The sequence below is a fragment of the Carica papaya genome, chromosome 8 (assembly GCF_054855325.1).
Source record: "Carica papaya isolate Zhongbai chromosome 8, ASM5485532v1, whole genome shotgun sequence".
Lineage (NCBI taxonomy): Eukaryota > Viridiplantae > Streptophyta > Magnoliopsida > Brassicales > Caricaceae > Carica > Carica papaya.
The window spans coordinates 12,183,768-12,255,856 of record NC_142316.1 but is presented as its reverse complement, the minus strand read 5'-3'; the positions used below and the strand labels follow the sequence as shown (position 1 = coordinate 12,255,856).

At 36.1% G+C, this 72,089-nt stretch overlaps 3 protein-coding genes and 1 long non-coding RNA gene across 5 annotated transcripts; 2 read left to right on the top strand and 2 right to left on the bottom strand.

The window, feature by feature from the left end:
• The first annotated feature begins 1,967 nt into the window (after nucleotides 1-1,967).
• On the top strand, nucleotides 1,968-4,873 carry JKD (C2H2-like zinc finger protein). Its single transcript, XM_022043750.2, has 4 exons — nucleotides 1,968-2,706; nucleotides 2,849-3,245; nucleotides 3,681-3,898; nucleotides 4,018-4,873. Exons 1-4 carry the CDS (start codon nucleotides 2,565-2,567, stop codon nucleotides 4,764-4,766), a joined length of 1,506 nt encoding a protein of 501 aa, XP_021899442.1. The 5' UTR covers nucleotides 1,968-2,564; the 3' UTR covers nucleotides 4,767-4,873.
• Nucleotides 4,874-25,934: 21,061 nt separating this feature from the next.
• P58IPK (DnaJ P58IPK-like protein) lies at nucleotides 25,935-31,271 on the top strand. Of its 2 annotated transcripts, XM_022043748.2 has the most exons (9): nucleotides 25,935-26,229; nucleotides 27,141-27,306; nucleotides 28,019-28,220; nucleotides 28,318-28,478; nucleotides 28,592-28,685; nucleotides 28,924-29,136; nucleotides 29,300-29,380; nucleotides 30,372-30,590; nucleotides 30,705-31,271. In XM_022043748.2, exons 1-9 carry the CDS (start codon nucleotides 26,100-26,102, stop codon nucleotides 30,909-30,911), a joined length of 1,473 nt encoding a protein of 490 aa, XP_021899440.1. In that variant the 5' UTR covers nucleotides 25,935-26,099; the 3' UTR covers nucleotides 30,912-31,271. The 2 variants fall into 2 exon arrangements, with proteins under 2 accessions (XP_021899440.1, XP_021899441.1); XM_022043749.2 differs by lacking the exon at nucleotides 25,935-26,229 and having other exon boundaries at nucleotides 27,166-27,306; nucleotides 27,999-28,220.
• Nucleotides 31,272-31,809: 538 nt separating this feature from the next.
• On the bottom strand, nucleotides 31,810-32,710 carry FLA11 (FASCICLIN-like arabinogalactan-protein 11). The gene has a single exon (XM_022043741.2). It carries the CDS (start codon nucleotides 32,656-32,658, stop codon nucleotides 31,927-31,929), a length of 732 nt encoding a protein of 243 aa, XP_021899433.1. The 5' UTR covers nucleotides 32,659-32,710; the 3' UTR covers nucleotides 31,810-31,926.
• A 26,030-nt stretch (nucleotides 32,711-58,740) lies between these two features.
• On the bottom strand, nucleotides 58,741-59,721 carry LOC148241954 (uncharacterized). Its single transcript, XR_015814123.1, has 2 exons — nucleotides 59,014-59,721; nucleotides 58,741-58,947 (listed from the first exon to the last, which is right to left on the bottom strand). It is a non-coding gene; the product is annotated as an uncharacterized LOC148241954 (long non-coding RNA).
• Nucleotides 59,722-72,089: the final 12,368 nt, after the last annotated feature.

The following is a 72,089-nucleotide window of genomic DNA, read 5'->3' as shown; positions in this document are numbered from 1 at the left end:
ATGGTAAATACATTAGTTTATAAACCAATATTCATTTCACTTTGCTTTCTATGTTTTCTCTCATTTTGAGTTTCTTTTTCATCCTTTATTTTCAAGTGAAGTAAAAATTAATAAGATTATAAATCTTCGAAGTCAAAGTTCATGTGACTTTCTACTCTTTTGGTATAGATGTCACTCATTCAATAGGGTACGAATACTCAGATATTGTACATTGGAAAGAAGGTATGTGAATTACAGCATGACCTTGTTATAAGATGAATTTCTATGATCATATCATCAATATGTATTTTGGCACACTTGTTGCTTGAATAAAAAATGCTAACTATGAAAATCAACAACTATTTTCAACATATAAATTAATTCTAAAGAGGTAAAGAGTCTAAAGACCTAAAGATATATGTATTTAGGGGAAAAAATAAATAAATGGGGTCGAGATGAGCCAATTTCAAGGCCAAAAAGACTTGAAACATTTGGAGAAGAAGGGGCTTCTATTTGAAATATGTGAGGTGCTCCCTTTGTGTAATAAGCATACAAATTTGAACACCAAGCGCACTAGTGGCATGTCAAGTGTGTCTTATAATACTATTTATACTTGATAGCCATTTTGGTCATCGTGCAACTGTAAAGACAACAAAAATTTGTATTTTGTTGTTTGGACCTTTAATAGCTTTAAATTTTCTATTCTAATAACTGTGATACACTATTTCAAATTAGAAAAAATTCTTTTGATCCTTCAATAGAAAATCAATATATTTATTATACGTAAAATTTTATAAATAGAAGCTTTCTAGTACTTTAAATATATTAAAAAAAATCGTTAGAAAATTCTACATTAAATGTTCTATCTTTCCTTCTCTAATATTTTCACTAGATTTTACAATCTTTGGTTTATGACTAGGATAACCTCCATTAAAATCTGATTCCCCAACAAAAAATCTTTGTAAAATGATGATCATGACAAAATTGTCTCTAAGATTATGTGGGTAAATATACTATTTATATAAATATTTAAGAGTTATTATAAGAATTCTAGAAGAGACTTTTAATCTAATAATTTGTACAACAAAGTTGTGTTGAGTTTTCTTTTTTAAAAAAAGAAAATAATGGTATTTTTATCTACTTCATAGAATTTCAAGAAAAAAACTGTAGTTTCTCTTAAAAAAAAAACCAATAAGATAGTCAATAGTAAAAGAATAGATATAGCATCATTGAAAATAATTATAGACTAAATCTACAATAAAATCAAATCAAAACTATAGTTTACCTAAAAATTAGGATAAAATACAATATTTAGAGAACTGAATATACATCTCAAATTATACCAAAGGTGATAAATCTTTATTTTTATTAATTGATAAATGATTTTCCAACATTTTTTTTGTAATAATTAATTTACTTTTTACATTTTTTCTTTCAAAATGGTCCACTTAATGTCTCTTCATTTGTTTATTTTTGGTTGATTAGTTGAGATTAATTATTTGAAATACGTATAAAATATTTGAAAAGATGATAATTAGCGAGACATGCATGATCGAGAGAACAAGTATGGAGTTGAAGAGTACATGAACTCAAAAAGGTGTTTTTGAGATGATGAGAAATTTGCAGCATCAGAAACCAGAAATTACAGTTCAAGGTGGGTCCCACACGTCCCCCACACACACTCAGTGAGACAGGTATCACGGACCGTCCTATCAGCTCCCTCGGGAAATGTATTCCCTCTCTCTCAATTTATGCACAAACACACATAGATATGTATGTCTACGTGTGTGTGTGTGTGTACATATATATGGATGTATGTATATACTGCAAGTGCATGCTAAATCGGGTCTAACTTTTAATTATGGGTTAATCATTTCATATCTGATCAATGGCTATAAAGGCAACTTACTTTTCACTTTCAGCACACACAGAGACGAACACCAACACCCGCTTTTATATTTACATGCATGCCTTTCTAGTTTTCTTCTTTACTGCATGTCAGTTTATATTTCTTTTACCCTTTTTTAATATGTTCAAAAGGCTATATATATTAATTAATATATACCAAAAAACACACATTCTGCTTGAATATATATGTATGATATAGATAGATACAGGTTCTCACACGCGCACACATTACATACACATGTGGGTAGTAAGAGAGAGGATTGGCCCGTCCATATCCATGGCTGACCGACTTTAGGATAAAAAGGAGAGAGACGACGTGCACTGTAAAACAGAGAGATATATTCTCCATAGCTATCATGGTTTTTGGTGTTTTCTTTTGAATTTCAAATGCCAGATTTCTCTCTCTCTCTCTTTTCTCTCTGTAACAACACTACCAAAACTTTCAGTGTAGACTATTACTCCTCCTTCATTCCTTTTCTTTCTTTTTTTTTTTTTTTACTTAATTTTTTTTTTTTTGTTTTTGTTTTTTTTTTTGTTCCTTTCTTGTTGTGTTCTTTTTTTGTTTCAAGCTTAATTGCAAACTCAGCTACCTACTTATTTGTTCCTTTGCGAATCAATTCACTGCCCGAAAAAAGAAAACACAGGTTTCTTTTCTTTTTTTTTTTGGGCACCTGAGAATGCAAATGTTGCCTGGTGATCCCTTTTCAATGCCTTCCTCAACAGGAGGGTTTGTGCATCAAGAACAAAACCCAAACCCTAATCCTAAACCTAATCCTAATCCAGCTGCCAAGAAGAAGAGAAATCTACCTGGAACACCGGGTAAGTAAACTATGCATGCATACTGATCTCCATCGTTTACTCGATATATACTCTTAGTACTACTATTATTAGCTTCCTTTTGGGTTCTCAAATAAGTAGATTTAATGGGTTGTTCTTAAATTAATTTCTTGTAACTTGACAGATCCAGATGCTGAGGTTATTGCTCTCTCTCCCAAAACCCTAATGGCTACAAACAGATTCATATGCGAAATATGCAATAAAGGCTTCCAAAGAGACCAAAACCTGCAACTTCACCGAAGAGGTCATAATCTTCCATGGAAGCTGAGGCAAAGAAGCAACAAGGAGGTAAAAAAGAAGGTGTATATCTGCCCGGAAAAGACCTGTGTTCACCACGATCCGTCCAGAGCTCTCGGAGACCTCACCGGAATCAAGAAGCACTTCAGCAGAAAGCACGGAGAGAAGAAGTGGAAGTGTGAGAAATGCTCAAAGAAGTACGCAGTTCAATCAGACTGGAAAGCTCACTCCAAGACTTGTGGGACTAGAGAGTATAAATGCGACTGTGGTACACTGTTTTCCAGGTAGTACTACTACTCCTGCTTTAAGCGTTAATTTTCTGCGCTTTAATCTTTTTCGTCTTTTGGTTTTTCTTTTTTTTTTTTTTTGATCTATTGTTTATATGTTTACATTGTAGAAGAAATAAATGCTTCATGACATATACTGCTTCACGGTTTCTGGGTTCCAATTAAATGCGACCTTATTAATGATTATGTAGTAAATTAACTGATATATGTAGAAATTAGTCATACTCAGCCAATTACTACTTACTCAATTATTAGTAAGTCATTTTTTCTGAAAAAGATTTCTATGTTTAAATCAAGCTGTCTTTCCATGTCTCCTTTGTTATGTTATTATTGTTGTTATGCATCACCTTTTATTAGACCTATGAATTTCTTCCATACATATATATATGTATACTGAACCTTAGGCTTTTGATTATTCCTTAATTCAAACAGGAAAGACAGCTTTATCACGCACAGAGCTTTTTGTGATGCTTTGGCGGAAGAGAGTGCTAGGATCACTTCGGTTGCGACCACTGATCTAAATTTTAGAAACGATAGTACTGTGAATCTGCCTCATGGATTTACTAGCCGAGGAGTTCAAGATCACGTTGCTGCAATTTCTCAGTTTGGCTCTGGTCTAACCCAAGATTTCAATGGAATCCCAACTTCAGGTCTTAAGATTTAATTTCTCAAATTAAGGCCAGCTTGGTTTGTCTAATACTACTCTGACTAAATCAGGAAAGTGATTAATTCTTAACTAATCTTCCATATGTTGTGTAATTATATGTAGGTTTCCCCGAAATGGTGCAGATGACTTCAGCTAATCTCTATGGTTCGTCATCTATGTCTAATTTTGGTCATCATCAGTTTCAAGGGTTTGACAAGAGTACTTCTGCGATTCCCACTAGTGCAAGTCTCACTTTATCTCCATTGCCACAAGGAGTTCTAAAAGAGGAAACCAAGGGAAATTTAGTGGAGAGCTTCTCTCCACCTCTCTACTCTGAAACTCAAAGCAAACAATCAAAGCCGGCAGCACCCATGTCGGCCACTGCACTTTTGCAGAAAGCAGCTCAAATGGGGTCAACGAGGAGCAACCAATCATTCTTTGGAAATACCTTTGGTGTAATGACCTCCTCTTCTTCTCAAACAGCTAGCTTTAGTTCCACACACAACAGAAACAGAAGTACCCATGATCAGGTTTATAATCAAAACGTGAAGCAACATGGGAATAATTTTGTAGTTATGAGTTCTGATCATGGAGTTTTGGGTAGTTCCATACCTAACGCTGCAACAACAAACAACAACAACAATAATAATCTTGAGCAGATGATGATGCAAACAGGAGCTCCAAAACAAAATGAAGCAACTCACTTGAAGCTGCATCCTGGTTCAACTTCCATTGATCAACATAGTTTAACCAGAGACTTTCTAGGCGTGAGTGGAGATCAATCTGGTCGTCCATTTTTGGCACAAGAGTTGGCAAAGTTTGCTTCATTGGGATCAACTATGGGTTTAAGCCAATTCACAAGCAACAACTAATAAAGTTGTCACAGGAGTTATTGCATGCAATGATGAAGAGATGAGTAAGAAAATGTTTGTTGAAGAGACAGAAATTATTATGAAATAAGTATAAAGTGTTTTAGAAATACAGATGAGTTGTTATTTTATATATATATATATATATGTATCGTCTTTATTTCAAATATTTATCAAAATACAAAACTAGATTTAAAATATAAAGTAAATGGTTGACTAGGTGGACCCATGTGGAGCCCCAATGCATATTGCAGAACTGACCAAACAATGAACAAACTCCAAGTCTTGCATGTCTACTCCATGTATCTGTTATCATTGTTGTTGTATTTTGTGTCTTGATCTTCTTATCGTCTTTTTTTTATTCTTTTCTTGCTCTCCTTTTTAGTATTGAAGAACACAAGAACCCTATGCGTACATATTATATATATATAATGGACCGGGCGTCAACGGGCTGCAAATTGTTTTAGCTAATTACGTGCACGATTAGTATTGCTTAATGTAATTATTTTTTTTTATTCTGTTATTCTGATGAGATTGAAAATTACTCTGCCACTTTCAATCACCTAGGTAAGAATCTAGGGGAAGTTTAGGGAAAATTATACCAAAAAAAAGGCTATTATATAGCTTAGAGATTAATAAATTTAATATTCACCGTCCGATTCACCTCAAATTTCAGATGATGAAGTTGGAAATTCGTGAAATCATCTGCAACAACTGGTTCCAATTGATAGGATTAACTGCTGTGACATTTTTAGTTTCCTAGGACTCTTTATATATAATATGTACTCTAATTTTGTTAAGTTGGTATACATTGAAATGTCAATTAAGTAATTAACAAATAAATATTTCGATTTAACAGAGTTATATTAATTCAACAATTAGTTAGTAATTGATTAACCACTAATAAATAACTATTATGCATCTAACTCATATACCGTAATTTTTTTATTATAAAATTGATTATTTGAGTTTAATTTTTACATCTTATTTCTTTTAAAAAATTAATTTAAGTTCATTAAGTACAGACTTTTTTGTGGTAATGTATCAAATATTTATAGTGGGTTAAATTAACTAAGTTAGATCCTCTTTCTAGTTCCTAATAAAAATTTCAAAGCTTCATTAATCAATTTTATTAGATAAGAGTTTATTCTTCAAAATGTTTTCTACTAATTAGAATGTTTTGATGTTGGCCTTCTTCCGCTATTAATTAAAGTGACTACGGGAGAACGAAAAATGATGCAAGGGAAGATCAAAGAGTTGAGAAATTAGTTGAATTCAAAGTGAAGATCGAAGAGTGGAGAGAGTCCCTCATAATGTTTGTGACCACTATTAGTCAAGGGGCATAAACGAAGCACCTATAATTGTTGTTTGGCAAACATGGGCATGTTTAGGTCATTTATCTATCTAAAGAAAAAGTTAATAGATTCTTCTTTCTTGGATCTTTATCACCTTGTTGATTCCTTGCAGTTGTGGTAGCTTGAGGTTATAGTGTAGTTTTTTTTTAATTACTGTTGTCATTATGGAGCTATATGATTTAGATTAACTTTTCAATCTCACCTTATATTACTCTAGGAAATATGCAATATGATAGATTTCATACTCTCAGAGTGTTATTCACTTTTTCGATCTTCCTTTATGTTCTTTGGTGTCATATTTATTATATTATGATGTGTCTTAGCTTTCTGGCAATAAAGGACACTTATGTAAGCTTTTTTAGGATGAGGGAGGTATCCGTTTTTCACACCTTCTGTAATTTTCTTCTATATATTTTACTTTTACAAATTCTTTCTAAAATGCTAGATAAAAGGTTGTTTGTTGTTCTCTTGCTGTTATGTTGTAGATTTATTTTTATAATTTTTACTAGTGATAATTCATTATTATTCTTAATGGAGCTTTTTTACTTTTTAAAAAAAATAAAGGTTAGATCAGTTGATAAGATTAATAGTTTGATGTTTAATGGTCAAAGATTAGTGTGAAGTTGTCAGAAGAGTATGGGAAGATAAAATGAAGTACAAGGGAATATTAAAAAAAAAAGATAGAGATTCTGGGAGCAACAGGGGGGATCCAAAAAATATCAAACATGGCGCATTAGAAATTAGGAGGTGTCAAAGTCTTATGCTCAAGGTCGAGGTAAAAATCAAACAATTATTACAATAATTCTAAAAGAGATAAAGGACTTTACAATGCTAGAATTGAAACATTGATTATTGAAAGTAAATGGTTGAAAAGAAATGTTATAGCATAACTAAGTCTTGATTATAATATAATGTATTAAGGAAAAGTGATGAAAAAAATTAGATATATCTTGGATGTTAAAACTTGGAGGGATAATTTAGCATTATAACATTCGTGGACATAGATGTGATGCTTTAAGAATGTAGAAGTAAGGCTCATGAGGAGTTTGGTAAAATACAGAGGATTCCTATTCACACACGACATCATAGTTTCTTTTTTAATTTTTGTGAAAAGCTAAGTAGATTAGAATCGATGTATGACAAAATAGATGATAAAAAAACAATCATAAAGACACGAAGGTAGTACTCAAAATCTTTTTTTAGACTAATTCCTCAATTGATTAATGTGCATCTTGATAAATAATATTTCTAGATTAAGTTGAAGGAAAAAGAATATAAAAAGGTCACTATGATGGCAAAGGATGGCTAACATATGTTATTCACCAATCCAAAATGATATATAACACATTTTATTAAAGGATTTGAATTAAGTTAAAGGGAAGAATGGCCTAGCAATGGAAATGTAATAGAAACAAATAGGGAAACAATATTGATTAATAGCAAGATAATGATGTTAGGCAGGAATTGGCTACACATAGAGGGTTATAATGAGAATAGAAGGTCAATCGATAGAATTGTAACTAGAGTATATAGTAAAACTATAAAAGGAAACGAGGGGATCAAATAGAATTAAAAGGCCAAGAGTTGAGTTATTATTGGGCTAGGCGTTGAGGAGAACGTTGTAATAGAAATAAAATAAAACTAGATCTGAAAACTATAAACAAACTCGTACTGAATCAAAGAAAATGAACACAGAAGTGTACCTGAATTCATAACGAAAGAGATCTTCGCGTATTGCAGTAGATCTTTCACATGCGATTGTTAAAAAAAAACTGATTTTCACTACTGATGGGATAAGAGAAAATAAACAAAATACATGTGTGATTTGTGAATTATAATCGCCTTTTATATTGTCCACTTTTATCATTTCTCATTTTGCCCATCATAAAATGAGAAATTATAAATATGGTATATGCACATATTACAAACTCATACTTAATATCGATTGATTAAGACGCATAACTGTTTAACTGTAATAGATCACTTTTAAATGGACCCAATAAACTGATAGTCTGTTATGCACAACACGATCCACATTAATTGCACATGTTGATAAAAAATCCAACACGTTGATCCTTGACAAAGAACAAGGTGATGATTTATTAGATAACTCATCAAGATATTGAGTTTTAAGTTATCAAATATGCTAGTGTGGTCCATTCTCAAGTGCATCTTAAACCCATAAAGGCAAAATTATGAGATAAAATGGAAGTCAATAGTGAAGAAAAAAAATCATTGGACACTAAATAGAGTTGGAAAAAAAAAAAAGAAAGGGTATGCCTAATACTAGTCACAATAAAGGAAGGGCATAAATTGAAGGATAACAAATTAAGCAATCATCAATAAATGCTTTTGAGGTTGTAGTTAACCAATACAATGGAAATATTAATAAAGATGGGACAAGAAATTAAATTGTTAGGTTGAATAAGATAGTTGGCATTCACATATCCAATAAGATGACATTCCTAATTGGATACCTAAAAAGCTCAAAAGTAATTACTCTGCCTAAGTTAAGTAGGATGCAAAAGAGATTAATAAGGTTGAAAGAATAAGTTAGGCTATAAGATACTAATGTCTTAAGAATTTATAAAGCATTTTATTCATTTATTAAGAGTATGATAATAATAACAAAGAAGGAACCAAAAGAGATGCGAAGGTTAAGTGAACAGTTGAGGATAAATTTTATATAAATCAACAAAACAAGGGTTTAGATATTATAGGTGGAATTGAATTAAGAGAGAGAAAGGGTTTGATAAAATTAACAAAGCAAGAACCTATGATAAGTCTTCTAACCCGTTTTAAATTTTATTATGCTTTTTGTTTTAGCTAAAATGATCTTTATGCCATAAAATGTTAGTGATTTAGATATGTATGAGAAACATCAAGGTTTAAAGTTTAGATAAAGCAAACTAGGTGTAACAGCCCAAACTCTACATGATGTGCAATTCCTACTCATGTCATTTTCATATATTGGACCACAAAATATGCATATGCATAACTCAATAATCTAACATATAATCTACCATCAAATGTGATATATACAGTAGTTATATATATAAAACATGATGTCAAAATTTAGAGTTTAACAAAATAAAAAAAAATTCTAGAATATGAACAAAATACACATGAACAGGAATCTTTTCACAAGTTCTACTTGTCCACCAGCAGTTTTGGCTCTTCTTTCTCCTCTGAAAATATCAGGGTAAAATTTAATGAGTTTCACTAATTCAATAAGTATTTTCATTTTTCCAACCTAGATAAGATTTCATGCAAAAACATACAATGTGAGACAATGCATAAGTAATGGTTTCAATGCAAAATTTATTTATTATTTTTACCATTTTCACATATTTATGATCAGATTTCTTAATTTCACTCAAATATCATTTACAATCTCGAAGTATAACTACATACTCTCAAAAGATCATATGTACACTTGAAAGGTCATTTCTTAGGTTTCAAAGCGCGATGCCATTTATGTCATCATCGAGGAGAGGTGAAATGGATCCCCTCATCACATGGATAGTGCACACACACAAAATCTCACAATGGCCAGAACAGTTATATTTGTTAGGTGACCCACACTCACAAACACATATCCACGTCTGAACAAGGTTTCAAACTCTATCCATCTGCAGGTTCACCATGCCCGCTGAACTTCAGCTACACACACACACTTCCCTCCTCGATTCAGACTAAATGAGAAGGTATTCAGGGTCCATACCCAATTCACTCACATCCTATCATTTTTAAATTCTTATTTACTTCCCTCTTATTCTATTTTTCTCTTAAATTTTACTTAAATTAATCATTTTATAATCATAATTATTTTCCTTCTATTTTTATTCATTTTCTTACATTATTTTATTTTCTTTCCTCAAACCTTTCGTTTAATTGGTGATTTCTTTTAAATTTAAATTTTATTTTTTATCACCAATTCAGGTATTCCACAGTCCTTAATTTTTCTGGTCTCCATCTCCATATAAATTCCAAACAGGTTAGGGTTCGCTTGTCATAAGTTTGGGTTCTGTTCTTCATCAAGAAATCGGATTAGTATCTATTCTATGTTCAAAATACAGACAAAATTACTAACATAAATGCATAAATTCAAAATGTTAATCTAGTTTTAGAATCAGAAATATTTATAACTCCTTTGCTCAACAAACTTCTCAGATCCACTTGAACGTCCTAATTCACTGTACACACACGACACAGATTAATTAATGCAATTTAAATACTAAACAAAAGCCAAATTCAATCGAAATTACGGGTTTCGATGACAACCTGATGGGATGCCCGACTCACCACATAAGGGTGAGCAATCTGCTCCCTTACAGTCCTAATTCTTAAACCTAGAAATATTGGGTTCCATACTCGAGGAAGACTCTTTGACTTTTTGAATGAGTGAATCAGGTTCCCATACCTGAGGAAGACTCTTCGACTTTCTGAGTGGGTGAATCGGGTTCCCGTACCTAAGGAAGACTCCTCAGTTTTTGAGTGGGTGGGTGACCAGGCCGAGCTCGCGTGGCCAACCCGACACCGACTGCCCACCTACGTCGCGCTAACAGCCAAAATAATCATATAAAGAAGCTCATTTGAGTGGTATGGTTCGATTCGGCCTCGGGTTTAACTCCAGATGGTCTTATCGGCTTCTTGTAACTCTCCTTGCTTGCTTGAAGTTTAGATGACAAATTTCCACGCCTAAATACCAGTTTGTGTGAAATAGGAAAAGGATTGAAGGAAAATAGACATGAAAAGATGAAAAAGGATGAATTTATACCTTATTTGCTTCAGTTTCTACCGTCACACGGTGCTTCTCGGCCCGATTTCCCTTCTTTCTTCTTTCTTTCAGCTTCGGCTACCACAACTCTCCTGCCTTTGCCATTTTTTCTCTTTTTCTTCCCTTGCGGCAACCATTCTCGGCTCTTTCCCTCACTCTCTCGCTCGGCTACACTTTCATTTTCTCAATTCCTCTTCTCCAACCTCCTCTCTCACACCCGATTGGCTCAGCACTCTCCTCCTCTCTCTATTTTTTGGCTTCTCTCTTAAATGAAGAAGAAGCCCTAATCTCTTTCTTTATATATTTGTCTCCCTAGCCGTTGGATCTCACAAGGCTTGATATGGGCCGTTTATCCTCAATAAAATCTAAGCCATTGGATTCCTCATACGATTCGATTAGGACCGTCCATCTCCTGATTTCTTTTTGTTCCCTCCCACTTCCATTTATTTATGCTTTTACCCTCATTTTTCTTACCTATTTTCATTTACGTTCTTGAAATTAAGTAACACCTCAAAATTTAAATTTATTTCATTTAGACCCTAATGCCAATTTAATTAATTATTTATTTACTCTTTTATTTTGTTTAGGGTTGGATGTTACACTAGGTGTATTATAGTATTTATATAAAAGTCTAAACTAGAGTCTAGGTTTATGATAAAAGGTTTCTCAAATAACCATCAAGTAGACTTTAGTTTTATACGTTCTTTAGGGGCATTGAAAGGTTTATTGTGCTTGTAGGATGAAACTAATTTTACATATATGAAAAACCATATTTCGTAACTTATCATTCTTAGGAAAATTGTAACAAAATTCAATTTCAAGTACGTTATTGAAAGTGTATGTAATACCCAGGCCCGGAATTTAGCATGAGATTAATTTTAACATTAAAAAATGCCAATTTAATTATTTATTTATTTACTCTTTTATTTTGTTTAGGGTCTGGATGTTACACTAGGTGTATTATAGTATTTATATAAAAGTCTAAGCTAGAGTCTAGGTTTGTGATAAAAGGTTTTTCAAATAACCATCAAGTAGACTTTAGTTTTATACGTTCTTTAGGGGCATTGAAAGGTTTATTGTGCTTGTAGGATGAAACTAATTTTACATATATGAAAAACCATATTTCGTAACTTATCATTCTGAGGAAAATTGTTACAAAATTCAATTTCAAGTATGTTATTGTAAGTGTATGTAATACCCAGGCCCGGAATTTAGCATGAGATTAATTTTAACATTAAAAAATGTATAAAAATTTATTTTTGAAATTAATAAAATTTAATTTAATGTGGAATTATAGAAAAAATAGGTTGAAGATGAAATTGAAAATAATTTTGGGAAAAATGTGAAAATTTTGGTTTGGATAGTATTTTTAAAAGAAAAATTAGAAACTGGGGGTTAGAATGCAATTAAAAAAAATATTATCATGTAGAACTGCCCAGTCAGCAGCTTCGACAAATCAAAGTGCACCGCGTGGCAAGGTACACTGATTTGGTGCCACACGAGAAGCCACACTGATGATCTTCGTGCCCCACGATTGAAGGATCCAGAAGCATTCCCGCTCGCGTGCACAATCCGGATCCATTCCCTACTCAGGCGCAATCGGACGATCGTGATCAAACGCGATGAACGGTCCAGATTCATTCCTCTTTAAATGCGATCGAATGGTCGAAATCAAATCGTGATGAATAGTCCATATTTATTTCTTTTTTAAACGCGATCGGGCGATCGAGATCAAACGCAATGAACGGCTCAGATTAACACGAGACAGGTATGAATATTTTGCATTACACAGAACCGAAAACTTTGTCGCCAGCCACTCGCCAGAGAAGAAGAACCAGTCACCAAAGAAAGGAGCCAACCGTCAACCGTCGCCGCGCTGGAGCTACCTCCGATCGCCAAAAAAAGTAAAAATTCTCCTATCCGCATAGAATTTGATTGCGAGCACCCCCATGGCCAAATCAGAGTAAAAATAATGGCGAATGAGCCGAAAATCGTGGGCAAAGCCCAGTGACGGCGCTGCGGGCAAAACTCGCAACCCCCTTCGATGAGCCCCTTTTCGTTTCCTATTTCGTACGATTTTTCCACCTTTATGTTCACCATTCTACTTTCTACAGGTTGATCAAAGAAAAATACCCAGCTGCAAAGGTGAGCCGACGGACCGAAAAATCCCACCATCGATAGGTTTCTATTTTTTTAATTTTTCGACTAACCGAGACCTCTTAACGTATTTTCTTACAGAGATGGGTATAAAACCAGCTAAAACTGCCCAAAATTGACAAAAAATGGCCAGGCCAAGGTAAACCACCGCACGGCGGCGGTGTCGTCGCTGAAGCGTGGCGAAGACGTCACCGAAGCACAGTGGTGCCGCCGTGCCAGAATCTCGAAATTGGCTGGAAAATGATTTTTAACACTGATTTTAAGTTTTTAGGGTATTTTTATGTATGTAAAGCGTGTTTTAATCTCTGCAGGAAAATTCAAGAAACTCGGAGACTGTTTATAGACACAATAAAAGGTTCAATCTTTCAGACATCGATTTGGGTAAGAATCATTCACCTTATTCTCTATTATGAAATTGAAATTTAATAATCGATAATATAGTATTTGTGTAATTTAGAAAATTTTGAGAATAATTGCAGGTTACTAATGGAGCCAGAATTGGTTAGTTATTTATTTGTTTGTCCTGTGTAACTGATTGTTTGCTTTTATAGCTTTAAATACATGATAATATACTAAAATAGTTAAATAATTCAGTTGTGCTTCTTTGATGTATATTTATTAATTGTCTTACATGATTTACGGTTAATTCATAAAACTGAAAATTAATATGTAAATGAAAAATTGTTTGGTTATATGAATTAATGAATGGTAGTATTACTAGATATCCTAGAAGATAGTGGATGGAGCGAGTACATAAGGAATCCTATCGTAAACGTTGCCTTATATTGAGGGGTATCGAGAAATAGTATTTTTGACGCTCATATTGGACGGAGTATGGGGACGACTCGATTCATCCTCATACCGAACAGAGTATTGAGGGATGATATTTTTTGTGCTCATAACGGATGGGATATGGGGATGGCCGGTTAGTTGACAATGTTGGATATTGGTTCACGCGTAGTGGAACATCCCTATGGACCTCCAGGGATACCAGTAGGCAAATAAAAAAGAAAAATTATTGTTCTTGCTCACTCGAATATGAAATTAGAATATTATTTGAGTTATTATCTCTATAAGTCGATTTTAAAAATCTCGCAACGGTAAATATATACTATAAATGATTTTTCTTATGATAAATGAATTTACTTAAATCAAGAGCTCCATTGGTTGTTTTTATGATTTTTACCAACTTTCAGTTTCTGTATCAGTGAGTAGTGTGATATTTTTACTGTGCTAGTGTAGCTCATTATTTCATTAACTATTTTTGATCAAGAGGACCAAGTCCCAGATCCCGATCAACAAAAGAGTTGTGAATAGTTCACCACCCGGACTCCCTTCAAAAGCTAGTGAAGGTCGTCATATAATGCTCAGTATATTGTCTTTTGTTTATTTCTTTGATTTTCATTTGTTCTTTTAGAATGGATATTTTCGTAATCCTATTGAGCATTCTAAATTATTGTGAAAAGAATATAAACCTTAAATTCTATTATTTCACTTCCGTAATTAATTTATGACTTTATTTCCTTTTAAGTTCCGCATTTTTACAGTTAGTATTAGAGATAGGTTCCGCGGAACCATTCCTTACATAAAGACCTAAGGCAACACCAAAAAAATGACTTATCACTCAACTATTCCTTATGAAATGTGAGCACAAATAGATGAGGATAGGAAGACCCCCACCAAATCGAGCATCCCAGGAGGGTTCACTTCGAGAGGATGTTGATCGACTATTTAAAATGCTAGAGAGACTCTTCACTACCTTGTAGGCCTGAGAGGAAAGGGAGGAGCTACCTAACCCTCCCCCGCTGCCACAGTTTGAGCCATCCCTTGCACTATAAAGATACTGAACCACCTCGGTACAATCTTGCTCATCCACAGTACCATCCAGCACCACCACAATATAGTCTGGTGCCCCAACCGCATCACTCGGCACCATTACAGTACAATCTAGTGCCTCCACTTTATCATTCAGTACCACTATAGGGCCATCTAGTCCCTCTCCAACACAATCCAATTTCTCTTCTGCGGGACCCAATTCCACTCATGATGGACCCAAACTACATTGAGAGGTACAAAAGACTAAACCCATCTACTTTTTATGGGGTATCCTCTTTTAAAGAGGTAGAGTACTAATTAGTTGAGACAAAGAAGGCTTTCACAACTCTTGAGTTCGTTCCCGAATAGAGAGTTATACTCGCCACCTACATGCTGGTGGGAGAGGTAGGTCGCTGGTGGCAACTCAAGCAGGCCACCCTACCCGTTTCAGTCACTTAGAAACAGTTCGTAATGACCTTCAATGCAGAATACCTCCTAGAGTATCTTCGATATCTGAAGAAAATAGAATTTGCACACTTGGTCTAAGGTGATATGACTATGTTAGAGTATGCCCGAAAGTTCCTAGAGTTAGATCGGTATTCTCCTGAGAGCATGATGGATGAAGAAGAAAGGGAAAGAAGTTCGAGTGGGGCTTCCGTCTTGAGATTAGACAACGTTGTATGTATTCAAACCTTCGCATTTTTTCTCCAGCAGTGGAGAACCTCAGGTCCCCAGTTTCAAACTGCAGACCAGTACCCACTGCACCTATTCAGCAGAATAAGAGACTTAGGCTAGTGACTCAAACTCTTCCTCAAATTCTAGCAATAGGACGCAGTAGGATTTGCCAACACTGTGATAAGGATCATAGGGATTAACCCTACTATCGCCTCAATAATACTTGTCATATATGTGGGAGTGCCCAACATTATGCGAAAGAGAGCCCGAGGAATCAGAACCAAACCAGACCTCCTATCTAAGGCAGAGCTTACAACCTCACTCAGTAAGATGCAGAAGCTAACCTAGACATGATACAGGGTACGTACACCATCTGTAATCATCTTATGCATATTTTGATTGATATTGGTACCTCACATTCATTTGTCTCACATGCTTTTACATCAAACTTAAATATATTACCTAAAAGACTTGATTTTGTGTTGTTTGTGTCTATTCCTATGAGTAGGACACTACTATGAGAGGTTATATACAGAGATTGTATTATAGATATAGCAGATAGAAAATTGAGTGTGGATCTAATAGAGATTGACATAAGGAACTTTGATATAATCCTAGGAATAAACTGGCTAGCGGTGTATCACACTACCATAGATTGTTTTATAAGAAACTTGTATTCAACCCTCCTAATGAAGAATCATTTACAAATTAATAAAATTCTTTAAACATTATTCCTTCATGGTAATTTTTTTATTACTAAGTGTTTTAATTCGATTATTTTCTCTAACTAGGCAAACCTAGGAAAGAAATTTTCATTCAGGAGATTCCGGTAGTCCGAGACTTTTCTGATGTGTTTCCTGATGAACTACTCGGACTGCCAGTGGATAGAGAAGTTGAATTCACCATAGATTTTCAACCAAACACCCAGCCTATATCAGTTGTCACCTACCGCATAAGTCGTGTTGAGATGGAAGAGCTGAGGAAATAGATCAATGAATTGCAAGATAATGGGTTCACCCGATATAGTGTGTTCCTATGGGGTGCTGGAGTCACATTGCAATGAAGGTGGATAGGATTTTAAGGTTATATATTGACTACAAGAGACTAAACAGGGTCACGATCAAGAACAAGTACTCCCCCTCCAAGATCGATGACCTTTTTGATCAGTTACAAGATGCCCATGTCTTCTCCAAATAAACTTGCGTTTAGGTTACCATCAGGTAAAGATCAAGGCAAAAGACATTTCCAAAACAGCTTTTTGAAATAGGTACGGATACTATGAGTTCCTGGTCATGCCATTTGGACTAATCAACGCACCAACCATCTTTATAGATTTGATGAACATGGTTTTCAGATAATTTCTAGATCAATTCATCATTGTATTTATCATCTAACTCAGGTTTTGTAGGTTACTAGAGAAAAGAAGTTGTATACAAAGTTGAGTAAGTATGGGTTCTAACTCGAGTAGACTACCTTCTTAGGGCACATCATATTAATGGATGAAGTTTCAATGAACTCCAAAAAAGTTAAGACAGTTCTCGGTTGGGAGAAATTGAACTTGGTCAAGAAGATTCGTAACTTTCTAGGGATGGCAGGTTATTACCGCAGGTTTGTGGAAGGATTTTCTTGTCTACCTGCTCCTTTGACTGGGCTCACAAATAATAACGTCAAGTTTGAGCGGAATGAGGACTGTGAAAGGAGTTTTTCACAACTAAAGAAGCGGTTGACTACTGCATCTGTATTGGTTTTGCCAAGTAGGACAGGTGAATATATAGTTTATAGTGATGCCTCCTACCTAGGGTTGAGTTGTGTTCTGATACAGCATGGAAAAGTTATAGCCTATGAGTCCAGACAGTTGAAAAGTCATGAGAAAAACTACCCCACCCACGACTTAAAACTTGCCGCGATTATCCATGCTTTGAAGACTTGCGTCATTACTTGTATGGGGAGACTTTTTAGATCTATACCTACCATAAGAGCTAGAAACACATAGTCTCTCAAAAGGATCTCAATATGCGTTAGAGACAATGGATAGAACTCTTCAAGGACTACGATTGCAACATTTTATATCACCCAGGCAAGAGTAACGTGGTAGTCGATGCACTCAGTAAAAAAAGTGCAGGTATGTTAACTCACCTAATGGTTTCAGAATACAGAGTAATAGGGGCCACAGTATAAGTATGACTTCAGGACCTGAAGAGAGTTACATGTTTGGCTCACTTGACTGTTTAACCTGAGTTAATCCAAAGAATAAAGGAAGCTCAATTCACCGATTCCACCCTAGTAACCCTCAGGAAAGATGCAGAACAGAGAGTAAATTCAGAATTTTGAGTCTCTATTGATGGGTTACTTAGATTTCATGACAGAGTGTATGTTTCATATGACAGTGAAGTGAAAATGGACATTATGACAGAGGTTCATAGCTCAAAATTTATCATGCATCCCAGAAATACTAAGATGTATCAAAGTATACGACCCCGATTTTGGTGGAATGGGATGAAAAGAGAGGTGACAGACTTTATTTTCAAGTGGCTAGTGTGTCAGCAGGTTAAGGAAGAGCATCAACGCCCAGACGGACTACTTCAGGCATTACCAATTTCGGAGTAGAAGTGGGAACACATGACAATGGATTTCATGATAGGATTGCCTAGGGCACGCTCGAAACATGATGCCATTTAAGTAATTATTGACCGGCTCATCAAGTCTTCTCATTTCTTGGCCATCAAGATGACCGACCCCTTGAACAAGTTAGCAAGAATGTATATCCGAGAGATAGTCAGGTTACATGGAGTGCTAGTGACAGTAGTATCCGACAAAAACCCCAACTTCACTTCTCAATTCTGGTCTAGTTTTTAGCAAGCCATGGGAACGAAACTATCTCTTAGTACCACATTCCACTCTCAGACCGATGGACAATCAGAAAGGACAATCCGCACACTAGAGGATATGCTCCGAGATTGTGTTCTTGACTTCGGGGGCTATTGGGATGATCATTTACCCTTAATAGAGTTCACCTACAATAACAGTTACTAAGTAAGTATCGGTATAGCTCCGTACGAGGTGTTCTATGGCTGTTCATGCAGATCACCGATCTGTTAGGAAGAGGTGGGTGATAGAAAATTATTCATCCCAGATCTTGTGGATGAGACTACAACCAATATAGTTAAGATAAAAAAGAATATCCAGACAGCTCAGAGCAGGCAGAAGAGTTATGCAGACACCTGGATGAGGGATTTGGAATTTGAGAAAGGTGATCAAGTGTTCCTTAAGGTCACTCATTTCAAAAAATCAGTAAGTTTGACAAGAGGGATAAACTAAATCCTCTGATTTATTGGGTCATTTTAAATCTTAGACAAAATTGGTACCTTTTCCTACAGACTGGTACTACCTCTAGAACTATCCAGAGTTCATAATATGTTTCATGTGTCTATGCTACGTAAGTACAAGTCGAATCCCGATCATATCTTGGCCCATGAACCCCTTTCACTCCAGAAGGATCTGTTCTATGAGTAGGTACCAGTGGACATTATAGACTAAAAGAGCAGAGTACTTCGCAACTGAAAAATTTTCTTCGTTAAGATCCTATGGCAGAATCACACACAGAGAGAGGTCACATGGGAGCTAGAATCAGACTTGAGAGCCCAGTATCCCCAATTGTTTAATTGATTGAGAGGGAGACAAATTTGAGAGACCAAATTTCTCTTAAGAGAGGGAAAGTTATAATACCTGGGCCCGAAATTTAAACTGAGATTAATTTTAACATTTAAAAATGTATAAAAATTTATTTTTGAAATTAATAAATTTAATTTAATATGTAATTATGGAAAAAAATAGGCTGAGAATGAAATTGAAAATAATTTTGAAAAAAGAGGGTGAAAATTTTGGTTCGGATGGTGTTTTTAAAAAAAATTAGAAACTGGGGGTTAGAACGCAATTAAAAAAAATTTTCACGTAGGACCGCTGGCGTTAGCAGCCTCGATGAACCGAAACGTGCTACGTGGAAAGACATGTTGACTCGGTGCCGCGCAGAAGGTCATGTTGGCGATCTACATGCCTCGCAATCAGATGACCTGCAAGCGTTCCCACGCGCATGGACGGTCCAGATTCATTCATTCCTCAGGCACGATCAGACATTCGCGATCAAATACAATGAACAGTTCAAATTCGTTCCCTCTTTAAATGCGATCGGACGGTCAAGATCAAATCGCGATGAACTGTCCAGATTTATTTTCTCTTTAAATGTGATTGGACAGTCGAGATCAAACTCGATGAACGGTTTAGATTAACGTGAGACAGGTATAAATATTTCAAATCACACTAAACCCAAACCTTAGCCGCTAGTCTCCCGCCGAAGAAGAAGGACCAGTCGCTGGAGAAAAGAGCCAACTGCGAACCACCGCCGTGCCAGAGCCATCTCCGACTGCCAAAAAATGTAAAATTCTCCTATCCACTCAGAATTTAATTCCGAGCACCCCCATGGTCAAATCAGAACAAAAGAAATGGCGGGTGAGCCAGAAACTGCAGGCAAAGCTGAGCGGCGGTGCCGCGGGCAAAACCTACAACCTCCTTTGATGAGTCCCTTCCTGTTTTCTATTTTGTGTGATTTTTTCACCCTTATATTTATCGTTTTGTTTTCTACAAGTTAATCAAAAAAAATTGCCCAGCTATAAAGGTGAGCCGGCGGAGCCACCGTATCAGAAAATCCATCACCGGTAGGTTTCTATTTTTTTTATTTTTCAGCCAAACGAGTCCTTCTAACGTGTTTTCTTACAGGGATGGATATAAAATTGGCCGAAATTAGCCAAAACTGGCCAAAAATGGCCAGGCCGAGGCAAACCACTGTCGCAGGCAATGGTGTTGTCGCCAGAGTACGACAGTGCCGATGTGCCGGAATCCCAAAATTTGCCAGAAAATAATTTTTTAACACCATTTTTGGATTTTTGGGATATTTTTAGGTACGTGAAGCATGTTTTAATATCTGCAGAAAAATTCAAAAAATCTGGGGACCACCAGTAAGCGCAGTAGAAAGTTTGGTATTTTTGATACCGATTCAGGTAAGAATCCCTCACCTTATTCTCTATTATGGAATTGAAGTTTAATAATCGATAATATGCTATTTTTATAATTTAAAAAATTTAAAGAATAATTACATGTTACTAATGGAGGCGGAATCGGTTAGTTATTTATTTGTTTGTCTTGTGTAACTGATTGTTTACTTTTACAGCTTCAAATATATGAGAATATACTGAAATGATTAAATGATTCAATTTTACTTCCTTGATGTATAGTTATTGATTATATTGCATGATTTATGGTTATTTCATGAAATTGAAAATTAATATGCAAACGAAAAATTGCTTGGTTATGTAAATTAATGAATGGTAGTCTTACTGGATATCCTGAGAGATAATGGACGGACCGGGTACATAGAGACGGCCCGATTCACCCTCATACCGGATGAGGTATTGAGAAATTATATTTTTGGTGCTCATACCGGAGGGGGTATGGGGACGGTTGGTTAGTTGACAATGTTGGATATTGATTCACGTGTAGTGGAACATCCTTATGGACCTCCAAGGATACTAGTAGGCAAATAAAAAGGGAAAATTTTTATTCTTACTCACATGAATATGATATTAGAATGTTATTTAACTTATTATCTCTATAGATCGATTTTGAAAATCTCACAACAGTAAATATATGCTATAAATAGTTTTCCTTATGATAAATGAATTTACTTAAATCAAGAGCTCTATTGGTTATTTTTATGATTTTTACCAACTTTCAGTTTCTATATTGGTGAGTAGTGTGATTTTCTTACTGGGATAGTGTAGCTCGCCCTTTCATTACTATTTCAGATCAAGAGAACCAAGACCCAGATCCCGATTAACAAGAGGGTTGTGAATAGTTCACCACCTGAACTTCCTTTAAAATAGTGAAGATCGTCCTAGAGTGCTCAGTACATTGTCTTTTGTTTATTTTTTAATTTTTGTTTCTTCTTTTAGAAGGAGCATTCTGGTAACCCTATTGAGCATTCTAAATTATTGTGTAAGGAATGTAAACTCTAAACTCTATTATTTCTATTCTATATTTAATTTATGACTTTATTTTCTTTTAAGTTCCAGGCCTTTACAGTGTATATGGAAATTGTTGGAGGAGTGAGCGTCAATGGTCATCCTTTTTTAACAATCTAAGGGGTGTAATGTGCCAATATATCTAAAGAGAGATCTTAATGTGTTTCTTGTGGTTAGGGAAAAAATGGAGATCGAGGAGAAAATGAGATGTTGGTCTTATTGAAATAGCAAATAGGTCAAATATGATGGATTTGCCTTGAGAAGTAGAATGTGATATAATAATAAAGATGTTCCATCAATTAGTAGATTGGATTAATTTCTAGTGACAATGGATTTTTAATTTTTTCTAAGTCAATTAATTAATTTAGAACCAAAATTGCTCTATCTTAATGGTAAATGTTAAGTAGGTCTAAAACCATTTAGTAACCTTTCAATAGTAAATGTTGGTTGGGTCTAAAATCATTAAGTAATTACAATGCATTAGATAGGGAAAAAAGCTTTAGGGAGTTTATAAAGCTTAGTTGAGAGGGATATAGGGTAATTGGTTAGCTTAATTTCCAGTTAACAATAAAATTGGGGTATATAAAAAACGATACCAAATCTTGCAAATAAAAAAAATGAAAGACATCTCAAGGATGATTATACAAGTAAAATTAAACTTGATAACCTAGTTAGATCTAGGCAGAACCAATAAAAGAAAGGTGGAGTTTGATGAATTTAGGAGGAAGAGAGTTGATTTGTGGACTCTTTCAATATGGGAAGAAAGTATGTAGAAAAAACAAATTTAAGGTAGCATAGTTAGAGGAGGGAAGCAACAACACAGTTTTTTCATCAAGTAGTGTTAGATAAAAGAAATTGTTAGATAGAAGGAAGACAAATTAGATAACATTTTTTAGGAAAGAGTATATCAAGTTTGTTAGACCCCAAAGGATAAAAGATGAGACATTGAGTTTCTTTATAGAACATTTCATGTGAAACCCCTTGCTTTTTATTCAACAGAAGGGTTCAAGGTGAAAAAAAAATTTGATGGAAAAAATATTTTGTTAGAGAGACAGTTCATTAAGGAGGAGCTATATACGATATTATCCAAACGTGATAAAAACAAAACATGTGCCCTAAATGGTTTTAGTATGAATTTCATAAGGAATAACTAACAGACAATAAAAGGTGATGTGATGGAAGCATTAGAGGATTTTTTTATGTAAAATTTTTTTCAAGTCAATCAATGCTTCTTTTATATCCCTTATATTGAAACATGAGAACCCAATTAATCCTAATGATTTCATAACAATTTCCTTAACAAGTTGTATGTACAATGTAATAGTCAACATTTTGGCTATGATTGAGAAATGTGATGGATGAAATCATATCAAAACATCAATTTGCATTCATCCATGATCGATTATTATTTGATTATGTCGTAATAGCTAGTGAAGTGGTGAATTTCATGAGGAGATAGGGTGAGGACTTTATGTTTTAAGTAGATTTTAGGAAGGTCTATAACATAGTCAATTTTACTTTTCTAGATAATATGTTTAAGGTGATGGGTTTTCAAAATAAGATAGAGGGATTTGTTAATTAGTGTGTCTCGACCATCTTCATGTGGTCCTAGTTAATTTTTAAGTCATCGAGTTTTTTCCAATGAGGAAAAGGGTAAGATGAGATAACTATTTATTATCATTCTTATTTAACATTGCGATTGAGGGTCTTGCATCAATTTTTAAGAAAATTATGCAAAACAATCTTTTCTTTTATGTGAGGTTAGGGTGGGTAACGGGGTGCAAGTAATGAATGTATTTTAATTTTCTAATCACATACTTAAAAATATCAGTTTCTTTAACATATAGAAATAAGAACATCACAAAGTGGCTAATTTAATAAATACCAGAAAGGGTATTGGCCTTCCGTTTACTTAGGTTCCTTTCTTGCGTAAATCTCTTCTTAACCCAAATATGGATATCATTTATAAACAAAGTAGAAGCAAGACTAGTAGGTTGATAAAATAGATTTATAATGGGGTGAGAGGTACTTTGATTATATCAACCTTATATTCTATATTAACATTTTATGTCATTATTAAAAATATTTATTTTAGTTACTAAGAGATTGGAGTATACATTTAATATGTCCTAAACATGAATATATTTTGTTGATGAAAAAATTGTTAGTTTAAGGAAGGATTGCTGCAAATGTTTTTTTATTTTATATTGAATGATGTTTTTATAAAATCTTTTTAGTATACAGTAGTTTTCATATATTTCTTTTAAAAGTAATATTTAATTTACAACATAAGTAACATATATATATATATATATAAATTATATAACTTAAATAGGTAATATTAATGTACTATTTAAATTGAGATGTTTATCGATTCAAAACTAAAATAAACTAGGTAAGATTAAAAATTTTCAAACCTTATATTTTAGACCCGAGACAGGACCACACCAGTTTGGATTGGTTCAATCCCAAGTAAGTTAGATGGACCTTTCTATGTTTTCAAGTTATATTTTTAAATTAAAAATAATTTAATAAAATAAATAAAAATTCAAACAAATAATAAATTCATAATAAAATAGAATCTTTAATTAAATATATAACTAATAAATTAAATAACAATTTATACAATATAAATCCATAATTATGATTTTCAAGTGTTACAACCTTGCAAATAAACTTAAAAGGAAATTATTTCTTTTATGTAATATGCTCTTACAATATTTTGACATGTTTTAGGGAACCCTTAATTTTTGGCTGAAAGCTGTAGGTTCTGTAGTGGTGCTAATCTAGGGCAATGTTGTACCTAATGAACCGTCGTTGTAAGTCTCTATGCACAGGACAGGACAAGACAGTTTTTGACTTTCATTCATTGCCTTTTTATTGAACCTATTAATAGTTAGCCTAACAACTCTCATACCATACATACTATTTTATTTCTTGGGTTAATTATAGAAAAAAAAAAAGTGGGTATGGTAATTTTCACATACCCAACAGTCACCCAGCTGAGATGATATATATATATATATATATATATATATATAACTCCATTAGATCTATGTATGTAGCTCCTAGGATTAAATAATTGAGATCAAAGCCAAAAAAAAAAAAAAGAAAGGCTATGGATATGGAAAGCACTAAAAGGAAGAGAGAGTTGTATTATACTTAAATTTTTTTAACCTTTTTATTGGTACTTGTTACCACCAGCTTTTTGATAGTTGAGTCGGCCTAAATTTTTCAACTTTGAACTGCTACAAATTAATGTTTTCGATTTTATTTTTTTTTTCCTTATTGGTTTTCGTAACTGAATCAATCGATTTTTTATTTTGATAATTAAATTTGATAAGCAAAATATATAATACAAAAGTAAAACAAAAAATTAATACGTATAATTCTTTATTTTTTAAATAAACTTTTATGTCAATAACTATCTATTTATTTAATATGATAATACATATAAAAATTATTTATTTAAAATTTTAAAACATAAAAATAGAATTTAATTTTTAGTTGACTATAAATTGTGTATTAAATAGTTTTTATATACAAAATAAAATTAATGTACTAATACTGCTATATCATTAATTTTTAGTTAGTTACATACTTTTTATATTTTATTATATTTTTTATTTTTATATAATTTTTATTCATATAAAATATTATTTATTATATAATTATAAAAAATATCATAAAATTATATTCTCTGCATAATAATAAAAAATAGTTAAGCAGGTAGAAAAAAAAAAAAAGAAAGGGGAATTAATGAAAATATTAATTTGTCCTTTAATAAAATATATTAAATAAATCATTTCCCTTTTTTAAAGTATTAATTTAATTTAATTTAATTTAATTTTTAATGATCAATTTGGTACAATTTATAAAATACAATGTATATATTTTTTTAATAATGAGTAAGACGTTTTTATTAGAAGAATGTAAATAAAATATTTTTCTAAAGCATATTTTGGGCCTGGTTCTTGACTTCTTGGCCCAATAGGGCCCTTTATCCCAACATGCTTCAAGTTGAAAATATTACGATACGACGTCGTAAAAGATATGCCTATGGGCCTCATACGACGCCGTAGCTGTACCCAGTTGTAATATGCTCTTACATTTTTCACCAAACAAGTCCACAAAGGCGTACTGACACGTGGTTACGTACTATTGGTTTTTGTTTTGTTTTAAACGGCGCCGTTCTTGACGGGCCGTTTGTTTGGGGTGTTCGTCTTGGGCAAAACACTCTGAGTCCACGTGGAATCCAGCGACTCGTCGACGTAACGTGTAATGACATGCTCTTAGTTCTCTGTCTCTCAACAAAAATTATAAAATCATAAAAAGAAAAAAATTAATTTGCTTCACCATAATCGATCTCTTCTCTGTCAATCTCCAAATCGAAGTTTGCAGTACGTTCAGAATTCTGTATATGCATATGTGATTGGTGTGTATCTACGCATATAGAGACAAGAGTCAAGAGAGTGTGAAGATGAATCTGGCCAGTTTTTGCTCAGCCATGGATGCGGTGGCTTGGAGAGGGTTGATGTACACTGTTTTCATACTTAATTTCGTGTTTGCTTGCCAATTTCTCCTTCTTCAACCTCTCGTCTATGCTTTGGGTAATGCAGCATTCCCTTGGATCTTTTTACCTTGATTCGAATCACGAAGTTTAATTATCTTTTCGGACTGTTTTGATCAATAAATTAAGTTCGTTGCCCGTGCACTGTTTTGTAGTAGTTACTTCGCATTATTTTTTCATCTGTAAGCTGAATAAGCATTCTCCTCGGTAGATGCTAGTTAGCTTTCGTTGTTTAGCTCTCGGGGTTCCATGGATTCAATACCTTAAAGCTTCCAAAGTCGAAACGTTTTCCATCCTGTTCAAAGTAAAAAGGGTTTTCGTTATTCGATCTATTTAAAGCAAACTTCTATTCAGAAATTGGGTTGCTTCTGAAATTTGGGTCTTCTTTTTGTTCAGAACTTTGTTTTGGAGTTTCAAAATAGGATATTTTAATTCTTGGAACTTTGGAGATACTTCTATAAAAGAAGGTTTGCTTGGTAGTTTACTACATTGTTATTTGCGTAACAGAGAAGAATCTGCATCCTAAAGGCCCGTATTTTGTTTTACAAATTAGGGAATTGCATAAATTTCATTATATAGATGACAATTCAGCGTTCCTTCCTAAATCAATAAGATAGAAGTAGAGATTTTTTTCTTTATTGTAGGTTATCGTAAGCTTCTGTCTGCCTCTAATATCACCACACCAAAGCAATGAATCTGAAATCTGCGAAATCATTCATTGGCATATAGATTCTGTCATAGAGTAATACACTAAATATGCTACAGTTGTACATTAATTTGTCTCCTGGTAAATGTAGGCCTAGTGCAATTTGTGCCTCTTTATAAATTAAGACATCAAGTTAAAGAAGTTCTCATCTAGTAATTAAGTGTCACTGCAAGTTACCTATCGGCATAGCTGCACTCTTCTCTGCTTCCTCGTTGCTAAGAAGTCTGTGTAACTTCAATGTGTAGATGGAACACCTGGAAATGTGGCTGAGTTGTTTGAAAAGGTTTCACAAACTGTGAAGGTGAAGCGTTACAATGAGGCACTTACTGATCTCAATGCAGCTATAGAGGCGGACCCAACACTTTCAGAAGCATACTTCCGCCGTGCATCTATTTTTCGTCAATTATGCAGGTACTTCTTCAGCATATATTTGCATTACTACTTTTATATTATGGTATCTCTTTTAACAAGTTTCATTCAAGTTAAATTAAAAGCTTTATAGGCAGTTGTAACATTCATCAAGCTTTTGTAAGTTATAGGAGACTGGATAATGAAAGTTTGCGATTTAGTTTTAGTTCTTTTGAGTGTATGTGAATACATGGAATCTCAATATAATACTGCTTAGCTGTATTTACCTTTTTATGGTCCCCTTTTTATATTTATTTTATCACATTAGAAAGTGAGTCATCTGTTCTATTAATATGTACTATCTGTCACAACTCTTTATTTGTTACGCAAAATCTTTATTGCTTCATTATTATTTTTAATTGTTTATAACACTAGCTTCTTTTCAGTTCTTGCGTATTTTATCTTTTATCCTTCCGGTTTTGTGATCATTTTCTGTCTCACATAGTCAAAAAACACATGGCTACAAAGCATGCTGGTGCAGTGCTTTCAAAGCATGTATTCATGGCAGAGTTATTGAGGACAGAATTTTGTTAAACTTCTGAAGCTGATTCTTCACCTTAGATAGGTCTTCTTAACATCTTTTTCTGTCCTTTCCCCAAATCAACTAATTCAAACTCTCTCTCTCTCTCTGTTCCCAACTCCCTTCCCCTCTCCCCCCTCTCTCTTTGTTTCTGATTTGGAAATATATAATTCAGGCTCTTTTACAATTATATAGATACGAGGAATCAGAGAAGGAATACAAAAAGTTTCTGGAGATAAAACCTAGAAATTCAGCTGCGGAAAAGGAGCTTTCTCAACTACTTCAGGCCCAGAGTGCTTTGGATACAGCTTCAACTCTCTTTGAATCAGGAGAGTTTGCAAAAGCATTGGAATATGTAGATAAAGTTGTTCTTGTTTTTTCTCCAGCATGCTCGAAGGTTCATCCTTTCTTTCTTCAGTTTGTTTCTGGAGTCCGGCTTTCATATATTGAGTATCTTGCAGGCCTGCTAACTCTATGTGCAATGTTTGTTGTAGGCAAAGCTTCTCAAAGTGAAGCTGTTGTTAGCAACTAAAGACTACTCCAGTGCAATCTCTGAGACTGGTTACATTCTCAAGGAAGATGAGAATAACTTAGAAGCATTACTTCTCAGGGGTCGTGCTTACTATTATTTAGCAGATCATGATGTTGCTCAAAGGTTTGTGTCTATGTTATATCCAAAATCTCCCCATGCTAACTCAGGTTATTATAATTATTTCTATAGAGCTACATCTAGAATCAAGTGTATATGAAAATAAATGTTCTCTTCAGGCATTACCAGAAAGGTCTTCGCCTTGATCCAGAGCACAGTGAACTGAAGAAAGCATATTTTGGATTGAAGAATTTACTTAAGAAGAGCAAGAGTGTAAGCTTTTATGTTTTCTGATGGTGATGATTACTATTGCTATTATTATTATTATTATCATTATTATTACTTTTCATTTGCTTTCTAGTTCAAATGTTGGGTAAGGGCCTAGGTTGATGGGGTTTGCCATTCTCCCTATGCTTTCTAATGATTTTTTTTCTTTTTCTGAGGGTCATTTTCGTATCATTTACCAAGTGATACAGATTGCTAAAGGAAAAATATATTGCATTTTGTGCAGGCAGAAGATAATGCAAACAAGGGTAAGCTACGTGTTGCAGTTGAGGACTTCAAAGCAGCTATTGCATTGGATCCAGATCATGTTGCACATAATGTACATCTTCACCTTGGATTATGTAAGGTCTTGGTGAAGCTTGGCAGGGGAAAGGATGCTTTGAGCAGTTGCACTGAGGCACTTAACATTGATGAGGAGCTTATTGAAGCTCTAGTTCAGGTTTGTTGTTGTTTCCATTCCAATTGTTCTTTCTTGATCTGTTCAAAATGAAATATGTGACAAACTACTCTAATGCTATATCCTGCATGGTTTTATCTCAAAAAAAAAAAAGGATGTATCCTGCATGGTTTTCTCAAAATGCTCCTACATTTTGCATTTGCAGAGGGGTGAAGCAAAACTCTTAACAGAGGACTGGGAAGGAGCTGTGGAAGATTTGAAATCAGCAGCACAGAGATCACCTCAGGTTAGTCTAAATTTTTATATATTTAAGGTTCTTGTATTCCCAGAGCATTGTTGCCAACTGCTAGAATTTTCTCTGTCTGTAATTTGTTGATGTGATGTCTCACATAGCTTTAAATGTTACAGCATTCTCTCTGATATTAATTTTTTCATTCAGTGATGCTAGCAGATCATATAGATTTGTACTTATTGTTCTAGGAAAATGAAATACAAGTTTTTCATTCTCCTAGACTTGAACCATCATAGGGTATGAACTAGCAAACTTGTATTTCATTCTCCTAGACTTGAACCATTATAGGAGAATGAAATAAAAGTTTTCCATGAAGTTGAGATGGTAGTCGCTGTACTGTGCCAATATGCCGGGGAAGGCTGGCCTGTGAGCTAACATGACAGGACAGCAATCTTGCATGCAGCACACACTATCTTTGTGAATTTGCATGCTTTTGTACATGTAAATGTACCCTTTTGTCTACTCTGGAGATCAGCAAATGAATATGGAAAAGCAAATTATTTGGAAAAGCAAAATTATGTACATGTTGTGGTTAAACTTGTCATGCTAACATCTAGATCCCATGCTGCTTTTGTACAGCATGTTGATTTTGCCTTGTTAATTTAGTTTATAGGATTACTAACATTCATGAGAAATTTAACAATTGACATCACAGTGTATACTTATGGGTTCAAACTGTATGATTATGAGGAAACCTATACCCTGTAAAATGCATATAAGTTAGATTGTTGTTTAAAGTGCTTATAACTAAGAAATATTTAAGCCACAAGACTACATTCTCAGCCGGAATGAGCAGAGACAGGATACATTGATGAATGGAATACTACTTAGTAACAGAAAAGTACAAATAACAGACCGGCGGAAGTGTGTTTTCCAACTTGAAAATGTACATGCATTTTAAAAAGTGACTGAATTGCTTTGAATGCCTTCTTTTGGGTCATGTGGATTTGAAAGGTCATAATTTTTTCAATTCCTAATATTTTAGGATATGAATATCCGGGAAACATTAATGAGAGCTGAGAAAGCACTGAAGATGAGTAAGCGAAAGGACTGGTATAAGATTTTGGGAGTTTCCAAGACTGCATCTATATCTGAAATCAAACGTGCCTACAAGAAGCTTGCTCTGCAATGGCACCCGGATAAGAACGTTGATAATAGAGAAGAAGCAGAAGCCAAATTCCGAGAAATTGCTGCTGCCTATGAGGTCTGATTCGTTAGTTTCAATTTCCTCCTCCCTAATTCTGCCTGAAAAGAAGAGGCACCTAAAGAAAACTATATTAGATTGTTGTGAAATAATATCCATGTTGGTACTTGACAGGTTCTTGGAGATGAAGACAAGCGAACAAGATATGACAGAGGGGAAGATATCGAAGACATGGGCATGGGAGGTGGTGGCTTCAACCCTTTTGGTGGCGGGGGACAACAATTTACCTTCCATTTTGAAGGTGGCTTTCCAGGTGGTGCTGGTGGCTTTGGCGGATTTGAAGGAGGCTTTCCTGGTGGCTTCGGAGGTTTCCATTTCTGATTTTGGTGGTTATTGGTTGAAAGAAAAACTTACAAAACTGAAGTTTTGTTGAATACAGAACAAAGAAAAAAAAAAAAGACTGATGCTGACAAAGTACCGGTGGTTATATACATTAGATCATCACAATAGGTTTTCTGCCCTTCACAAAGTTTTGCTCCATTTGTATAATTTAATTTTGGAAATTTTAGCAATTAACCAAAGGAGATTGATGAGGCTTTAGTTTAGTGGGTTTTGTGTTTTTTTTACTTCATGTATCCGTAGGTTTACAGGGGACATAAGCACACGTTATGTACTTCATTAACATACCTAATTCTTTCTTTTGAATCATACAAGCATGTTTTCTATTCATGAGGAACTAAACTTTGGCTTTTGAAGGGGTTAATTATTTGAATTCTCATTTAATCTTTCAAAATGTTATGATTTTATAAAATTATTAGGTGATTTAGAAGTTTAAATGAATTTAAAAACTAAAAATATGATTGGTGTTTATAGTTTTTGGCCGATTTAAGATGATTAATCATATTTATAGATTCTATTTGGTTAACATCTGTTTTCTGTGCAAGAAGGATGAGGAGACTTGTAAGCATGTGTTACTGCGTTGTCTGGTGGTTTACAAGTTCTGTGAGTTGGGTGACGGCAGGTTCGGTGAGAGAAGAAATTTAGCATGGAAGGGTATCGGAGGCGGGAGAAAACACGTGGACTTTATATTGTTCACTATCTTTTGGATTGTTCGGAAAGAGAGGAATAGGAAGACTTTTGGGGGGATTAATGAGGCTAACTGTTTTGACATTTTAAAGAAAAGATAGTTTCAAATCTTTGGTCTTTTTATTATAAGGGGATTTTGTTTGATATGTTAATATATTTTAAAGAATAAATGTAAATATTTCCATTTACCAAATAAACAAAAATGATTTCATTAACAATATAAAGGGAATTTATTGAAAAGAATAGCGATTGAACACAGAATTAAACCACTCATCATACACAAGCAAAGTTTTTTTTTTTTTTAAATAAATCATAGCCAAAAAGATGCCGCTGCCAAAATTGCAATCCCAGTGGACGCCATCGCCAATACATTGCAGTTTAAGCTCGCTGCAATAGACGAATCAACAGATGCGCCAGCCGACGAAGACCCTTTCGGAGCTGAAACCGGAACAGTCTTCTCCAGTTGCGATGGCGCCGGCGCCGGCGACGATGACAACCCAAAAAGATCCAAAGGAAGCAGCACCTGGTCCACCTGATAAACAGCCAACTGCTTATCAGTATACACTGTGTTAGCCACCATTGCATCAACAACACCCGTCGTCAAATTCACTTGATTCCCCGAAGTTGTAACATTGAGCAGAAACTGGCCACCGTTACTGTTTCCAGCCTGCGTGCGAAGAGGGTTGCTGACGGTTTGAAACTGCGACACGGAGAGGAAAGTAGGGAGAATATGGAACTGAACCAACTGGACCTTCTGTTGATCGGAAAGGGAGTTTAGGGTTCCGGCTTTTAGGTTATTGAAAGCGTTGTCTGTAGGTGCGAAGATGGTGAGTCCCTGGTTGGAGTTGTTGAGCTGTGTGTTGATTTGGTTAGCCACTTGTGTGCTACCCAACAGACGATTGAAGGTGGTGAACTGACCAGCTTTCTCAAGAATCGCACTGATGTTTGTTGGACCAGACGGCGGTGCCGGAGCTTGAGCATTTGTTTCCCACCAATGGAGGAAGAAAAAGACGACGATCAAAGCTAGAAATTGCCTTGCCATTACTTATTCTCTGTTATTCTGTAAGAATAGCAGAGGGAAACGCGTGAGAGGAAAGGCCAAGAAAGGGAATATATATATATATATAATAAATATTTTTTTTCTTTTTAATAAATAATTTTATATTATTATTACTATTATTGATATTATTCCTATTATTATTATTATTATTATTTATTATCTCATAAAGTAACACTTAGCAAGTTTAACTCTACTAACCAAGATTGTTCACTTTAAATTGGATTTTTTTTATAAATTAAATTAAAATATACTGATTTTTTTTATAAAAATTTGATATTTAAAAAATTAATAAAGTTTTTCAGATTTTTTTTTTCAAATTCTTATTAATTGATTTTACATAATTTGGATTAGTCCAAATAGAAAATCATGTTTAAACGAACTTGATTTTTCAGTTCTATCATATTTTATCGATCTAAATTTTAATTTAAATAAGAAAATATATACTTCTATCCGTAATATATATTTTACTATAAATTTATATAAAAATTAAAAAAGTTAGGTTTGAGTAATAATAAAGAAAATATACACTTCCATTAGTAGTATATATCTTACTATGAGTTTATATAATTTTTTATTAAAAAAAAAAAAAAGTGGGTTTGAGTAATAATAATTAAATAATGTGAAAAAAAGTGGAAATTTGAGTAAGTGAAGTGGGAATTTCAGTTAGCAAGAGAACATCAAAATAATGTTATGGTTACTAAGTTTTTAAGAAAGGCAGGTAAATGGGGACAGAAAGAGAGTGATTTAATCGCTTTGGAGAGCAGCAAAAACCTTCAATATGTATTTAGTTAGAAATGAGGAATAATAAGTTTTACTTCTACTTGACTCCAAAGAAGATATGGGAGTTGGTTGAAAATGATTGTAGTGATTTTTCTCTCTCTCTCTCTCTTATTATCTTATTGTAGGTGGGACAGTATTGGTTTCTTTCTTTGATTTTTTATTAAAAAAATAAATAAAAATACATCTTAAACAAATTTTTGAGCTATTAAAGATAAATTTTGTTATCTTATAATAAAATCTAATACTCACTTAATAATAAAAGATTTTTTTAAATATAATAAAATTTTATTTCTCATCCGTTAACTTTACTTTTACTAAATTCAGTTGTAGAAAACATTTTTTTTTCTTAAATTTAACCAAAAATAAATATTTAACTTTTCTTCTTGTACTTTTATCCACATTTGCAATGAACCATACATAAAACTAATTTTTTTTTTTTAATAATTGACTTGATCATCTATTATATATATCCCAATAATTTAGTACGATTTTTATTTAATCCTCTTCAAGTTTACAAAAAATTATAAGATTATCTTATGAAGTAAGAGCTAATGAGCGTGAATGTTTAACAAGCTGTCTAGAAATAAAAATTTCAAAAACTATTTTACCATGTTTGAATTGCTTGATCACATGTATGCTTTTGCATTTAGAAATAAGAAGTATATTGGTTTGATTCATATCATTCAATAATAACTTATTTTCGAAAAATTTTATATAAAGTTAATTACATTCCCTTTTTGCTCATTAGATATTTATATATGTTAATGTCTTTTTTTTTTTTTTTAACTAAAATACATTGATAGAAAACTTATCTTTCTCTTATTTTTACAATGTCATTCTATCAATTTTTATATCTTCACATATTATATTTCATTAATGTATCACTTTTATTGCACATACGAATAACACTTACACTTTCACTTTCACTTTGCAGTATCCATGTGACACACCACACCTTTGTGTTTCATGTGGTATTAAGACTCCATTTTATTTGGGTCTTTGGTCATTAAATTTTTGTGATATAATATTTTTTCGTTTTATTTTATTTTAAATTTATGTTGTTTTTTGTTAATTTATTGAAATTTATTTTATTATTATTGTGTTATTTATTTTTGTCTTATTTTACAAATTTTTGAAGATTTCAAATTAAAAGAGAGGAGAAAAGAAAATTTGGAAAACTTTGTCACGGGAAAAGCCCAACCCGCATGCCCGTGCGCCGCGTGCCCACGCACATGTGTGTAGCTTTCGTTAGGTGCGCGTGGCCTAGTGCACGCTTTATGTGCACGAATCCCGTGCTCAGGCCTATCATATTGGGTACGCGGCTCTATGTCCTTGTGCGACGTGACTGTGCATGCTTAGCCTGCAGTGCAAGTCAACGCGCTGCCCGGGCGCACAGACTAGTTGCCCGCGCGCCAGGCCTAGCCTGCTGCGCATGACAGTCTTAGACCTCGTACAGCATCTCGAGCCCCGCGCTGCCGTCACTGCCACCCTATGCCGCCGTCATCGCTGCCCTACGCTACCATCACTGTTGCCCTACGTCGATGTCATTGCAACCTCGCGTCGACACTGCCGCCTCGAGCACCTCGCCGCTGCTGCCGCCGCTATTGCCTTGGGAGTTGTGCCTCTTCTTAATTTATTGACATTAATGATGTCATCATTTTCTCTATCCTGACAAATTTGCGATACTTGTCGCCAATCTAATGATTCTTTTCCTTTATAAATAGAGACCTCCTCCACCACTCTTCCTCAACCATTTTCACCCTCATATACCGAAATTTTAGAGAGAGAAAGTTAAAGAGAGAAAGGAGAAAATTTGAAGTGACGTTGGGGGATTAGCTTACAAAGAGTCGTCAGTATTGATAAGGAATTCAATATTTTTTTGCATATTTTAAGATGTATTTTTAGAAACATAATGAAATAAATGTTGATTTTATTACATGATTGTGGTGTGATTTTTAAAAAAATGAATGTTAATTTTATTGCATTATTGTAGCTTGATTTTGAGGATGTGATGAGTTATTAATTATGATAATTGTTTTAATTATACATGCATCATGTAAAAATTAGTTTGTTAGTTCATGAACGAAGTTGAAATGCAATCGATACAAGAAGAGATTACATGAAATTGTTGACATAGCGTGAAAGATATGAATGGATATATGAAATATGAATTAATCTGTTAGACTATTTTATCTACTTCTATTGTCCCTACACTGTCCTAAAAGATATGAGATGACCATTCCCTGTGGATGATGGTGCGAAAGCGCGTACGATATCTTAGGACCACTATGGCGAAGTACGATCGTGGTCATATTCTTTAGGAACACAGTGGTTGACACGGTCGTGATTATAGATCGTGCTATGGTGTAGCGAGCTACAAATCAGCTATGGTATGGCGAGCCGCAAATCAGTTATGATGTGGTGAGCCACAAATCTATTGTGGTTGAGCAAACCATAAGTTGCCGTTAGTGTCACTATAGTGGTAGTTGGGAGTCTCTATTAGCTATTAGATAAAAAATCATAACGAGCTTCGCGCGAATTATGGTAAAAGACTTAATTTGTTTGATTTTCTCACTTGATGAATTACTTTATGTTATTTGATGATCTTGATATGAAACATCTTCTTACATCAATGGATTGTTGAAAAATTGTAAGTAAAAAAATGTATTTTCTTAAACACTTTTAATTTTATAAAATTTCTTAGTTATATCAATTTAATACTATATGCCTTACTGAGTTTCATAGAACTCATCTTTTCTATGTTGGGCCCTCCCAGATGACGTCGAAGAGGATGTTCGCGATGAGTTGTATGAGTTACCCCTTGAAGCTTTCCTGGATCCCGTGGATCATAGACTGTTGACGAGTGCATATCTTATTCCGCACTCTGATGAGTCCATTTACATAATAATAAAAGTGACTATCTTCTGTATTTGGTTATTTTGTATTTTGTATTTTATTGGCACTTCTGCCCTCAGTTGTATTTATAATTGGGAACTTATATATTTTGTAAGAAATTTTGTTTTGTAAAAATTTTTACTGCATATATTCTATTTAATGCACTCGTATTTTGTATTGATATCTGACATCTTTATGTTATAATTAGTATTGGGGATGTCACAATTCACTTATTACTTTTAAGATACACTTTTATTTTCAATTGCATTTTCATTTACATTGTCAATTATATTTTCATTTACTTATTACAGAATTTCATCATGTGATAGCCTTTTTATCGGTATCATTGAGAGCACTAAGGGTCCCCTCTACCACATGGATATTAAACACTTATCACTAAATACTTAATAGTGCACATGAGCATCCTCATACCTCGTCTAATATGAGTACCACTCGGCATTGCCATATTCCATCTAGTATGTGATGTAGAACTTAGGATCAGATAACGTAATAAAAAACCTTACATATACGTTAATATTCAGAATACTAAAACTCTCGACAAACCCTCCTTACTTGATCTACATTTAACATGTGAATCTCAACCAAGATAATTAGCATGAAGATTGAATTGATTAAATGTCATAAAAATTAATCTTAATAAGTTAAGTCAACTCAAAGATAGATTGATAAAATGCCATAAGAAAAATATCTTGATAAGTAGAATCAATCATTCACTCAACAAGATGCTTGAAGAATCTCTCGGAGTAATCAAAATAGCCAGTGCTAAAGTAACTTGAATAATTTTCATTAATCTCAAAAAGTGAACTTAATTACAAACTAAGGGGAAGCTTTTATGTAAACTTTCACCAAATTTATTCTAAAGAATATCAAACTCTAGAATTCTAATAAAATTCTTAAACTAAATACAACCCAAATAAAACTCAAAAATAAAAATTCCAATTAAAACTCTTAATTTAACTTAATCTAAAATTACAAAATAATGATAAAATAAGAAAACTTTAATGAAAATAAAACTCTTCTCTCTTGGATAACTTGAACTCTTCTTGCCGAACTTGTCTTTCTTAAACTCTTTAGATTAGGACTTTGATTAATTGATTAATTAATTAATTAATTATAATCAAGATGATTCCTTCTTGGAGTAATGTTCTCGAATTAAATAATTAATTTTCTTGAAGTATCCTTGTTGAAGAAAATTAAAACTCCTCTATGGTTTAGATAAAAATTTTATTAAAAAAGAATCCTTCTTGATCGTTCTTCTTTGATAAAGATCATTTCTTTCTTGATAATTCTTGTATCCTTCTTAAAATAAAATACTTAAATCATGTAGACTTCTTAATAGGTAGCAAGATCAATCTAAGAGTAACTCAAATTCATTAGAGAAATCATAAACAAAAAGGAGAAAAGGTAGGAATTCTTCTCATATTAGAGGGTGCAAGTAGGAATTCTTTTACCTCTTGAACTCTTCCCGCAAGTTCTTTTCCTCTTAAGATGTGGTTCTTGGATTTCTTCTAGGTTTCTTCCTCTTAGACACATGTTTTCCTTCTCTTGAAATGTGATTTTTGAATAAATTCAAAGGAAGAAACAGTTTAGGAGTTGGACACCTCATGGGGGAAAGGTTCCTACTCAGGCAGGACTCTCCCGTCTTTATCCTTATCGGCCAATTGTGTGAAACACACATGACAACATGTGTGGAGCATGCCATGAGGACCTTACGAATGTGTTAGCCAAAATTTGTCTTTCTTAGGGACAAGGCTTGGCCTTTTTCCTTGCTATACAATCTCTTAAGCCTGCGGGTCCCCAAGTGTACCTCAGGCCCATTTTCTTGAACAATTTTGAGCCTTTCTTGATGTCAGGCCGGTTTATGAAACCAATTTGGGCCAAAAAATAAATCTTTGTTGAAGTTGGAGTCGCGATTTTGCCTTGTGAAATAAGGATTCCTCATTCCTACGGGAATCCTTCATGTCAGGGATTCCTCTTTCCCATAAGAATTCTTCTCATCGATGGGTTACTCCTTCTCACGGGATTCCTTCTCACTGATGGATTTCTCCTTCCCGCAAGATTCTTTCTTGGTTTGGGAATCCTTTATCCTGCGGGTGGTTACCTCTAGCTGGACATGTAACGACCCCGGAAATATTAAAAAGAAATGAGTATTTAAATATATCGAATGCGGAAGCGAGATCAAAATTTTAGTTAACATCCCTTACACGAAAAACCAAAAACGTACTTAAAATATAAAAGATTAAACTAACTAAGAGAGGAACTCGAAAATAAGACTATGAGTATGACTACAGAGTCTCTAGGTATCCCCTTCGTCGTCCTCCTGCGGAACGGGCTCGGGAACCATGTCTTCCTGATCTGAAATGGTTAAATAAGGAGTGAGCTACACCAGCCCAGTAAGAACATCACGATATCTCACCGTCACGGAAATAAAGGTGGGTAGAAAACCACAAAAAGACCAATGGAGCACAATTTACAATAAACTCGTTTATTAACATGAAAACCTTTACCATCCACTTACCTTGGTGGAATTTATGAAAACAATATGAGAAAAACAATAACATCATCATAATCATTTAATAATCTAAGCTGTAAAACATAACACTTATCACGCCTCTTGTAATTCAATCATTGTACAACATATCCCTTTTTCTCATTTACCAGCCTACTAGTATCCGTGGGGGTCCATAGGGGTTCCGCTACCCGTTAACCTTTAACATTCATAATCAGTTTCCAGGGCCGTCCCCATACCCCGTCCGGTATGGGCGCCAAAACCATGAACCTCAATACCCCGTCCGGTATGAGGGTGAAACGGGCCGTCCTCATACCCCGTCCGGTATGGGCGCCAAAACCATAAACCTCAATACCCCGTCCGGTATGAGGGTGAAACGGGCCGTCCCCATACCCCGTCCGGTATGGGCGCCAAAACCATAAACCTCAATACCCCGTCCGGTATGAGGGTGAAACGGGCCGTCCCCATACCCCGTCCGGTATGGGCGCCAAAACCATAAGATCTCCATACCCCGTCCGGCATGTGAGACCACAATCCCGGTAGGGTTCCCTACGGACCCGGTCCGTCCACCATCTCCCAGGATATCTAGTCAGGCTGACCCCCATAATACAATTATCAGTCTATACAATCTTTCATTTTCCTTTTCCTCAATCAACATCATCAATTCACATTTAAACAAGCAAATCGTAATTCATACCAACAGACAACATACAATATCAGTTTTTTCAGTCATTCAACCCATAATTAATAAAAAACGTAGTATATGCACACAAATCTGTAAAATGAACACATCAAACCCCATAATGCATTTAAAGCTGTAAAACAGTGTAAAACAGACCAAATAACAGTAAATCATCAATCACACTAGACTCGGGCTCCATTAGCAACCTTAAGCAATTTCACACATGCGTTAATTCAAGAAATACCGTTTTATCATTTTGAACTTTAATACCGTGATAGGAAATAGGGTGAGGGGTCCTTACTTGTTTTCGAGATCCGAATACGATTCACAGTGCGCCTGCAGGCTGTCCCTAATTTTCCCTGAATTTTTTCTCGGGGAACTGAAACACACTAACAGTACCTGCACGTGTTCCAAAAAAAATTCCAAATTAGGCCCAGGGCCTCTTTCGGCCCAAATCGCAACTCCGGCACGGCGGCTCCGCCGTGCTCCGGCGACGGCGCCGCCGCTGGCGGCGGCGAGTCGCCTCGGGTTGGCTGTTTTCGGCCGTTTTCGGCCGAATTCGGCCACACTCGCATTGGTCCTTGTCAGAAAAGAACCTTAGGGCCCTCGGGGGGCCAAAAAATCACGGAAAAACGGAGCTTACCGGCGGCGGCGCTCTCGGGTGCAGCGGCTCTCCGGCGAGGTTCGTGTTTTGGTGATTCGGCTCCGGTCAACCTGTAGAGAAAAGAATGGTGATCACGGTGATATAAAAATTGCATCGAACGGAGGCCGGGAAGGGCCTCGTCGGAGGCAAAAACCGAGAGGGGGCGCGGCGGCGCCGCTGGGCTTCGGCCGCGTATTCCGGCCGTTTGGCCGGGATTTCGGTTTCGATTTGGCCATAGGAGGAATCAGTGGGGAAAAACGAGTCGGGGGTATGAAATTTACCTCGATCGGCGGTCGGAAATTTCCCCGGTGCGGCGGCGAGCGGCGGCGGGTGGCGGCGGTCGGCCTCTGGTTCGTCTTCTCCGGCGAGCGGCTGGCGGCTAGGGTTTGTGGTCTGGTGTGGGGGTTCTATTTATAACCCCTTGCCTTTTGATCACAGCCGTTCATTTTGTTTTAATCTGGGCCGTTCGTTTTTGATTGAATCTGGGCCGTCCGTGCGATTGAATCTGGGCCGTCCGATCGCGTGATTGATCTGGGCCGTCGGATCGCACCCACGCGGATCGCCAACGTGGCTCCTTTCGGAGTGACGCGATCTTGCCACGTGTCAGGCCCTGGTTGGCCGGGACTGCTGACGTGGCTGCTGACGCGGCTGCTGACGTGGCCCCCCCCCCTTTTTTTTTTTTTTTTTTTTTTTTTTTTTTTTTTTTTTTTTTTTTTTCCTCCTCCTTTCCGGGTGCTACAACTCTCCCCCCCATAAAGAAATTTGGTCCCCAAATTTGCCTCATTACTCTTGATCAAACAGATGAGGATATTGGGCCCTAAATTCTGATTCCAGCTCCCAAGTCGCCTCCCTAGGTGTGTGGTTCTGCCACAAGACTTTTACAAATGATATTTCCCGGTTACGGAGTATTCTGCTTTCTCGGTCTGTGATACTGACCGGTACTTCTTCATAAGACAAGTCCTCTCGGAGTGAAAGCGGTTCATGAGCCACGACATGAGAAGGGTCCGGATTGTACTTGCGCAGCATGGATACATGAAACACATTGTGAACCCGGGAGAGCTCAGGGGGCAGTGCAAGTCTGTAGGCAGTGGTACCAATCTTGTCTAAGATTTCAAAGGGTCCAATGTATCTGGGGTTTAATTTTCCCCTTCTGCCGAACCTACTAATTCCCTTGAAGGGGGTGACTTTAAGAAACACACGGTCACCTTTCTCAAAGGCCAGGTCTCTCCTCCGGGTATCAGCATAGCTCTTTTGCCTACTCTGAGCTGTCTGGATGTTCTTCTTGATCTTAACTATCTTGGACGTGGTTTCTTCCACCAAATCCGGGCCAAACAATCTTCTATCGCCCACTTCCTCCCAACAAATCGGTGACCTGCACGGACGCCCGTATAGCGCCTCGTATGGGGCCATGCCGATGCTTGCTTGGTAACTGTTGTTGTAGGCAAACTCTATCAGGGGTAGGTGGTCGTCCCAATGGCCTCCGGAGTCAAGGACACAAGCTCGGAGCATATCCTCCAGTGTACGGATTGTCCTCTCTGATTGTCCATCGGTTTGGGGGTGGAAGGCAGTACTAAGGGACAGCTTTGTTCCCATAGCTTGCTGGAAACTATTCCAGAACCGAGAAGTGAATCTGGGATCCCTGTCGGACACCACTGTTACTGGGACCCCATGCAGTCTGACTATTTCCCGGACATACATTCTTGCCAACTTGTCCAACGAATCAGTCATTCTGATGGCCAGGAAGTGGGAAGACTTAGTGAGTCGATCAACAATTACCCATATGGCATCGTGTCCCGATCGTGCCTTGGGTAGTCCCGATACGAAGTCCATAGTGATGTGTTCCCACTTCCATTCTGGAATCGGCAAAGGCTGAAGCAACCCCCCTGGGCGTTGATGTTCTGCCTTGACCTGCTGACATACCAAGCACTTAGATACAAAGTCGGCTATATCTCTCTTCATCCCATTCCACCAGAATCGGGGTCGCATAGTTTGGTACATTTTTGTACTTCCTGGATGCATGGCGAACCTTGAACTATGGGACTCTGTCATGATGTCTCTTTTTAATTCATTGTCGTCTGGGACACACATTCTGTCCTTGAAACGAATCAATCCGTCGGCAGAGATCTGAAATTCTGAGTTTACTCCTTGTTCTGCATCCTTCTTGCGGTTTACTAGGGCGGGGTCGACTGACTGGGCTTCCTTTATTCTTTGGATTAACTCGGGTTGGACTGCTAGGTGGCTCAAACATGTGGCCCTCTTCAGATCTTGCAGTCGAACCTGCTGCGTAGCCCCAATGGACCTGCATTCCGAAACCATCAGATGGGCTAGGGTGCCTGCACTCTTCCTACTGAGGGCATCGGCTACTACGTTGCCCTTACCTGGATGGTATAGGATGTCACAATCATAGTCCTTGAGGAGTTCCATCCACCTTCTCTGACGCATGTTGAGATCCTTCTGAGTGAAGATGTGCTTCAAACTCTTATGATCGGTGTAGATCTGAAAGGTCTCTCCATACAAATAATGGCGCCAGATTTTTCAAGGCGTGTATGATTGCGGCAAGCTCCAAGTCATGGGTAGGATAGTTCTTCTCATGATTCTTTAGCTGTCTAGACCCATATGCTATAACCTTTCCATGCTGCATCAGGACACAACCCAGGCCCAGATAGGAGGCATCACTATAAACTGTATACCCTCCTGATCCACTCGGTAGAGCCAGCACGGGTGCAGTAGTCAGTCGCTTCTTCAATTCTGAAAAACTCCTTTCGCAGTTCTCATTCCAATCAAACTTTGCATTCTTCTTTGTGAGTCGGGTTAGAGGGGCCGCTAGACTGGAGAACCCTTCGACAAACCGGCGGTAATAACCCACCATCCCTAGGAAACTGCGATTTTCCTTAACTGTTGTCAGCCTTTCCCAACCAAGTACCGCTTCAACCTTTTCGGGGTTCACCGACACCCCTTCCTTCGATATAACATGTCCTAGGAAGGCGGTTTGCTCGAGCCAAAATCCACACTTGCTCAACTTTGCATACAACTTCTTTTCCCTGAGTACCTGGAGGACTTGGGCAAGATGATGAGCATGTTCTTCTCTACTTTTTGAGTAGACTAAGATATCATCGATGAACACGATGACAAATTTATCCAAAAACTCTCTGAAGATTCTGTTCATTAGATCCAAAAAGATGGCCGGGGCGTTGGTTAGCCCAAACGGCATAACCAGGAACTCATAGTGTCCGTACCTGGTTCGGAATGCCGTCTTGGGGATGTCTTCTGCTCTCACTTTTACCTGATGGTAACCTGATCGTAGATCTATTTTAGAAAAGACCTGTGCACCCTGCAACTGATCGAAAAGGTCATCAATCCGGGGAAGAGGGTACTTGTTTTTTTTTAATTGTTACCTTGTTTATCCTTCTATAATCAATACACAGTCTCAACGTTCCATCCCCTTTTTTTTGCAAAAGTAACCCCGGCACCCCATGGGGAAATGCTGTGTCTAATGAAGCCACTGTTTTGTAGCTCAGTGATTTGTTTCCTTAGCTCTTCCATCTCGATGCGGCTCATTTGGTAAGGAGCTACCGAGATGGGCTGGGTTCCTGGCTGTAAGTCTATGGTGAACTCGACCTCTCTGTCCCCTGGTAGACCGGGCAGTTCATCCGGAAATACGTCTAGAAAGTCTCGGACTACTGGAATCTCTTGGATACAAACTTCTTTCTTGGGTTTACCTAGTTAGGGAAAATACAATATTAAGGCACTGGGAATTAAGAAGAAAAGAATTTGTCATTAGGGAAAATCAGTACCGAATAATTTTATTAACTTGTAAATGGCTCCTCGTTGGGAGGATTAAATACAATCTTTTTGTTAAAGCAATCTATAGTGGCGTGATACACCGCTAGCCAATCCATTCCTAGGATTACATCAAAATCCCATGTGTCTAACCCTATCAGGTCTACCCTCAATTTCCTATCTGCTATCTCCACGACACATGCCCTGTAGACAACCTCTCCTAGCAATGTCTCCCCTACTAGCATGTAGGAGGCAATGGCAGCCCTCTGCTCAGGAACTACTCCCAAGGTCTCGAAAGCTCTTTCAGTCTCTGCCAGCTAGTATTGGGCCTCTTCAAAAGAGGATCCCCCTGCAAAAGTAGAAGGGTTCAGTCTTCTGTACCTCTCTATGAAGCCGGGGTCGATCAAGGAAGTAGCGGGGTCCCGAGGTAGAGGAACTTGGGCCGGCTGAGGGTTAACTGGGGGACCCTGTGGTGGCACCTGCTGATGTGGTGGGGGTACTGGAATGTGCTGTGGCGACGCCTGCTGGTACCGTGGCTGTGGTACAGGGTCGTACCGCGGCTGTGGCGCCGGGTGGTACTGTGGAGGAACAGGCTCCTGCCGGGGTGGCTCGAGATCAGCCTACTGTAGCGGGGGCTCAACCTGCGCTAGCGGAGGAGGTCCGGGTAACTCCCTTCTCTCCTCTTGCCTTTGCTGGGCAGTTACGAGAGCCTCCACCATCTCAAATAGTCTGTCTAAATCCTCCCGAAGCGAATTATCTTGGGCCGCTTGGTTTAGTGGGGGCCTTCCTCTCCTCATTCCCGTGTACTCGTCTTCACAAGTAATGATTGAGTAACGATATATCGATGAGTATTACTCTAAGGCACTATTGTGTAAGGGATGGGTCCGAGGAAATGCGGCTCTGATACCAACTGTAACGACCCCGGAAATATTAAAAAGAAATGAGTATTTAAATATATCGAATGCGGAAGCGAGATCAAAATTTTAGTTAACATCCCTTACACGAAAAACCAAAAACGTACTTAAAATATAAAAGATTAAACTAACTAAGAGAGGAACTCGAAAATAAGACTATGAGTATGACTACAGAGTCTCTAGGTATCCCCTTCGTCGTCCTCCTGCGGAACGGGCTCGGGAACCATGTCTTCCTGATCTGAAATGGTTAAATAAGGAGTGAGCTACACCAGCCCAGTAAGAACATCACGATATCTCACCGTCACGGAAATAAAGGTGGGTAGAAAACCACAAAAAGACCAATGGAGCACAATTTACAATAAACTCGTTTATTAACATGAAAACCTTTACCATCCACTTACCTTGGTGGAATTTATGAAAACAATATGAGAAAAACAATAACATCATCATAATCATTTAATAATCTAAGCTGTAAAACATAACACTTATCACGCCTCTTGTAATTCAATCATTGTACAACATATCCCTTTTTCTCATTTACCAGCCTACTAGTATCCGTGGGGGTCCATAGGGGTTCCGCTACCCGTTAACCTTTAACATTCATAATCAGTTTCCAGGGCCGTCCCCATACCCCGTCCGGTATGGGCGCCAAAACCATGAACCTCAATACCCCGTCCGGTATGAGGGTGAAACGGGCCGTCCTCATACCCCGTCCGGTATGGGCGCCAAAACCATAAACCTCAATACCCCGTCCGGTATGAGGGTGAAACGGGCCGTCCCCATACCCCGTCCGGTATGGGCGCCAAAACCATAAACCTCAATACCCCGTCCGGTATGAGGGTGAAACGGGCCGTCCCCATACCCCGTCCGGTATGGGCGCCAAAACCATAAGATCTCCATACCCCGTCCGGCATGTGAGACCACAATCCCGGTAGGGTTCCCTACGGACCCGGTCCGTCCACCATCTCCCAGGATATCTAGTCAGGCTGACCCCCATAATACAATTATCAGTCTATACAATCTTTCATTTTCCTTTTCCTCAATCAACATCATCAATTCACATTTAAACAAGCAAATCGTAATTCATACCAACAGACAACATACAATATCAGTTTTTTCAGTCATTCAACCCATAATTAATAAAAAACGTAGTATATGCACACAAATCTGTAAAATGAACACATCAAACCCCATAATGCATTTAAAGCTGTAAAACAGTGTAAAACAGACCAAATAACAGTAAATCATCAATCACACTAGACTCGGGCTCCATTAGCAACCTTAAGCAATTTCACACATGCGTTAATTCAAGAAATACCGTTTTATCATTTTGAACTTTAATACCGTGATAGGAAATAGGGTGAGGGGTCCTTACTTGTTTTCGAGATCCGAATACGATTCACAGTGCGCCTGCAGGCTGTCCCTAATTTTCCCTGAATTTTTTCTCGGGGAACTGAAACACACTAACAGTACCTGCACGTGTTCCAAAAAAAATTCCAAATTAGGCCCAGGGCCTCTTTCGGCCCAAATCGCAACTCCGGCACGGCGGCTCCGCCGTGCTCCGGCGACGGCGCCGCCGCTGGCGGCGGCGAGTCGCCTCGGGTTGGCTGTTTTCGGCCGTTTTCGGCCGAATTCGGCCACACTCGCATTGGTCCTTGTCAGAAAAGAACCTTAGGGCCCTCGGGGGGCCAAAAAATCACGGAAAAACGGAGCTTACCGGCGGCGGCGCTCTCGGGTGCAGCGGCTCTCCGGCGAGGTTCGTGTTTTGGTGATTCGGCTCCGGTCAACCTGTAGAGAAAAGAATGGTGATCACGGTGATATAAAAATTGCATCGAACGGAGGCCGGGAAGGGCCTCGTCGGAGGCAAAAACCGAGAGGGGGCGCGGCGGCGCCGCTGGGCTTCGGCCGCGTATTCCGGCCGTTTGGCCGGGATTTCGGTTTCGATTTGGCCATAGGAGGAATCAGTGGGGAAAAACGAGTCGGGGGTATGAAATTTACCTCGATCGGCGGTCGGAAATTTCCCCGGTGCGGCGGCGAGCGGCGGCGGGTGGCGGCGGTCGGCCTCTGGTTCGTCTTCTCCGGCGAGCGGCTGGCGGCTAGGGTTTGTGGTCTGGTGTGGGGGTTCTATTTATAACCCCTTGCCTTTTGATCACAGCCGTTCATTTTGTTTTAATCTGGGCCGTTCGTTTTTGATTGAATCTGGGCCGTCCGTGCGATTGAATCTGGGCCGTCCGATCGCGTGATTGATCTGGGCCGTCGGATCGCACCCACGCGGATCGCCAACGTGGCTCCTTTCGGAGTGACGCGATCTTGCCACGTGTCAGGCCCTGGTTGGCCGGGACTGCTGACGTGGCTGCTGACGCGGCTGCTGACGTGGCCCCCCCCCCTTTTTTTTTTTTTTTTTTTTTTTTTTTTTTTTTTTTTTTTTTTTTTTTTTTTTTTTTTTTTTCCTCCTCCTTTCCGGGTGCTACAGGACATGTCCGGTGCCCTCCGAAATTCTTTTGGCTTACCTGTGCTCATATCAGTATGAATACCATTAAAACACTTTCCCAACCATGTCTAGTACGTTACTTCCCAACCATGTTTAACTAAGACACATATCCATTGGTAGGTTTTACCATACTCACTTGCCAAAACTGGCTACACACACCATTTGCCACTAGTACCTGTTAAACAAATTTTTCTCATCTCTTATACCTTAGATGGGGATGGCAAAAATTTTTTATGTTTGGATGATTGTATATTAATGTATACTAATGATATATTTTTGTTTGGATGATAGGATGGTATTGTTGTATTTTCGATCAAATTACTAATTTATCCCTACTAATTTATGTAATAGTAAGTGGTATATAAGAAGTATATAATAAAAAAATTTAAATTGTTTACCAATATAATTACATTTGTATTTAAATAAACAATTATTACAAATTAAATTTTTATATTTAATAAAATAAATAATAAATTGTGAGCATAAAAATAGAATTAAGTATATTATATGGGGGTAAAAAAGAAAAAAAAAGTAGCATGCTATTCACATACCACCGATTCAGTTGTTTTAAAATTCATAACAAATTTGCCAGTCAGATACTGTTTGTTACCATTAGAAGTTGAACAAATATAATTTTCTCATACTCGTGGAATATCATACATTAAAATCCTATCATTTACTATAATCCAAACAGAGTGTTAGTGATTCTTTTATTTTCATTTGCTATTGTTCCAAAATTTTCTTGTTACTTATTGTATTTTATTATGACTTTAATTTACTGAACTTATATCTTATTGGAGACCTCACTATTCTTTTAGCATATTTGATGTGATCCTAGATAGCCCAAATTTAGTTCCAAAGATAAAATCTTGTATTGAGGAGGAACCCCATGGAAATCTAGACTCCTACAGAATTACCCGTGAGTTTGTGTAGTACGAGGGCATACCCATGCAGTAGAATAGACAAGCACGCGCAGGCATAGGAAAAAGGGAAAATCTTTTCCCCCCAAGCACTCCTGCAAGTTCTATCCCAAAAAAGCAAGCAATTCTATAAACCTTTTATTTTCTAAACGGGATCAGCTCAAACGGAAAAGTAAATTCTAATTTCCTAAATTAAAACGCCCTAAACAGGAAAATGACTTTATCCCCAAGTACTTTCCTAAATGGGATTACTCCAATGAGTGGGCCAAGTTTGTTTAAAGAAAACTTAAGGCCCAAAAGAAGTTAATGGGCATGAAGAATTGTAAGTAGGCTTAACCCAAGAGAGGACCAAGCCTTGGTCCAAGTCAAGGAAGCCCAAGGCCCCACGATCCAATCATGCAAATTGCTTTGGAATGTCTTTGCTCACTTGTGCACATGTATAAGAAGAACAGTAATAACCCGCACACTACCATGCGCCCACATGCGTGCAATGAGCCTGACACACGCACAGCAAGCCACATGCGTATGAGGGACCTTCACGTGTCAAACAAATGCAGCTTGTGCGTCTAGTGCATGTTGTTTGTGCATCCAGTGCACTTGCTGCATGCTGCTAGCTGGTTGCTCATTTTGAGTCCAACTTGGATTCCTTTTGCTTCTCCTTTTTGCTCTCCAACTCTGGTTCAAAGTCTTAATTAAATCAAAAGAGAATTCAGCTTAAAAAGGAAGGAGGAGATTGGCCAATAAAGATAGAGACTTCTTTGATCCTATTTTTACATTTGAATTTTATGGCAAAATTTCCAAGAAGAATTCTTCGTCAACTTAAAGTTTACATGGAGATTAAAGGCACATGAAAAATATGGAGATAAAGAGAATTATCTAACATTATTTTATTTGTAACGACCCTGGAAATCTAAAAAGAAAATGCATATAATAATTTGAGTGCAGAAGCGAAATAAAGATTAAGGTTAACATCCCTTACACGATAACTCAAGAGTACTAACAAACATCACGGAATAAATTCTCTGAAAGAAATACGAAAAATAGAAAAATAAAGAAAACTATAAAGTATCTAGCATCTACTCGTAGCCTTTTGCGAATCGGGCTCAGGAACCAGGTCCTCCTTATCTAAAATGGTTAAATAAGGGGTGAGTTACACTAACCCAGTAAGGACATCACAATATATCCCCGTCACAGAAGTACAGGTTCGTAGAAAATAAAAAACAACCAATGGAGTACAAATTTTAAACCAATACGTTCATTAAAATTAAAATCATTTTCCCTTTTTCTTACATTTGGAGAACCTGTGAAAACAACCTATAAAGACAATAACATCATACAGATCATAACTTCATGCACAATCAGTAACATAGAACATATCATAAATTCATATTCATTACCCATAACTAATCATCATCGTTTCTCATTTCACCAGCCTACTAGTATCCATGGGGATTCATAGGGGTGTCCCCGCTACACGTGAACCCTTTCCATTAACAATCTTAATTCCAAGACCGTCCCCATACCCCGTCCGATATGAGCGCCAAGACTAATAACCTCAATACCCCGTCCGGTATGAGGCTGAAGCGGGTCGTCCCCATATATCGTCTGGTATGAGCGCTAAATGACCAAGTCTCCATACCTCGTCCAGTATGAGATAACGTTCACGGTAGGGTTCCCTACGAACCCAGCCCGTCCACCATCTCCTAGGATATCTAGTGAGACTGTCATCTTATCCATTTATCAGATCACATCCCATTCCTATTTGTCCTTAGTCTCCGTCACCAAATCAAACATAAATACATAAACAAGTAACGTGCATCCAATAATGTAATAATATTTTAGATCCCCAAAATTAAACAGTAGTGAAATAAGCAGTGATACATACGTTTAAAATCATATAATAGATAAACCAGATACCATAATGCATCTAAACTGTAAAATAAATCAAACAGGAATCGATAGAGAATAATGTCCAGTTCGAACTCCATTAGCAATCGTAATTAATTATGCATATCTATTTAATTTGTACAAAATACAGTATTATCATTTATTCATACTTCAATTCCATGATAGGAAATAGGGTGAGGGGTCCTTACTTGATTCGATGGCAAAAACTAGATGGTTACTGCACCTACGGGTGGTCCCTAGGTTCCCTAAATTTTTCTTCAGGAACTGAAATGGGCTTACGGTACCTACAAGTGTCCCAAATAACCCAAAAATCAGACCCAAGGCCTACTCGGCCAATTTTAGAATTCTGGCATGGTGTCGTCGCCGCTCGTAGCGGCGATCCACCTCAGGTTGGCTGTTTTCAGTTGTTATCGGCCGAATTCAGCCGAACTTGCACCGGTTCCTGCAATAAAACACACTTAGGGCCCTCGGTGGGCTGAAAAAATGTAGAAAATCAAAACTCATCGGCGATGGGGCTCTTCGGTGCGGCGGCTCCTCCGACTCACGTTGCGATTGGGTGTTTTACTTCGGTCAACCTGTAGAGAAGAAAACGGTGGTCACGATGGTGGAAAAATCACATCGAACGGGAATCGGGAAGGGCCTAATCAGAGGTATTTTTTGAAACACCCCGCAGTGGCGGTGCTGAGCTTCGACGATATTTTTCAGCCAATCGACCGGTTCTTTCACTCCGATTTGGTCATGTGTGGGTTTAAAATTGAATTTTGTGCAAGAGGGGAAATTTTTACCTCGTTTGGTGGCTGAAAATTGCTCCGGTACGGCGGTGGGTGGCAGCGGTCGGCTCCCCGGTGGCTAGGCTGTCTTCTCCGGTGAGGGGCTCTGACGGTTAGGATTAGGATTTGGGTGCAGATGGGGTTATTTATACCCATCCGCTTTTGATCTGGGCCATCTATCACTTTTAATCTGGACTGTCCGATCGCGATTAAATAGGGAGTGAATCTGAACCGTTCATCTCGATTCAATCTGGGCTGTTCGTGCGCGATTCAATTTGGGCCGTCCATGCGCGATGCAATCTGGGCCGTCAGTGCGCGTTTTTTATCTGGGCCATCCGTGCGCGCGGGAACGGATCTCAGCCATTCGATCTCGAGCACGCAGATCGCCCACGTGGCTCCCCCCGCGTGGCCTCCCGCATCAGCGCCTCTGCCACCTAACGCGTCCTGGTTGGTCGGGGCTGCTGACCGGGCAGCTGACGTAGCGTAACTTTTTTAAGTTGTATTTTGGCCCCTATTTTTCGATTTATTCTTCAAAAATACCCCCAGAATCTAAATTTTTATCCTTTTTTCACCAAATTGTTTTCAATTTCACCCCATCTATTTTCTTTCATTTTTACACAAAATAAATTAAAAAATTACTTTTATTAATTTTAATTTTAATTTATTTTGGGGTGTTACATTATTAGCATTTTTATTAATATTTTAATATTAAATCTTATCCATATGATTAATTAATTATCATTTTAGGATTAAGATAACAATTTAATTATTTTAATATTTAAGTGTTTGTTTTTTAGTTAGAATAAATCTTAGAGTTTGGATAGAAATAAAAAACAAAAGGCTAGATAAAGGCTTAAGTTCAAACTTTGTAAACACAACTTTGAGAATTAATAAATTAAAGCTTTGAGCTTTTTCTTTAAATTAGCTTGGTGCTAATTTTCGTATTCAAGTTCTTTGAAACTAAGTGAGCTTTCCAAAGTCTTGATTGAGCTAAGGAGTTGGGACGATTTATTGGTTAAGTCCGTGATATCTTTCTTTTCTTCGTTTTTGTTTTTCTAGTTTTTGTGTTTGCATTCCTTTTAAGAATTATAGATTCAATTAAAGGGAGGGATTAATTAGGTGGTTAAATTTTGATATTGCATGCATCTGGATTGAGGTTTCATGAGTCAAAACGATCATTCCCATACCATCCCGTGTCAGGTGATATCAGAACTTAGGCTCCTAGTGAACCTATTTATCTTAATTGCTTTAGTATTCTTATGAATTAATTAACATTCAAATTTATTTGAATTATTAATTTATTTTGTATCCCGCTTGAATTCATAATTATCTATTTAATTCAAGTGGTTCGTGTTTCTATCCTTATAAAAAAACAAAATAAAAAACCCAAAAAAATTCCAATTGCACACCATAAGAAAATTGGCACATTGTTTACATTCTTGTATTCAAAAGAAGAGTAACCGCCTAATAGTGTGACTAGAAAATCTTTAAGGAGTCAAAGGAAGAGTACCTCATCTAGTAGGTGTGCATAAAAACTTTTGGTTTTTATTCCATTGCATAAAGACAAAATGAAACCTAACTCACCTACTGTGAGAGAAAACCTTTTCTGCTTCACATTTAATTTCTATTTTGCATCCTGGAATTTTGGCTTAACGTTGCATAAAGAAACTTGATTATTTGTAGATTGTAGTCAACATTAGGTACTATAATTTTGATATACCTTCTAGTTATATCCATTAGAACTGATCCGATCACTATGTTGTGAGTCTGTCGTGTTTTCTTTGTGATCTATGTTTCCATTATTTCACTGTGCTTTTGTTCTATTACATATCTAAGTGACTAATCGTTCTTAGTTGTTTAACATATAAATAAAATCACACTATTTTTTATTTTGTGTGCTTGTTTTTTGAGCTTCTGTAGACATTAGATTCCCTTAGGACACTTGTGTATCAGAAAGACTAACATGCATGCCCTGATCTAAGCAAATCCGATTCTGAATGTTCAACTTGACAGAAAAAACTAGAGTTGAGAGATTGTGAGATAAACACGAGCGAAGGTAAGAGAGAGTTAAATTGTTTTCACTAACCTTTTCTTATAAGAATCTTTCATAATGAGTTTTTGTGAAAAGTTTACCGAACTTCGACACAACATGCAAAAACTCTAATACCTTTTTGACAAATGGAAAGATTGAGTACAAGAGACATTAAGGGAAGAAAAGATCCGATAATGTAATGCTGTGATAGAGGACCTTCCTAGTCAAGAAGAGATTCACGCTCCCACAAAGGTCAAGCATCTTATCACGGAAGATACAAAAGAATGAGAGGAAGCCGACCCTCAAGATGAGTCGTGTGTAATTAATAACTCTTTTGTTTCCAATTATGATACCTTGCATGATCCAGGAGAAAATGTGATTTCCATAATGAATTACATCACTGAAGAAGTTAAAGAGCTAAACAAGTATGGTGTGTCTTATGTTGGTATCACTAATCATTTTCCTTTTAATGAAGGATAAAATTTGAGGATGAATCTTTTTGAAGAAGGGGGGGATGATGTGATCCTGGATGGCCCAAATTTAAATCTAAAGATGAAATCTTGCATCAAGAAAGAACCTCATGGAAATCCAAACTCGTGCATAATAATTACCCGTGAGTCCATCGCATAACGAGGTCATACCCATGTAGTACAACAGACAAGCACGCGCAAGCATAAAAGAAAGGGGAAATCCTTTTCCTGCAAGGATTCCTAGAGGTCCTGTCCCAAACATATAAATAGTTCCATAACCTTTTTGTTCCTAAATGGGATCAGCTTAAACGGGAAAGTAAATTCTAATTTCCTAAACTGGAATGCCCTAAATAAGAAAGTGAATTCATCCATAACTACTTTCCTAAATGGGATTACTCCAAAGAGTGGGCCAAGTTTGTTCATAGGAAGCTTAAGGCTCAAGAGAAGTTAATGGGCTTGAAGAATTGTAAGGAGGCATAACCCAAGAGAGGACCAAGCCTTAGTCCAAGTCAAAGAAGCCCAAAGACCCATGACTCAATCATGCAAATGGCCTTGGAAGGTTTTTGCTCACATGTGCACTATCACATATGTGTGGGAAGAGCAGCAGCAGCCCGGACACTATCGCACGGCCACATGAGCGCCTAACCAACCCGATGCACACACAACTCAGCGTGTGCGCACAAGGGATCTCCGCACATCAAACAGACGTAGCTCATGTTTCCAATGCATGTCGTTTGCGCACTCAACACACCTGTTGCACGCAACTAGCTAGCTGTTCACTTTGAGTCCTACTTGGACTCTTTTTGCTTCTCCTTTTTACTCTCAAACTCCAATTTAACGTCCTAATTAAATCATAAGGGAATTTAATTTAAAAAGGAAGGAGGAGATTGGTCGATAAAGATATAGACTTCTTTGATCCTATTTTCACATGTGAATTTCATGGCAAAATTTCCAAGAAGAATTCTTCGTCAACTTGAAGTTTACATGGAGATTAAAGGCACATGAAAAATATGGAGATAAGGAGAATTATCTAACATTATTTTATTAACATTTTTATTAATATTTTAATATTAAATCCTATCCATATGATTAATTAATTATTATTTTAGGTTTAGGATAACAATTTAATTATTTTAATATTTAAGTGTTTGTTTTCTAGTTAGAATAAATCTTAGAGTTTGGATAGGAATCCTAAATCCTATTCTAAATAGAAATAGAAAAAAAAAAGGCTAGATAAAGGCTTTAGTTCAAGCTTTGTGAACACAACTTTGAGAATTAATAGATTAAATCTTTGAGCTTTTTCTTTAAATTAACTTTGTGCATATTTTCTTTTTCAAGTTCTTCTAAACGAAGTGATCTTTCCAAAGTCTTGATTGAGCCAAATGAGTTGAGATCGACTTATTGGGTAAGTCAGTGACATCTTTCTTTTCTTTATTTTTGTTTTTTTTTAGTTTTTATTTTGCATTCCTTTTAAGGATCATATATTCAATTAGAAGAAGAGGTTAATTAGACGGTTAAATTTCGGTATTGCATGCATTTGGGTTGAAGTTCCGGGAGTGAAAATAATCATTCTCATACCCTCCTACATTATTTGTCCCTTACTTATTTCATGAAATTTATCCTTATATACTGTAAAGGTCTGGAACTTAAAAGAAAATAAAGTCATAAATTAAATGTGGAAGCAAAATAATAGAGTTAGGTTTTACATTCCTTACACAATAATTTAGAATGCCCAATAGAGCTACAGGAATGTTCTTTTTAAAAGAGCAAATAAAAATCAAAGAAATAAACGAAAAGCAAATCACTAAGTATCTTAGGACGACATTCACTAGCTTTTGAAGGGAATCCAGGTGGTGAACTATTCGCAACTCTCTTGTTGATCGGGGTCTGGATCTTGGTCCTCTTGATCTAAAATAGTTAATAAATAGGTGAGTTACACTAGCCTAGTAAGAATATTACATTAATCACATATACAGAAAACTGAAGATTGGTAGAAATCAGAAAAAACAACCAATTGAGTCCTTAATTTATTATAAATTCATTTACTATAAAGAAAACCATTCATTTCATATTTATGTAACAAGTCTCTCCCAACAATAACTTACAAAAACTCATATTCAAACACTATTATTTATCGCATAGAAGATAATAAGAAATGATCATTTTACATTTTTACCCACTTACCAGTACCCTTGGGGGTCCATTGGGATGTCCTCCTACTCGTGAATCCAATATCTAATTAAACAATTAACCGGTCGTCTCCATACCCCGTCTGGTATGGGCGCCAAACATGCCACCACCTCGATACCCCGTTCGATATGAGAGTGAATCATATCTCTCAAATCTTCCTAGTAAGAGACTTTCCAGCCCCGTCCAACTGAGCTTACACATTCACGGTAGGGTTCTCTATGTACCGAGCCCGTCCACCCTTTCCCGGGTACCTAATAAGTCTTTCTTATATAGATTTTCATCAGCATAATAATTAACCATGCAATAACCATATCTCATTTTATACTCACCGTTCACTTAAACAATAATATAATTTCACACCGTCAAATAACCAATAACCAGGATACCGACACGCAATGCAGGGAAAATAAATAAAAAATAACCAAAAAGACCCTAAAAACTATTAATTGAATTACGCACAGTATAATAGTAAATAAATATAGGCAATATAGGAAAATAAACAGGAAATCAAAACGACTGTGAACTAAATTGTTCCGGCTCCACCAATGACCTGTAATTATTTTTAGAGTTCTCTAATTTTTTATAAAAACACACAATTATTAATTATTAAGTTTTAATTTGGTGTAATGGAGAAAAAGATGAGAGATTCTTACCCAAATCGGTGCCCGAAATACTGAACTTTCTACTGTGTCTATTGTCGGTCTTCAGGTTTCTTAAATTATCCATGTGGAATCTAAAACACTTGTTACGTACCTAAAAATATCATAGGAATCCAAAATTGGTAAAAAAATCCTTTCCGACAAAATTTGGGGTTCCGGCACAGCGGCACCGCCGTGCTTCAATGACAGCACCACTGCTTGCGGCGGTAGTTTGCCTCGGTTTGGCCGTTTTTGGCCAGTTTTGGCCAGTTTTGGCTAACTTTATACATATCCCTACAAGAAAATACGTTAGAGGGCCTCGGTTGGCCGAAAAAATCGAAAAACAGAAACTTACCCGCAGTGGGGTTTTTCGGATGCGGTGGCTCCGCCAGCTCACCTTCGCGACTGGGAGTTTTTCTTCGGTCAACCGGTAAAAAACAGAACGGTGAACACAACAATGAAAAAATCGCACGAAACGAAAAACGAGAAGGGGCTCATCGGAGGAGGTTGCGAGTTTTGCCCACGGCAGCACCGCCGAGCTTCGCCCGCAGTTTTCGGCTCAACCACTATCCCTTTTGCTCCGATTTAGCCATAGGGGTGCTTGAAATCAAATTTCAAGTGGTTAAGAGAACTTTTACCTTTTTTGGCGGTCGGAGGTGGCTCCGGTGCGGTGGCGGTTAACGATCTTCTCCCTTCTTCGGCGACTGGTTCTTCTTCTTCGGCAGGAGGTTGGCGGCTAGGATTTGAGTTCAGTGTGATGCGAAATATTTATTACCGTCTTGCGTTAATTTAGGTTGTTCATCACATTTGATCTCGACTATCAGATCGCGTTTAAAGAAAAAATGAATCTTGATTGTTCATCGCGATTTGATCTCGACTGTCCGATCGCTTTTAAAGGGGGAACAAATCCGGACCGTCCACGCATGCGGGATCGATCTTGGGCCGTTCGATCGCAAGGCATGCGAATCGCCCGCGTGACATCAACATCAACGTGTCTTGCCACACGGCGTGCTCCGGTTCATCGGAGTTGCTGACTGGGTAGTCCTACATGGCAAATTTTTCTTATTTGCACTCTAACTTTCAATTTTTGATTTTTCTTTGAAAAATATCTCCCAGACCCAAATTTTCACTTCTTTTTTTCCAAAATTAGTTTTAATTTCATCCGTAACCTAATTTTTTTTATAAATTCAACAAAAATTAAAATAAATTAATTTTAAAAATAATTTTTTTTATATTTTTAAAAATGTAAAATTAATCTCGAACCAAATTTCAGATCTAGATATTGCATATACTTTTCTATTATTTAAGCTTTATTCCTTATCCAATTCCTTCTTTATTTATCTAAGTCATTTCGTTTTCTTTTAACTTAAACTTAATCTCATTTCAATCCTATTACTTTGCTTGGTTAAGGAACTTATTTTACTAAATTTGTTAACTTTAAATTATTATCTCATTTTTTGTTTTGTATGTTATGATTTTTTTTCTTTTATTCTTATTTAACTTAGCTCCAAACAATTTCTCGATTTTTCTCCCTCACAATTTTCTTTTCTCACAATTCTTCCTAAGCTTGTCTATTTATTGTATTATTTCTTTCTTTATTTTGAATTTTGTATTTACTAATTTTTATTTATCAACTTATTTTAATTTATTTATTAATTTCATTAAATCTTCTTATTTCATTTTATATTGGTTATTATCTTTTAACCTATATGTATTACTTTTGATTAATAAATTACTTAACTCTAGTTTCTAATTATTGTATTTTTATTTGTATATTAATTTCAAGCATTTTTTTCCTATTCATTTCCTTTTGTTACTCTTTTGTCAAAACTCTTTCTTTTTGCTATCCAAAATTATTTATCAATCTAAACTATAAATCCCATGAATCATGTCTTTTTATTATCTTTCAATTGCTTTTATCATTTATGTTACTTAAAAAATCAATTTAAAATCAAAGTTTTTAGTATTTATTTATTTTTTCTAACCTCCATATTCAGTCACCTATCTAGATATTGTCATACCACACTCAAATTTCATATTTAAAATATATATGCTAATATGTATTTAATTATATCAATATATAAATTTTTATTACAATGTTTACGTTAAAATCATGTAAAATATATTCCATATAATTTATTCTTCATGCATATAAAATCTATTTTTTATCATATAAATATATGTTGTATTATACATACTGCCTTTGTATATATACATACATAACAAGCCTACATATATTTATACACTACATATATATATATATATATATATTCAGATACCACTCAAACATATATATTCATATATTCAACTACATACACAGTATACATACATGCACATGATAAGTTTGCAGAGTGTATATACTATATATATATATATATATCGCAAAAACTTGAGAATATGTAAAATATTAGGATAAACCAATTTAAGAGAAATTTAAAATTTTCATAAAAATATGAAGGGTCTTGTCTTCGAACGAACTAACCCAATCCTTACCTAAATTTAAAATAAGAAAATGATGCCGGAAGTCTTAGGTTCGAGTCCCGAAACCTTACCATGAAAATAAGATTTCGGTATCTGATGGACTTCCCTTCGGCTCGCCGTGTCAGAGTGAACGGTATAGACTTAGATCTGCACGTGTGTGTGATTAAAACATGTTTTAAAAGTATGGAAGTAGAAAAGAGAAGAGAAGCGTACCTGTATCTCAAACACCACCGTCTCCGGTGTCCGATATGGCCTCAGGCCATAATGACTCTTTTCTTTTCTTCCTTTTTTTCTTTTCCTCTAGTCTATCGCACCTCCATGAGCACCTTCCTTTTCTCTCTCTCTCTCTCTCTAGATTGTCGATCTGCCTTGTCTGATTTTCTCTCACAAATCTGGGCTGTTAGATCATTTTAGAGGTATTTTTGTCTTTTCGCATTGGAAAATAATCCTTGACCTTTCAATCTTGTCCCTTTTAAATCGTGGCCATCCGATCTAGAGTTTCATTAAAGGTTTTTAGGTCTTTTTATACCTCAAAACACGGTTGTTGGATCTCTCCCTTAGCGACCAGAGCTGTTCATCTTCTCCTTGAATCGAGGCCGCACGATTGGTTTGGATGAGAATCAAATCGCGGCCGTTGATTTGAAAATGAAGCCGGAGTGGATCTGAGCCGTACGATTAGTTTAAATGGGAAGGGAGCGTAGCCGTTTGACCAAGTCTTGAGCAAGAAGGGATCTCAACCGCACGATCGATCTAGTGAGGACCAATTTTGAGCGGGAGATCATCTTGACCATCTGTCCACCCCAGACACGTGTGGCACTACTCGTATGCCCAACTCGCATGTATGCCACATGGTGGGCACGAGTTGGCGCTCAGGCCTTGACATATCCCAGTCTTGCAAAATCTCAGAAATGGACGTTTAGGTCTCTGCCGTGTTTTAAAAATTCAAAAATGTCCTGATTTCATTCATTTTGGGTCAAACCCTTAATTTACTAATTTTTTTTTTTTTTTTTTATTTAAAATTTTCTTGGCTTTTTTTAAACTCCTAAAATATCCCCAATGCACATATTTTAATTCCAAAAATTGTATTTTCACTTAATTTTTCGTTTTAAAGTTTCCACAAAATCGTTAAATTAAATCTCCTGAAAATTATTAAATTCTTCCAACATACCCTGAAAATTTTTATTTCCTTCCACCAATCCTTTCTTTTTTCCAAAACTTGTCCCAAAAACATTTCTAAATTAATTTATCTTAGTTTTGAGGTGTTACAGTATTTCAAATCCATAATGGAAGAATTGTGTTTAAATTTTTTTAACAAATTTTAGAATCTTTGTTATTACCAACAGATATTTGTACTCCACAAATTTGTCTCATCAAAATATACTAATACAAACCAAAATTTTCTCTTAAAAATAAGAATTTATACACCAAATTTTAATAAATCTATTAAGAATTAATTATTTTTGGGTAATGAATGAATAGATTCATTAGAATATATAATATTAGTTTTTTCAAAGTTAAAAAAGAAATAACAATTAAGTTCATTATTATTTTGAGATAAGATAATTGAGGAGCTTTTATAATAATAATATTTTTAAGAAACCTTCATAAACACGAACTACCAAGACTAACAAAATTATACTTTTATGTATGAATTGAAATAAGTGTGTTCGGGATAGTTTTTGTTTCAAATAAACTTTTTAAGTATGCAAAAGCAACACTAACAAATTCAAAGCCATGCTCCCCTTTCCAAATCTACGTATAAGATAAATATATTTATAAATACATGTACTTTTTGTCTGTATTTCTTTAACAAAATAAAAAAAATAATGATAATATTCCAAATATGTTTCCTATTGTTTTGTCAACAAAAAAGATGTTCTTCCTCTAAAAATAACATACCATAAACTAAGGATGGCAAGACTCAATCAAATTCTATTGAAGATCATGACACATCGAGCTCAAGCAGGAGGACGCGTGGGTTAGGCGATTGTACAAGTGTATTTGTGTGAATATGTATTGCATGTGTATGTATTTATGTATTAATGCAAATGATGTCATTTGCATTTAACAATGATTTAATTCATATAAATATTAATTTAATTCTATTTTAAAATAAAAAGACAAGTTGAGAACGTTAAAGACGACGACCTAAGATTTCCTCTCTCTCAAACCCTAATCTTCTTCAATACATGTAAATCTTTTTCCATGCTATCCTCTTTAGATTTCTACAAACCCAATAGGTTGATTCATATATATTTCTTCCTCAAGTGTACCATTGAAGAAAGCAATTTTAATATTCATTTGAAATAACTCCAAATCTAATGGCCAATTAGGGGTAGAAGGAGGAAACCTTTCGCCATAGTAGAAAATCTCACTATAGGAGAAAAAGTCTCTTCATAATCTATACCCTCAATTTGGGTAAAACCTTTCACCACTAATCAATCCTTAAACTTTTCAATTGATCTATCCACTCTATGTTTTATCTTGAAAACTCACCTATTTCCAATTGATTTAAGTCAAGGCGGGAGATCAACTAGTTCCCAAACCTTATTTCTCATTATTGAGTCCATCTCATCCCTCGTGGCATCAATCCACTCTTTACTGTTTGATGAATTCACAGCCTCTTTAAGGAAATGGATTCCTCAATTTCTAAAGGAATACATAAGAAAATTTCTCATTTAATTTGAAAATATTGTTGGAGAATTTTTTCATGTTCACTCTTTTGGATTCTAGGACCTTCATCACCTGCCTAACTAGATGATAAATCTCTCTCACTATCTCTTGGCATGGGATTTTGAACTTGAAAACTAAGTACATGTTTTAAGCTCGGATCTTGAGAACTTATCCCATTTTTCAGTGGATTATCATTCGTAGGAAAGTTTTTATCATTTAAAATAGTAGGATCACTCCCACTATCTCTTTTATTTAGTGGAATATCACTATCCTTGGTGACTTGGTAGGTTCTCAATACATCCCTCTCAATAATAGATAGTTGCATGTCTTCTTATAACTCATACAGTTCGAGATTCTCTTTTATTTTACTAATGCTTAGAAACTCATTCTCAAGGAAATCAACATTGCGAGCGTCTATTTCAGTCATGCCACCATTCCAATGTTCTCCAAACATTATGTATCCTTTTGAATATTCGGGATATATGATGAACACCATCTTAGTTGCTCTTATACCTAGTTTTTCGTGTTTGTGGGTTGGGTTATGCATATAGCCTGCCGACCTTCAAGGATTTAAATAATCCAAAATGAGTTTCTTGTTGTTCTATAGCTCATATGGAGTGACAGATATACTTTTACTTGATATACAGTTAAAGATGTAGGTTGCCGTAAGCAATGCATCTTCCCAAAAATTATTAAAGAAGTTGGCATATGCCATCATTGATTTAACTATGTCTAGCAATGTACGATTCTTTCGCTCTGCAATATCATTTTGTTGCGGAGTATGGGGAATTAGAAGTTGCCTATATATATCTTTTTCCTCACAATATTCTTTGAACATATCAGAAAGGTATTCACGACCACGATCAGTTCGAAGAGTCTTTATTCTTTGATCCATTTGATTTTCTACTTCTGCTATAAAATGTTTGAACATATCTAACACTTCGTATCGGTGAGAAATTAGATATACATATCCATATCGTAAATAATTTTCTATAAAAGTGAGAAAGTATATGGTACCATGATGTGCTTTGATATTTAAAAGCTTACAAATATCAGAATGGATTAATTCTAAAGGACTTGACGCCTTTGAAGCCTTACTAAAAGGCTTCTTACTCACTTTACCGGCTAAGGATGACTCACATTTAGGCAACTTAACCTTAGTAAGTCGGTCTAATAGAACTTCTTTAGCCAGTTTACTCATTTAGCCTTAGTCAATATGACTAAGTCTAGCATGCCTCTTAACAGATTCATAATTACAATCAAAATGAGGAACATAAGTAAACATAGAATTATTATATATATTATCTTCCAAGTTAAGAACAAAGAAATTGTTTCTTAAAGATTCATGACCAAATACATCGCGATAATATAAAATGTCTAAAGTATCAGGCTTAAAGTTAAAAAAGAAACTCAATCTCAATAAGGAAACAGCTGAAAGTAAACAACATCACATCTCGGGTGCATTGAGAATATCATGAAGGAGTAAAGTATTTCCTCCATATAGTTTGAACTGGTATGTTCCAATTCCAATGACATTCTTTTTGCTGTCGTTGCCCAATACAACAATTTACGAACCCACTAGAACATGATGGTAGTTCACAAATCCAACTCGATCTTAAACTACATGTTTGTTTGCTCCCGTGTCTACAATCCAATTAGGAAAAGAATTAGCAACTAATGCATGGGAACAAACAAATAAATCAAGAGGTAAAATAGAGAAAGGTACCTTCTTTGGCTCGGAACAATCACAAGTGAAATAACTCTTGTTGCTGCAATTGTAGCACTTCATACGCGTTACATTTTTCTCTTTAGGGCCTTAACCTTATGATGTTTGGCCACATCACCTTTAGGTCAATTGGCTTGAAAGGAGCATTGACCTTTCTTAAATTACTTGGCACGATTAGGCTTATTTTCCTTGGGTCTGACCCCATAGGCAATAAGTGCCATATTGGAAGGATTAAACGCCTTTTGACGCTCAACATCCATCTCAATGTGTCTAGCAATTTTAATGAAAGTATTAATATATTCACTATGAACCATCAAGAGTCTAAAATATTTTCAACATTCAGGTTCTTCTAGAAGTGAATGAATCACATTCAGAACCTGCTTCTGATCTCTTATGTCAAGTCCTTCAGCCTTAAGGTCACGAACCATAGCACTCATGACACGTAAATGTTCAATTATACTGTACTTTGGATCCATTTCATATTTCATCCACTTTAAATCTAAGACACAGAGCCTTGTAGCAGATGTCTGATCATAAGTAACCTTAAACTCGTCCCACATGTCCTTAGCTGTAGAACAACCCTCAAACTCTCTAATGAGATCGTTATGCATACAATACAATATAGTATAACGCGCAGAACGATCATTTTTGGACCGTTCCTGGTATGCAACCAGATCCTCATTATACTGGTCACTACCAATATTTTTTAGCTCAGGTATAGTAGTGGTCGAGGTTTCCAAAATCTCGCATTCATTAAGAAGATACTGAATCTTCCTGTGCTATACATCATAATTTGTCTCATCCAATTTTTCGTTGGTGGACAAATTAGTAATCATGTTCTTGATTGTCATTTTTACAATTATATAAAAAAAATGAACATTAGACACGATTTTTTATTATTAAATTATCAAAAAATTTTATTTATATCACATGTTCGAAAACTTCACTATGCTCATGATCATCACATATGATATAAATTAGAAATATGATAATTTAATTAACATAATAAAATAAAAAATAAATGAAACATATCCATATAACCCTTTAATTTTGCTAAACAATTAGCATAAAAAAATATCACATAGATATATATAGTTATCTCAATCTTAACAAAATATGCGTAATTAACAAGTGTATATAAATTAATTAATATACATGACTACAGTGATGATAAAATAAAATAACAAAAATATGATGATAAAATAACATAACAAAAATACTAACATACTGTTTAAATAATAAAATAATATACATATATAGAATACAATTAAAATACACATAAACCCAACCAATGAATATGTCAAATACATAAATAGTCATCTAAAAGTAATAACTCAATTGGTTGGAGTACTTGTTTAGAAAATGAGAGGTCCTGAGTTCAATTTTTAATCTTAACATATAAGTTTTCCTTTTTATTTCTTAAAGAAAAAAAAAAAACAAAATTGATGAAATCATCATCATCATATGAGAGAGAAAAGAAGAAAAAAATAAAGAAAAAAAACTCATTTTTTTCTTTTTAGGAAACGGTCATATGCATATATATATATATATATATCTATCTATCTCATTCTCTGTCTCCTTTTTTCTTTCTTCTTCTTTCACGCACACAGTGCTTTTTTTTTTTTTTTTTTCTGCTAGCACATCCACTTTCTAATTTTTTTTAGTAATACATTTATATATATATATATATATATATATATACATACATGTATATCTTCAAAATTTTTCTCTCTCCCAATTGGTTTCTTTCATGCATACACTGCACGCACACAGTGTTTTTCTTTTTTCTTTTTACACATCACACAGTGCATCATCCTCTTCCTTTTTTAAAGCACATACAGTGCAACTACTCTGTTTTTTTTTTTTTTTTTGAAGTTTTCACCTATGGCTAAAAATTTAATTTTTTTTCGGGAAAAAAAAAAACAAAATACTAAGTTTTTATTATTGGCAACCACAACCACTGCAAATGCTTACGTATATTCAGCCATCTCAGTATTTATATTTAGGAGATAAATGCGCCACTCATGCGCGAGTAGAAAACAAAAATATACACACACAAAAATAGCATACTTTTTGAAATCATTATTAAAAAAAAATAACAAATTTAATACTGATTGGAACATGATTATTACGAGGATAGATACAAATAATTAGACTCTGATACCATTGTTAAAAAATTAGAACTAATTTTAAGGTAAAATACTTATTTTTCTATCACAGAGAACAAATATTGATGTTTTCTATTTTTTTCCGAATGCTCTAAAGTTTTGGACAATCTTCACACCTTAAAATTTAAATTTACTTATGGTTTAACTTAACATGAGTGAGAGAATGATAATATTTTTTTTACTATTTTATGTTTTTTATGTGAATATAAATAATTTTTTTTTCCCTTATATACTCACCAATAATCATATCTTTTTATAAAAAAGAATTTCTTTCTTATAAACTTACGAATGATCATGTCTTTTTATAATGAGTGTTGTTAACGTTTCAATTTTATATAACAGATGCAAACCAAATATGGCCTATGGTTTCATGAGTTGCCCTCCTGAATGATGCAAGACTTTCCTATAAAATTTGCTTCAATCACCAGGTAATGACTTATATTAAAACGCAAGTTCAAAAAAAATTTATTAATTTCTAATCTTTGATTTTTTAATTTCTTTGCATTTTCAGATAACTGAAAACATGAGCTGTTGTTGTCGACATACAAGACTCAAGTATGGATCTAAGAAAGTTGAAAAATTTATGTTGCATGATGTAATTTGTTTCTTTATGTGGTAGGCTGAAATTTATTTGAACAATTAATAGTTTATTAGAGAAGGAGATGAATTTCTAACAGACTAATATGTAGTTTAGAGTCATTAATTTATGTTGACTTTGTATCTCAAGTGGTCTAATGAGTGTTATATTTTTAAATTTTTTATATTTATGAGATTATACATTTTTTTAAAATAAAAAATTTGATCTAGTACATACTAAAAAAAATAATTGAAATTAATAATAGTACATGATAGAAATATAACAAAATAATATAAATAAAGTTAATACACAAAAAATAATAAGACTAATAGAAATATACAAAGAAATACCAATATAGTAATTTACAAAAAAAATCTTCTCCTTTTTCTTTAATTTTCTTATCTAATTATATATATATAAACATGCATACATATAGCCACTTGATCTTTTTTGTATTGTCACTTGATTGTTTTTAATAAAATTTATTTATTTTATTAGATATATATTTAATTATATATATGCATCTACATAGTTAATTATATTATACATATATATATATATATTTAGTTATATATATACATATATATAATAAATTTAATTATATATATACATATATCTGATATATATTTAATTTTATATATACATTATATGTATATTTAATTATACATATACATGTATATATTAAATTATATACGTACATATATCTGTATATTTAATTATATATATACATATGCATATATTTAATTACATATATAGATGTATATTTAATTATATATACATATATATAATATTTAGTTATATATATACATATATATATTTGTATATTTAATTATATATATGTGCATATATAATATATGTAATTATGTATATACATATATAATATATTTAATTAAATATGTATATTTGTTTAATTATATATATTTTTTACCTTTTATTTTTTATTTTTTCATTTATTATTACATACAATAAGTATGGGTAAAATAGTAATGTAATCAAATATACAAGCATACCATCGTATCAATTCAAACAAAAACAGCTCTCATTATTATAAATTAATACACAATCTTTCCAAATATGGTATGACTTGAACATTATCGTACCCTGTACTTATCGGACAATATCATACATTAATGGACCATCATGAAAATCATCTAAAGACCTTAATGTTAGCTATGGTCCACCTAACAGCTTCTTTATGCTCCACAATCAACCTGTCTTCTTCTACTTTTCTTAGCTTGTTAGAAATTATCATTGAAACGGTCTCTTATTCTCCTAAAAATACATATTTCAAATATCCAAGTAGTGGTTTGAGCTTCAATTTTGAGTCTATAAAACAGAAGATAAAAGTTTTGTGTAAGAAATAAATGGATTAACACACCATGTGTAACACCCAACATTTTATTTTATTTTATTTTTTAATAAATATAATTATTTATTAATTGAATTGAATTTAAATTATTTTATTTTAATTTGATTTAATAATAATAATAAAAGGGTAAAAATTAGTTAATGATTTAATTGAAAATAATTTTGAAAAAAATGGGTGAAAATTTGGGTTCTGAGGGTATTTTTGAAAGAAAAATCAGAAATCGTAGGTCAAAATACAATTTAAAAAAATTGTGTCACGTCAGATGCTCGGTCAGTAGCCCCGACCAACCAGGATGTGCCAGGTGGCGGAGGCGCTGATGCGGGAGACTACGCAGGGGGAACCACGTGGGCGATATGCGTGTGCGCGATTTAACGACTGAGATCCGTTCCCGCCCGCACGGATGGCCCAGATTGCATCGCGCACGGACGACACAGATTGGATCGCGCACGGACGGCCTAGATTGAATCGCGATGAACGGCCCCAGATTCACTCCCTATTTAATTGCGATCAGACGGTTCAGATTAAAAGCGATGGACGGCCCAGATCAAAAATGGATGGGTATAAATAACCCCCATCTACACCCAAACCCTAACCCTAGCCGCCAGAGTCCCTCGCTGAAGAAGACAACCCAGCCGCCGGGGAGCCAACCCCCGCCACCCGCCGCCGCCGCACCAGAGCAATTTTTGACTGCCAAACGAGGTAAAAATTTCTCCTCTTGCACGAAATTCAATTTTAAACCCACCCATGGCCAAATTGGAGTGAAAGAACCGGCCAATAAACTGAAAAATGCCGCTGAAACTCGGCGGCGCTGCCGCGGGGTGTTTTGAAAAATGCCTCCGATGAGGCCCTTTTCAATTCTTGTTCGATGTAATTTTTCTACCGTTGTGATCATCGTTTCCTTCTCTATAGGTTGACCGAAACAAAATACCCAACCGCAACGTGAGCCGGAGGAACCGCCGCACTAGAGAGCCCCACCATCGGTGAAGTTTGGTTTTTTATATTTTTTTGGCACACTGAAGGCCCTAAGTGTGTTTTCTCGTAGGAACCGATGCAAGTTTGGTTGAATTCGACCGAAAACAGCCAACCCGAGGCGGGTCATCAACACAGGCGGTGGCACCGTCGCCGGAGCACGACGGAGCTGTCATGCCGGAATTTCAAAATTGACTGAGTAGGTCTTGGATATGATTTTTGGGTTATTTGGGATATGTGTAGGTACCGTAAGCGCGTTTAAGTTCTCAAAGAAAAATTCAGGGAACCCAGAGACTGTCCGTAGATGCAGTAACTATTTAGTTTTCGGCGTCAAATGAGGTAAAGAGCCCTCATCCTATTTCCTATCATAGATGTGAAGTTTGAATAAATAATAATACGGTCTTTTATACAAGTTAAATAAATATGCATAATTAATTACGGATTGCTAATGGAGCCCGAAATCAGACATTGTTCTCTTTTGATTCCTGTTGATTTATTTTACAGTTTAAATGCATGATGGTATCTGATTTATCTATTCTATGGTTTTAAATGCATGTATTACTGTATTACTTGACCACTATGTGATTTTAGGATTTAAGATATGATTGTATTACCGGGTGCATGTTCATTGTTTATGTGATCGTGTTTAATTTGGTAGCGGAGATTAGGGATAAATAAGAAAGGGATGTGATCTAATAAACGGATAAGATGACAGCCTCACTAGATATTCTGGGAGATGGTGGACGAACCAGGTTCATAGGGAACCCTACCATGAATGTTATCTCATACCGGACGGGGTATGGAGACTTGGTTATTTGGCGCTCATACTGGATGGGATATGGGGACAGCCCGCTTTACCCTCATACCGGATGGGGTATTGAGGTTTAATATCTTGGCGCTCATACCAGACAGGGTGTGAGGACGACCTTGGAATTAAGATTGTAAGAGAAATGGTTCACGTGTAGCGAGGACACCCCTATGGATTCCCATGGATACTAGTAGGCTAGTGAAATGAGAAAATAGTGATGATTAGTTATTGTTAATAAATATAAATTTATGACATGTTCTATGTTATTGATTGTGCATGAAGTTATGATCTATATGATGTTATTGTCTTTATAGGTTGCTTCCACAGATTCCCCAATGGTAAGTAAAAGGAAAAATAGTTTTATTTTTAATGAATATATTGGTTTAAAATTTGTACTCCATTGGTTGTTTTTGGTTTTCTACCAACCTTTACTTATGTGTCGGCAATATAGTGTGATGTCTTTACTGGGCTAGTGTAGCTCACCCCTTATTTAACCATTTCAGATCAGGAGGGCTCGGTTCCCGAGCCCGATCCGCAAGAAGGCTACGAGTAGATGCTAGATACTTTATAGTTTCCTTTATTTTTTTTCCATTTCTCATATTTCTTTATGAGAATTTGTTCCGTGATGTTTGTTAGTATTTTTGACTTATCGTATAAGGGATGTTAACTTTAACGTTTATTTCACTTCCATACTCAAATTATTATATGCATTTTTTTTTTAAATTTTTCGGGGCTGTTATAGTTGGTATCAGAGCCGCGTTCCTCGGACCTGTCCCTTACATAATAATACTTAGAGAAACACCAAACAATGAATTATCACTCAACCCTTCCTTGTGAAATGCAGGTACAGAGAGATGAGAAGAGGAAGACTCCCACTAAACCGAGCAGCCCGAGATGGTTCGCTCAGGGAAGACGTGGACAGGATATTTGAGATGTTCGAGAGACCCATTGTAGCCTAGCAGGGTCGAAAGGAGAGGAGGGAGCTACCTGACCCTCCCCCGCTGCTACAGGTTAAGCCACCATTGCAGCGATAGGATCCTGAGCCACCCCGATACGACCCTGCTCCTTCACAGTACCACCCGGCACCACCGCAATATGATCAGGTGCCCCAGCCACAGTACCGCCTAGCATCGCCACAGTACAATCTGGTGCCCCCACCGTATCAACAAGTATCACCATAGGGCCCCCCAGTCTACCATCAGCCTAGCCCAGTCCCTTTTCCACGGGACCCAGTTCCTCCCACGATTGACCCGGGCTATATAGAGAGGTATAAGAGACTAAACCTATCCATTTTTGCAGAGGGATCCTCTTTTGAAGATGCTGAGTACTGGTCGGCAGAGACAGAGAAGGCCTTCAAGACTTTATGGGTGACTTCTGAGCAGAAGGTCACCCTTGCTACCTACATGCTAATGGGAGAAGCAGATCGCTGGTGGAAACTCAAGCAGACCACCCTACCCGTTCCAGTTACTTGGGAACAGTTCCTAGTAGCCTTTCATGTAGAGTACCTCCTAGAGCATCTCCGACATCTGAAGGAGATTGAGTTCATCCACTTGGTCTAGGGGAACATGACTGTGTCAGAATATGCTCGTAAGTTCCTGAAGTTGGGCCGATACTTCCCTAAGACGCTGTTGGACGAGGGTAGGAAGGCTAGGAGATTCTAGTGGGGCCTCCGCCCAGAGATCATGCAACATTTATTCGTGTTGGAGCTCAAGACCTATTCGGCCGTTCTGGCCAAGGCACAACTGGTGGAGAGGAGCTCCACACCCTCCCTCAGGCAGCAGGGAACCTCAGATCCTCAGCTCTACCCCGCAGACCAGCTCCTATTATATCTGTCCAACAGAACAAGAGGCCCAGGCCGGTGATCTAGGCTCCCCCTCGGGCTCCGGTGGTAGGACGTGGTAAGATCTATCAGTATTGCGGCTGGGATCACAGGGACCGACCCTGCTACCGCCTCAACAACACCTGTCACATATGTGATAGTGCCCAATATTATGCGAGAGAGTGCCCAAGGAACCAGAATCAGGGCAGACCTCCTATTTAGGGCAGAGCTTACAACCTCACCCAACAGGATGTCGAAGCCGACCCGGACGTGGTATAGGGTATGTACACTATCTGTAACCATCTTGCTCATGTTTTGATTGACACTAGTGCATCACATTCATTTGTTTCACATGTTTTTGTATCAAAATTTAATGTATTACCTGATAAACTTGATTATATGTTGTTCGTGTCTACTGCTAGGAGTATAACACTATTAGGAGAAGTTGTCTACAGGGCTTGTACCGTGTAGATAACAAATAGAAAATTGAGTGTAGACCTAATAGAATTAGACATGGGGAATTTTGATATAATTTTAGGGATGAATTGGCTAGCGGCATATCACGCCACCGTAGATTGTTTTAACAAGAAGGTTATATTCAATCCTCCTAATGAGGAGCCATTTTCAAATTAATAAAATCATTTAGTACTTATTCCTTGATGGCAAGTTTTCTTATTCGTCGAGTACCTTAACCTTGCTGTTTTCTCTAACTAGGCAAACCCAAGAAAGAGAATTGTATTTAAGAGATTTCAGTAGTTCGAGACTTTCTAATGTATTTCTGGATGAACTACCCGGACTGTTAGTGGACAGGGAAGTCGAGTTCACCATAGATCTACAGCCAGCCACCCAGCCTATTTCAGTTGCTCCTTACCACATGAGCCGCATTGAGATGGAGGAGCTGAGGAAACAGATCACTTAATTGCAGGACAGTGGTTTTATCAGACATAGTGTGTCCCCTTGGAGTGCCAGAGTCACTTTTGCCAGAAAGGGAGATGGAACGTTGAGATTATGTATTGATTACAGAGGATTGAACATGGTCACAATCAAGAACAAGTATCCCATTTTCAGTATTGATAACCTCTTCGATCAGTTGCAGGGTGTGCAGGTCTTCTCCAAAATAAACCTGCGATCAAGTTACCATCAGGTGAAAATAAGGACAGAAGACATCCCCAAGACGGCT

Bases quoted from the DNA above. Each gene is read 5' to 3' on its own strand.
- JKD (XM_022043750.2), top strand. From the start codon at position 2,565: ATGCAAATGTTGCCTGGTGATCCCTTTTCAATGCCTTCCTCAACAGGA. The intron at 2,707-2,848 runs GTAAGTAAACTA...GTAACTTGACAG, and splicing joins AAATCTACCTGGAACACCGG to ATCCAGATGCTGAGGTTATT. The intron at 3,899-4,017 runs GTCTTAAGATTT...AATTATATGTAG, and splicing joins CAATGGAATCCCAACTTCAG to GTTTCCCCGAAATGGTGCAG.
- P58IPK (XM_022043748.2), top strand. From the start codon at position 26,100: ATGAATCTGGCCAGTTTTTGCTCAGCCATGGATGCGGTGGCTTGGAGA. The intron at 26,230-27,140 runs GTAATGCAGCAT...TTCAATGTGTAG, and splicing joins ACCTCTCGTCTATGCTTTGG to ATGGAACACCTGGAAATGTG. The intron at 28,479-28,591 runs GTTTGTGTCTAT...TGTTCTCTTCAG, and splicing joins GATCATGATGTTGCTCAAAG to GCATTACCAGAAAGGTCTTC.
- FLA11 (XM_022043741.2), bottom strand. From the start codon at position 32,658: ATGGCAAGGCAATTTCTAGCTTTGATCGTCGTCTTTTTCTTCCTCCAT.